The sequence below is a fragment of the Arctopsyche grandis genome, chromosome 6, assembly GCF_051622035.1.
Source record: "Arctopsyche grandis isolate Sample6627 chromosome 6, ASM5162203v2, whole genome shotgun sequence".
NCBI lineage: Eukaryota > Metazoa > Arthropoda > Insecta > Trichoptera > Hydropsychidae > Arctopsyche > Arctopsyche grandis.
In genome coordinates, this window is record NC_135360.1 from 28,390,099 (window position 1) to 28,451,046 (window position 60,948).

A 60,948-nucleotide genomic window follows, 5' to 3' on the forward strand; every position below is an offset into this window, starting at 1 on the left:
TCGATTCTCTAAAGTAAAAGTACTACTTCCGGTTCAGATAGAAATATTTAAAAAATATGAGGTTATAAAAATTATTATTTGTATCATATTTAAAAAAAATTCAGTCCGATTTAGTTAGTGGTTTGGGAGATAATTGAATTCAAAAACTTAAAAAAAGAGGACACCTATAAGGCGAGGTACCATTTCCGGTCAACTTAAAAATTTGAAAAAAATTTACGTCGTGTCGATAAGAATTTCAGTAACCGATACTAAGTTTCAGTTCGATAGGACTAACGGTGTTAAAAATATCGCCAAAATACACACCCACACAGACACACACACAGACACACACACACACACACACACACACATTTTTTCTAGATCATGAAAACGTGATCAGTGATCGATTCTGAGTTCGAATCAGTCAAAATCTCGAGTTCGAATTTTCGCATGATCACAAAACTTCATCTATTGTTACTACGTACATAGATAAAGTAAAAATCTTTGAATTCATACTGCAGTTACCAAAACAATGTTTAACCATGTCATTGATGATATATTAAGCATCTATATTATAGTGGTATCCAAATATAAGAGCATTAATTTAATATTGTCAAAATTTACATGTAAAAAAAAATCTATAGTGATTTTTACTAGCCTCTTATCAAATTGCTTTTTACTTTATCTACATACATATGTACATACTTAGTAACAATAGATGAAGTTTTGTGATCATACGAAAATTTTAACTCGAGATTTTGACTGATTCGAACTCACAATCGATTACTGATCACGTTTTCATGATCTAGAAAAAATCTATGTGTGTGTGTCTAGGTATTTTGGGGATTTTTTGAACACCGTTAGTCCTAGAAGTAGTATTTTTTTTAAAAACAATATTTCATTATTTTTTCATTATTTTATTTTGACATTTTAAATTGTTTTAAGCTTCTTGATATTTCATGTGTATAATAAAAATAGTGATTTTAAGTAAAAATAAAAAAAAATTACTTAATTAATTGAACCGGAAGTGGGATTTTTTTCCTCGTAGAAAGGTCAAAAATGTTGTGCCCACTACTCTGTCCGCACCCCTGAACGTATTAAGCTGAAAATTTATATTTCTATCCTTTATGTACTAACTTAGAGCTGGTAGGGTTTTGGTCAGAATTCGTAAAGCGGAAGTAGTATTTTTTTTTAAAACAATATTTCAATATTTTATTTTGACCTTTAAAATTATTTTTATTTTCTTGATATTTAATGAGTATGATACTGATAGTTATTTTTAGTAATAAAAAAAATTTGAACACAATCAGACAACCGGAAGTAGAACTTTTGTTTTGTGCAAGTTTCCATACATTTGCGCTCAATTTGTATCGCTATCATAGTCATCAGTTCAATATCGAATTTTGTTTTGTAACCTTCTTATATTCCTCAAATACATAGATAAAGTCATGGGTTGGTCACACCCGATTTTTTTTTCATTTTATTCATACTTTATGAAAGGCCAAAGGTATTTTCATATAATAAGGTATTTTCATATAATAAGGTATTTTCATATAATAAGGTATTTTCATATAATAAGGTATTTTCATATGATAAGGTAAGGTATTTTCATATAATTTTCGTTTTTTTAGTTTTATTTACCCAGCTTCGCTCGGTATTTGTAATATAAACCGCTTAAACATGGCTAATCTAATAGTAAACATTTAATTAAATTTATTTGAATACTTTTATTTTATTTAAATTTATTTGAATATTTGTTTTTCTACTAAATTTAACGTCACGGATTCTAAGAACCAAAACTTACATACATACATACAGAGTCTTTTTCAAAATTATATATTAGATATATATTTTTAATTAATTTTTACCGTGGAGTCATTACCAGATTGCTACACGCATAGTCAACTTTGTGCATATGTATTTATGAACTTTATATATAACGTAATTTTTAATATTATTACAAATTTGAAATTAAATTCTAATAATTCTTACGAGGGTAGGCCGCGAATTTGGCAAACTCTGATAAGAAACGATCGACCTGGTGTCAATCTATCCTAGGTCTGGACAACAACGCTAAATCAGGGATCAAACCGGTGACCCCCCAGGTGTTAACATACGATACGCTAACCACTGAGCTCTGTTTTAGGGAGTTTTTTGTTTATAGAATATTGCCTTCCGCAAATTTCAATGAATTATTTACAAAGGTATTTAAATTTACGTCGCCTTTTCAAATTGATAATATTTCGACAAAATTTGGCCAAGTCAAATTGAATGTCGAATTCGAATATTTTCGTTCAAAGATTTAATGAAGGCTTTTGACAATTTGTGGTAAATTTCCATCACACGGAAGTGACACTTTTATATGAAGAGACGATAAAATAAACGGGTTTTTTGAATTTTGAGCATACATACATATATTTGATTTTGATTTTAAAATGCTTTTTAATATTTCGAAATTATGTTCACAATATCTATTTTAATAGATACTGATCTACTAATCATATTCTATTTTACAATACTAATTTAATTTGGTTAGTAATCATAGTACTATATTATTCTAATGTTAATGTACAAAATAGGAAAAAAAGCTCAACACCCTTTTTACAATTCTTCTAATGCTCATAATATATCTAATACATACATAATATTAATTAAAGACTCTCTAAAGTGAACGATTTAAAGCAGATTGTGGTTTTTATGTAATCTGTGTTTATACCTGAAGGGTATAGACATTTTGTTGTAATCACCGAGACTCTTCACAAGTGTTTTAGTTTGGTTATTAGTGATTCTGTCATAGAATCTACCGGTTAGTTTGTTAGTACTGTCTGTAATATATATGTACATATATTGTTTAAATATCCCCAAGTTCAAATCTCTACAATGTTATTATGAACAAAGTCGTTAATATAATGCGTATAGGTATATAGATTTATTTTCTTCTATATTCAATAAAAATAATATCTGTTTTATGATACATTTATGTACATACGCATGAGCTTTATTCTGCTATTGTTTTTAATTTGGATTATTTATGATGAGTCATATTATTTAAATAATTTTACAAGCATCAATCTTTTGTGTATTGCAATTTCGCCAACTTGTAAAAGTCTCCCGTTCATAGTTCCGACGCGAATGTGCAAACAAATGGCAGCAATAAGTCTTTGCGCCCAACGAGAGAGTCACTTATTTATAAGAGGCGTGATTAATTTCTGGCAGTATTAAATACCCTAGCAGCCTCCACACCCCTATCCTCTCAATTCCAGTCCCTCTCTCTCCAAAGTAATAATATTTTGCCGCTAAATTGGGAAATCTCCACAGTGTAGTCCACGCGCACCCCTTACTGCCTCTACCTGCCCGTCGATCGCAAAGCGTCTGACATTTGCGGAATTTCCCGTTCGCTTTTCCATTTTCCTGAGGTAACGAAGCCAATTAAAACGGCTAAGCAGTACATATTTAAGGTTTTGAAGCGCTATGTTGTTTTGTGCGGCATTTTCCGCCGTGAGGAAATTCGATTTGATCCCTAGCTACCACCTTTTCCTCCCACTCTACCACGTACTTATCTCCCATCCCTTCTAACATAATAAATTCCACAAACCATTCTCCAGCCTCCATTGAGTGGATGTGTGTGTGCACACCTCCCGTTATTATGGAATTATCAGCTTTAACGTTTTTTTATGTTATGTATTTATTACGTTCATGACAATATGACAAATGGAAATGAAATGCATCATAAATATTTCATGAAAGACATCGTACAATAATTTCGAAGTAAATTTAGATCGAATCATTTTTCATTTTTGACATCAATCAAGAAATTATTACGCAATGAAATGGACATATCAATGTGTAATAACCCACTCTGTCACTATGACACTGTATAATTGTTTGTGAATAAATAATATATAGCGCTCTCAAAGTATGGAGGTAATAAACTAAATTGCTCAGTGTTTTGAGAATTACATACAATAAAAATAGAGGAAACACGTTTATTTCCAGATCATTGTATTTAAAATTAAAATTAATTTGAATTTTATTTGCTACTGATATTTTAACACACATTGATATTTCAATGAATGGTTTTAAATATTGTATAATATGATTTGATATAATATGAAAATACGAATAAAACTACATTAATAATAATAACTGAATTTAGCTGAATCACCTTTACACTCTAAAGACGCGTAAATAACGATCAAGGTGATATATATGTACGTGTATGTATGTGAAATTGAACAAATATTCTATATATATTTATATTTCGTAAGAAGCTTCAAAAATCTTGAAATAAAAAGCGAAATAAATAAATCTTGGACGGTTTTATCTGCACATATTTAACGTACATATATGCTGTATATATGATTTTTACTTATGCATATTTTATTAATATCGTAAAATAAATATTTCAATACGCATTGATCTACATATGTAGCTTAGATGACCCATTCTATATTCCTATTTTTTAGACATATTTACATATGTAAATTTATTTATTTTCTTTTGGTTCAATAGAAAGATGGTCAAATCAAATTTAAGTCCTATATGTATTCAGAACCATATATTTTTGCTTTTAATATTTACATTATCATGTATGTATTTATAATATATACATATATATTTATAATATATATAATTTAAATCATAATCTTATAATTTAACATTCATACAAAAGTATACGATAGGAAACTTTTGAAAAATATACTATTTTCCATTTATTACAAAAATAGCGCGATAAAATAAGTAAAAAAATGTTTCAACGGGTCTATAATGAAAAATAACAAGAAAATATTCAACAATGAAAATTTCATCAGTAACCTAATACTAAGATTAAAAAACAATATACAACATTATTGATCTTACATACATATATATAATTAATCGTCGCAAAAATTGCATAGCAAATATATAAAATAGTATCGTAGGTATTTATATAATACTAAACATAAAATTTTAACGTAAAATCAATTCACTATATACGGACACGTAGAACTGTCGTCGAAATTTAATTACCATACTGAAAATTCGATATATGAATCGCCTACAGCACGTTGCGGAGTTTAATGCAATATGAACGGTCCATGTACCTTTAATACGATCAAATGTAGCAAAATTTCCCAAAATGCATCCAGCATGCATGCTATACTATGTTTCTTCGAGCATCAACAATATGCAAAAATATAACCGTACGTTGAAAATCAAATTTCATCGAACCGGTCGGAAAAACAACTCCACTAGACGTCAATAAATTTTCCGACTGAAGAGCTCCATCGCATCATCGAGACGAAGATTCAGCTCGGAAAGTCCCATAAATGTCAATCTTACATGGGGTCCCGAAACCTGCAAATTGCCGAAAAGAGGTGGAAGGGCCCCGGCCCCTGTGAGCCCCGCGGGGGCCCCGCCAATACGCTGCGAATCGATCTTTATGGTAATTTTCAGTCGGATGTGTGAACGGTCCTTTTATCTCCGTCACCATATTTTCCATGGAAAATTTCCATAATATTTATGGGGCGCAAGCACACACACACGGCCAGGTAATGCCCCGTGTTTACTCACCGAAATGAAATCCATTATACAACACTCTCCTTTATTGCTTCGGGTATTTTTCATTGATAATCTAAATGCAGGCTCTTTTGTCTCTTTTGATGTTTGAAATTTTTCATATTTGTCCGCTCAATTATTCGCAAACGCTTTACATCTGTTCCAATGCAATTTCAAAGGCTTCAAGTAGTTGTAATTAGTGTACATATGCACATATAATAGCTCTGAACATCAAATGTATAAATACAACTATTCACAGTAAACTAAAGACTGATTAAAATACAGTCAATGCAAATTCTCCTTAACTGTTTTACAAAGATTAATTGTATGTATGTATTTCCTCGTCGCTTATGTATTTCATCACAATGGTATATTTGCTTTCTGAACATCGCTATAATTGGCAACAGTTTTGTTTCCTGTGGGACTTCACATTTTGATTATTAAATGCTTTTCATTATTAATAAATTTTAATAGCTACTGCTACTAATTTTGCTAGTAATCATAGTATCATATTATTCTAATATTAATGTACAGCATAATACTAAAGACTATTGATTTCAATACTCACTTTTGACACAGCAATACTAGATTTTGAGTAAACGACTGCAAAAGCCAAAAGTCTGTAAAAATTGTCCATTTTTTAAACGCTCACGAGAAGAGACCAACAAAAATCATTGTCATCTCCGAATTTATTGGGTCAAATTTAGCAAAGATTGATTAGTCTCCGCTCCGGTATGTAAAAAACGTGATTTTATTTACTCAGTTTTTTATGTAAGTCAACAGGACATTGATTAGAAAACGGTTTTGCTAAATTTAAAGATATACATATGTACATCAGTACATGTATGTATGTAAGTTATATAAATAAGATTTTAAGAAGCGTCATTTATGTGACTACCTCTGACATGTATGTACATATTATACATATTTCACGAATAACCGTAATTCTGTGTCAAAACAAATATGTACATTTATGATAAGGATGTAAACAGCGTTTGTAGGAACATTACTTAAGTTCAAAAATGAAATAAAACAGTTTAAGGAAAAATGATTAGTAATCAATTGCTAACTAAACCATGTTGCAACAATGTCTGAAAATCTTATCATAGTGTAAACATTTCATATTGATTTTTATATTTCAAAATTATGGATATCTAATGCAAACATATTTTAAACACTCAATTGTATAAATACTGATAATTACCAATAATTCCAACGCAAAGCAATTTATTTTCTGTATTACATATGTTTGTGTACATTTGTATGACATTTTCCTTGTATTGTTCTGATACATTGATAATTATTTATGTATGGATAAATTCGTTTGAATTCTTTTATAGAAAGGGTGTTGATTTCACTGTTCGTATTAAAATATCGATGAAAAATTTAGAACATGTAATTTGATAGGAATCAGTGTTTTTTTTCATCTGTGTTTATTTTTAAAACTAACTATCAATATTTTTTATTAATTTTTATTTACGGGGTTTGGTGATTCATATTCATAGATAAAATAGAGAAATAGTACAGTTGATTGTTTAAGCGTTAAGTTCAAATGATCGCATAATTGATTAAACAAACACTTGAGTAGTATAAATTTATACATCTAATATATATGTGAATACCTATATAATTTTCATTATGGTTATACATACATACATATAAGTTTATTTTTAATTTGCCTGCAAAAATTTCCCCTGAAAAACGGAACTTCTTAAGCCTCTACAAATAAGGAAGATTTAATTTTAGATAACAAGTTTATTTTGATTTGATTTAAACATATAATCATTATCGTTATTATTAATTAAATAGCGTGGATTCATTCAAATATTAATCATTAAAGTATACACTAACATTTTAAACAAATCACTATAAAATTTTCCAAATTAATTTGTAAAATACCAAAATATTTGCTCTGGCAAATGTGCATCGCACTCTAATTTAACGCAACATTCAATTATTCACATATCGTATTATACACATTCGTTAATTAAAAATTACATTTTGTTCAGGAGGGAATGAAAACTGTTTCATCAACCTTTATACTAACATTTTATTACTATTGCTTATGATTTATTTAAATACGTTTAAAACCTCAACTGATTGAACTATGATGAAAATTAGTTAGATTTTCGTCACCATGTATGTATGTATATACATATGTAGGTATGATTATATTGAAAATCCTTTTTCCAAGGTACATTATATGTTTGATCACATTACGTTCAATATGTCCCCCGTCATTGTTATCACGTGACAGCCAGTGAAATAAGCCGACCATGTGGCCCATGACCGTAATGTGATTTACGACCGACCGGAAACTGTACCGGAAGCCCGGGCTGCGGCCACCGGAAAAACAAGCACAAATCAGACAACATCTGCTATCAAAAGTGTGTTTTTTTCCCGAGCCGCCTTTCCGGAAAACCCTGAAAATTAAAACGGTTTCCATCGGATACACACTTCCTTATTTAATTTTAAATTCTGATACATTTATAAAGATTGATTATTTAAGTAATGAAGCCATTTAAAAGATAAATCTATATCTTATATATATAAAATTGAATGTTTGCCTGTCTGTCTCGAATAGGCTCCTAAACCACTGAACCGATTACGATGAAACTTTCAGGATTTGTTGTATGCATGTCCGGGAAGATTACTGTGAAAAAAAAACGGGATAAAACCTCTTAATAATAATATTCGTAATTACGATTTTATCGACGCGAAAGTATGAAGCACCAGTGTGTAGTTATTTTTTTTTTTTTTTTATTAATTGAAAAATCAACAGACAGGATGTACATAGATATGTATAAAAAAACAAATAGTAAACAAATAATATATGTAACATCCGAGTCCAATAATAGATTTTTACAAAAATTAAAAAGATAAATATGAGGAAAACAAATTAAAAAGTAAAGAATAAAGGCATGACAAAATATGTAGAACATTGCATAATTAAACTATAGTATTAAAATACATTACGTAGTATTAAAATACATTACATTACGTACCACTCATAAAAATCCTACATGTATATATATATATATATATATATATATATATGCATAGCTCGGACGTTAAGCTTCTGCTTACCGTCAAGAAGGTTCCGGGTTCTATTCCTGAATGAAAATGAATTTTTCAGAGTATGCTGTTGGTCAGACCTGGATTTGTGACTCCAGGTTGATCGTTTCCTATCAGAGTTTGCCAATTTTCTCTGATTTCATTGTTGAAACGGTCCCCGGAAAAAAAATTGGCTAAAAATCCTTCCTACCTACTATGTCACCACTATTTGAAATTTGATGGATGTACAATAAAAATTTATGTACAATTCATAGATGTCTCGTTAATTTGCGAGTTTTTTCAGTGTCTCGCAATTCAACGACTTATAAAAAAAAATGGTGCATTTGTATTTGTAATTGGCCAGGAAGGCGCATTGGGATTTACCTGTAAGGCCTTCCTGGTATATATGTAAAATAAAAAAATAAAATATATATATATATATATAATTCATTGTTTGTCTGTCTGTCACTTATGCGTTCCTATACTTTACTATAACTTAATTTGATTATTAAGTATTAATTTGAAACTGAAACATTCACTTATCGAAACGCATCGAGAAACGGGAACGGGAATTGCAAGCGTTATTGTACGATGGAACAATAGAACTTTCAGGATTTATTGTATGCATGTCCAGGAAGCTTACTATGAAAAAAATCGGCGAAAGACGAGAACGGAAACGGAAAAAAACGGGAATGGGAAAAAACAATTGGCAAACGGGAAAAAACCTCTTAACAATAATATTCGTAATTCGTATTATCGACGCGAAAGTATGAAGCGCCATTATGTAGTTAAGGAAATTTGTTTGTTGGCAACGACGAAAAGCGGTTGGTTTCTGACGACACGGCTTTGAAAATACGTTGTTTGATCTCCAACCATCACTTGAAACGCGACGTCTGCCAACTGAAGAAAAGAAAACAGAACGGGAACGGGGACGAGAACGGGAACGGGAACGGGAATGAGAACGGGAACGGGAACGATAATTGAAGGCAATATTGTAGCATTGTAACGCATGCCGGGCTCAGCTAGTATATACATACATATGTATATAAAATTGAATATCTGTTTGTTTGTCTGTCTTTCTCGTATACGCTCCTAAACTACTCGACCGATTACGATGGAACTTTCAGGATTTGTTGTTTGCATGTCCGGGAAGCTTACTGTGAAAGAAAAGCGGGAATAAAACTCTTAATAATAATATTCGTAATTATGATATTACTGACGCGAAAGTTTGAAGCGCCATTGTATAGTGAAGGAAATGTGTTCGTTGGTAGTTGTTTTACGACGACAAGGCGTTGAAGAGAAGTTAGTTGAGCTCCAACCATCACTTGAAAGGGAAACGGGAACGGAAACGGGAATGGAAACGGGAACGGGAACGGGAGCGAAAATTGCATGCCTTAATATAATTTCACTAACAAGATGATTGCGTAGGTATTACAATATAAACTATTGACTCGATTTAAATTTTAAAAAATCATCAAAAAAAAATCATTTATCTTAAAAAATTTCTATGATAATGAAAGTATCGTATTCAAAATTTGAAACCACTTTTTTATAATCAAATATTTGCAACAACGATATTTTATAGTAAAATATAATATGCTTTAAGCAATATTGAAAATTTTATTATATGAATAGTCTCTCCTGTGACACATTTTCAGTCAGCTATTTCTCATATTAAATTTTACTACATGCTCCATCGATTTTCACTTTATGTAACGAATATTAAAATGTGTTTTATATACAGATTTTTCATTCAAAATTGACCGTTTTTCATTTCAAATTGACCCTTTTTCATCTCAAGTTTACCCTTTTTCATTTAAAATTAAACATTTTTCATTCAAATTGACCCCTTTGACATTGAAAAGGGGTCAATTTGAAATGAAAAAGAAGTAATTTGAATTGAAAAAGGGTCAATTTGAAAAGAAAAAGAGTCAATTTAGAATTAAAAACCTGTATTAATAGACGGTTTTTTTTCAATAAATTTAAATAACATTTTTTAATTGATGTACATATTGTAAAAACCTTTGTATATAATTGTGTTCAATTTTTAATTGCTAATTTTTACTGTTTTTTTTATTGTCTTCCTTAGTAAATAAAATAAACTGGTAAAATAAATAAAAAATAATAATTATATAATAAAAATATTCATAAGAAACCTTTGTTTGCTTGATTTTCATATTGATTTGATTTTTAATTGGAATTCGTCATTTTATAAACTGACAAGAAATTTATCTCTTGTTTCTAGTTTCTCTGTGAGTCGTAATATTTAATGCGAATAAAATATATAAATTTTTTTAATGTTTTTTATATTGCATTACAATACTAAACTTGCCGTAATTTTATTCACAGACTAACTCGTAACATAAACAACATGAATCGATGTAAATATTGCTGTATAAATTTTCTACAAAACTACATTTATGTCAAAAGGAAACACACTCTACCGTATACTTTTATAATTTAATGCAAGTTCGCGTGAATATTTTGCAATGAAAATTTTCCATTTCCTTCACACACGAATAATTTCCAACTAGACGGACCAAACTTGAATTACTTTTTCTTTGATTTAAGTTTTTCAGTCTTTTCAACTTCGGATATACCCTGCCTCATCCTTCTCATCTGAAAAAAATCTTCTCCGATGACGATAATAATAATTTTCAGACCGTGTAAATATTTAACGTTCGGAAAGTGAGCCAGTCAGAGGGTACGATTTTTAATTTCATCTAAATGCCAAATTTAATCTTACCTTTAAAGTCGTCTTCGTCGAGGATACCGATATCGTGAAAGAGATACGCTTTGAAAGGACGAACCCTCCCCCTCGTACATCCCATCCCCTTCCATATATTCGGATTAAAAGAGAAGAAATGGAAGAACGAAGAAAGCAACGGCATTCAGCTTAAGCATTCAACGAAATATGTAATAGGAAGAATGCTAAACGAAATGTCAGAATTAACCTACAAATACCTAATTAGCATTATCGTGAACCGTCTAAAATGCCATACAAAATAACATATTCAAATAAGATGTTTCCTCTTTCCCTTCACTTCATTTCGACCCTCTGGGCGTAATGTATGCTAATATAAGACACAGAATTCATAAAGAATTACATAGGCTTTTGAGTTTTTTTTTTCTATTATGCCCGAAACACTAAAATTAACAAGATAATATTATAAATCCTAACAAAAAAAATTTGTTGTAAAACAGATAATTATCATAGGATCAGTAGCTACTAAAATATACTTTATATGTATTGTGAACATAATATGTATATGAACAGCAACGTGGGCTGTAGTTCTACAACGTGGGCTGTAATCATATATCTTAACCGAAGAGAATATTCTTTAAGTGGGTGAAGATTTTTAACCTATACTCTGAATAAGTATTATTAGAATTAAATGTATCTTTTTCGTGTGTATTTCAAAATTCAAATCAAATTCAACATCTGTATATATTTTTTTCAATTTCTTGTACTTATTTTATATTATTCGACGTTTTGTATTATTTTAACTTAAAACACACATTTTTAACAGGACGCATGGCGTCCAGCACAGTGGCGAGTGGATTTTTCCGCACAGTAAGTCAAGTATAACCCTTTACGATAACCCTCACCGAAGTGGGGTATGCAAGTGCCCCAATTTTTACGTTTTTCGTAATAACTATATGGTTTTCAAAGCTATGCACCCTATATTTCTTGTATTCCTAGAATGAACTACAAGAAATTTATTTTAATAGATTTTGTATGATTTAGAAAAGAGATACATCGTAAAAAACACATTTATAAATTCCAAAGTATGATTTAAAGGAGGTAGCGGTAAGTCATGTTTTTGACTGTTCACTTGCATATTCTTGTTGATCGATGAATCAATGCGAGAGAAAGAGACAGCTATATTTTCGTAAGTTTCGTATTGTTTTCGTCACTTTTGACACGTGGCTATTGAGTCATGCAGTCGCCTGTTAGCCTTACCTATGTGCGTTTGCGTGTTGATGCTTGTCGTTAGTTTTTACTACAAAAATATTCAAAAACATGCTATAGGACTAAATCTTGTTTTATGTTGATGTATAAAATGATTAATAAGATATATATTGAACCCATTTGTATTGAGAAAAGCTGTATTCTGATTAAAAAATACTGGGGTCCTACTCGACCCCGGTTCGGGACTCCGTACCTTCAAAGGATAAATGATGCGGCATAAACATTTAATGATTTAAAATTGAATTTTCAAAGAAATATATTATATGATTTATTTTTTTATTATTTTTGAAATATTTACAAAGTTTTCTTATTTTAAATCTTATAAAATCCGTTTAAATAATAATGTAAAATAATAATTTTAAAAAAATACGGTCAGTCTAACATGCATGTATTTATGTATAAATTTTGTGTCCGTTTTTAATGTGTTTAATTTAATATATATGTATTTACATACTTTTAATACAAAATATCAACAAAAATGTTCAATTTAAACAATAATATATGTAGACATGAAAGTAGAAAAAAAAGTTGAACGGCACTACTGGTATGATCGTATAGAATGAAAAACTCGAGAAACCTCTCAAAGTTCCCCGTCGTCGAGATAAGTTCTCTTGTTTTCGTATTTCTACCCTGTCAAACGACCCTTACAAGTAAACCTAGCCAAAAGTCTTCTTTAAATAATTCCTTTTCATCCGAGTCAGATCATATACATGCATGCTTACATATATACTATTATATATGAACGTGTAGCTTTTTGTATTCGAGCTCACTATAATAAACAAAAAACCTTCATTCGCTTCCCGTAGATATTGCTTCATGTAGATATTTCATCAACAATCAAAATCGCTACTGAATATACATACAACCAAGTGAATGAGCAACATGCACACTTCTATCTCGGCTTCACAATCTAAATATTATCTTAATTCATCTCGATTCGAATATGTGTCCAATTAGAGACAGGATCTGCCACATCCGATCTATCCATACAGGCGCGCACAGGCACAATAAGAAGCTTAGGGTGGTAATTTCAAATTTTCCTGAAAATGTATGTACATACATATATACAGTATATGTGCGTGTTTACGTGAATTGTGTTAATTAATTTATATGCCAATTAGTCCATCGATCTGTAAATTAATTTAATCCACTCACGAGATATTCAGCATTGTTCGCTAATAAAATTTACGATGGCATCGAAAAGACCATTGGCGAAAAGGTACATATCACAAAATCGAATTTATCGACGTGTAAAATAACATGTTTCGAAATTTCGTAAATGTATTTCGGTATGAAATTTTCATTTTATGTAATACATATGTAGCTGTTCATGTTCTTAAAATCGCCTGACTCAATTGTATCGCGTTTCATATTTCCATTTATTTTTCGGTTGTCTTTTTATATATTTATATTAAATTTACTGTTTATTCGAGCTTCCATTCCTAAATATACAAATGGTTGTTTATTTTCTATTATGTGGTTATATATTTGGAATCCATCAGCAGTATTAAATTAAATAAAAATGAATTTCATCAAAAATGCACACAAGAAAATGGTGTCCCGACAAAATGGCGGGGAAAAAAATCGCTTAAAATATATCATATTTATTAATCCAGTAAAACATACCATATTTAATAATCCAGTATATATGTTCATCCTTTTTAATTAAAATAAATTTCTTTGTTTTGTTTAAGTATATATTATATGTAATTGAAGAAGAATAATTTTTACTATTAATAATTCATTTTTCATCATTTTAATTTGCTCTCCAAAGTACTACGCAAATCTGTCACATTCGCAATTCAAACACTTGGTTGAATAAATAATGACGTTTTAAAATCCATTGTGTGCTAAATTCGAGGAAAAATATACTTCAACGTTGTATGTTTTATATTAACATTAGTTCAGCCATATTTATTTATGGCGCACGATTTTCCTTGTATTGTTTTTGTTTAACCCTCACACTGGAACAAATTACAATTATTCGCTTTCAAAATAAATGCGCTAGTTTTATGATCCATAATAAAAATCTACGAATATTTTCATGTGATTGGAACAAATTAGTGTTTCGAATCGTAGTAATATTATAAATTTTACAAATTTGTATATAATGAGCATTAAAAAATGAGACTATTCAGTTGTCTTTATTCCGTCCGATTATTCATTTCGATAACTTTTGATGATTTTTTTTATACTAATTATTGATTTTAATTAATTTTGTCAACTTGACGGTTAATAAGTCACGACATCAATAAGATAGTAAATCGTAAAATAGGATTCCCCGTAGAAATGTTTTGAGAAGTATAAATACAGGCTTCGAAAGGGAACACAATCATAACCAAACCGGTAAGAGAACAATCAACAGGTAGAACCTCTAGTACGAAAATAATCAACTTCAAAGGAAGAATGAAGTTCGTATTCGTAATCGCTTTCTTGGCGCTTGCCACAATTTGCTTGGCTTCTCCCGTAGAAAATCAACCGGAAAATTCTGAAAATTTTGAACTATTTGAGGACAGTAAGTTATTACATAACTTTTATCACTGCTTTTAATCCCTTTTATCACAACTTTTAGCTTAAAATAATAATAAAAAGTTGATTTTTGATTGAATTTTTCTTTTTTGACTGAACAATGTGCATGTATACATATTCAATAGTCTCTATATATGCATAAACTAATATATATTATTTTATTTTAGCTCATGTTTTATCGAGAAGCAAACGGGCCACATGCCCCTGGTTCCCTGGAGCATGCTCAGTTCACTGCAAGACCAAAGGATTCTCAACAGGATTCTGCAGAGGTGGTACATGCACATGCAAAAATCATTGATATAAATAATATACCTTTCAATCGGCGCTTTCAAAATGACTAACATTGTATACAAATTATATTGTGTGTATATATTTAATGATCGATCATTTATAAAATAAAATTTAATTACAAAACTGTAAATTGTGATGTTTTATGTATTGTATAAAGATAAATATTTAATTATTTTCAATTCAAAAACCAACATTTTTTATATTATCTTATGAATTGTCTCGACATAAACGCGCCGACATAAGCGCGCAATATTTTGTGCAGTGAACGAGGATTTATTCCCATGCATTTTAAAGAAATATTTTGAAAATAAAACGTGCTAATTACGTAAAAAAATATTAAGTATTTTATTTCACTTAAAATACTTATTATTATTTATTATTATTATTATTATTCTTTCTTAATTTTACAAAAAGGTACAATAGTACTTCTGGAATTTGCACGCTGTGTTAGAAGCAATAGTGCAAATTCTAGTTGTAGAATATGAAATCAAATAAAATTAAATCCTTTTTTCAGTATTTTATAGTTTTGTTTTGCGCCCTTATATTGGTGCGCTTTTGTCGAGCTACTTTACTGCGCGTTCTAATCTTGCGCGAGTTAAGGGCTGAGGACAACCCTCTACCATTATATTCAAATATCACCAATTCGTCACTTGTATGACTCCTTCATTGTCACATGATGTGTAACCAATGTTAACAATTAAAACGACTTACCAGTGGCGATAAGACACACCATTGATATGTGGCACACCTAATATAATAAGTAGCATCATTTATTTGTGACACACCTAATTTAATAAATAGCACCATTGATTTGTGGCGCACACAAGCACTGACTAGCCGAAATTGTACGACACGTGTCTTCAACACATTCATTGTTTTAAATAAGAGTATATAAACTCATCACTGTTAGAATTTAAGTTAGTCCGTAATCAGCTCTTGTACTGAATATAATAATAAATCATTATTTTTTATTCAAACCATTAGTCAACATTTTTATTCGCGCTTATATCGGGGTAACAACGTATGGTATTAAATTTTTACATACTAATATGACAACACAATAATGTATCAAAATTTGAGATGAAAAAAATAAAAATATATCTGTACATATATCAACAAACAAATAATACATATATGCACAGACAGAAAATACATTTATACATAATCATAAAAAACAATAGAATTATAATAACAGCAGATAAAGTAAAATATAGTGGTAACATGAGAGACAGTATCCACTGTCTAATTGCATTCTTGAGTGAACAATAGAGATCTGAGATTAGGCTAACGGGACTCGTACCCGAACAAAGGATACGCTGGAGTTCTCACTGACCTGGGCGAGTGCATGCGTAGACAAAACACTCGCCAGGGTAGCCTTTCAGTGACTAGACAATAGACACATTAATGTAAGCAACTTGTCCTTTATAAGCAGGTACACACGGTAGATCAGATCATTCTAGAGAGAGCGCTGATTACGTGTGGACCTCCTGAATCGTTGAATAATTGCTGTGAAGCCACTTTGACTCAGTAAACACCCGAACAAAGGAGACGCTGGAGTTCTCACTGACCTGGGCGAGTGCATGCGTAGACAAAATACTCGCCAGGGTAGCCTTTCAGTGACTAGACAATAGACACATTAATGTAAGCAACTTGTCCTTTATAAGCAGGTACACACGGTAGATCAGATCATTCTGGAGTGAGCGCTGATTACGTGTGGACCTCCTGAATCGTTGAATAAATGTTGTGAAGCCACTTTGACTCAGTAAGTACCGGAACAAAGGATACGCTGGAGTTCTCACTGACCTGGGCGATTGCATGCGTAGACAAAAGACTCGCCAGGGTAGCCTTTCAGTGACTAGACAATAGACACATTAATGTAAGCAACTTGTCCTTTATAAGCAGGTACACACGGTAGATCAGATCATTCTGGAGTGAGCGCTGATTACGTGTGGACCTCCTGAATCGTTGAATAAATGCTGTGAAGCCACTTTGACTCAGTAAGTACCCGAACAAAGGATACGCTGGAGTTCTCACTGACCTGGGCGAGTGCATGCGTAGACAAAAGACTCGCCAGGGTAGCCTTTCAGTGACTAGACAATAGACACATTAATGTAAGCAACTTGTCCTTTATAAGCAGGTACACACGGTAGATCAGATCATTCTGGAGTGAGCGCTGATTACGTGTGGACCTCCTGAATCGTTGAATAAATGCTGTGAAGCCACTTTGACTCAGTAAGTACCCGAACAAAGGATACGCTGGAGTTCTCACTGACCTCGGCGAGTGCATGCGTAGACAAAACACTCGCCAGGGTAGCCTTTCAGTGACTAGACAATAGACACATTAATGTAAGCAACTTGTCCTTTATAAGCAGGTACACACGGTAGATCAGATCATTCTGGAGTGAGCGCTGATTACGTATGGACCTCCTGAATCGTTGAATAAATGCTGTGAAGTCACTTTGACCTTTCATTCGCATCCCGAACCCACCCCTACGCAACAATATCAAATAATAAAAAAAAAAGTAAGGAATGTATTATATAGCCAGCATCAATATACATATGGCCAGCAGTTTGGCTTAGTGATAGCGTATATATTTAGCATCACTGAGGTCATAGGTTCGTGTCCTCGCCACTGCTGGTTAGATTTGGGGGTTTTGTGACTCCAAATCGATCGTTTCTCTATCAGAGTTTGCCAATTTTATCTGATCATTGCTGAAACGGTACCTGAAAATTGGTATTAAAAATCTAATCCTGTTGTCACAAAAATCTGCCTGTGTATAATTTGTATTAATTATACACAGTAATCTGAAATCCATAGATGTCACTATGATTATTATTTCTGATTAATTGTTATATTCTATATATTCTGATTGTATATGTATGTATTACTGTATTTCTGATTTCTGATTGTTTATGTATTTCATTAACGTACACCCGTCGCATTGGAGCAAATCTGTAATGGCGAGTGTGTATTGATTTGTGACAATAAAATAAAATAAAATATATATAAGAACCAGCTGCATATACAAAACATCCCTGCGATGATAATTTATAAAATTATGTAGCCCGAGGTGTTTCTTTATATACTTTTCTATCTGGAATTTTAAATTAAGCCAATTTAAAAATAAAAAAAATACCATTTATTCCGACAATTCCAATCAATACACTCCATTGTTTCGGATGAACACATTTCAAATAAATAAAGCGACTGAACAATATTTAGAGTTTGCTTTGCGGGTTGTTCTAAGGACATCGAGGTGACACATCGCAAAAATACCTCGGGAAAAAGAGCTCACACACACACAAAAGAGTTCACACGAAGAACGAGAAGGAGAAGAAGAAAAATCACCCATTTTACGACGCATCCATCCATTTATCATTTTTGTTGTGTGTGGTTGTCAATATTTCCACTCGGTGGAAATGCTCTCGACGGCGAGATGGAGTTGTCTCTTTGTCCCGTAACCGTATCGCCCCGTATTTGCATAAGCAACCTGAGGAACGTTTACGGGATGTAAGGGTGAGAGGAAAACCCCCCTTGGCACCCCCATCAAAAGCCACCCCAGCCCCACCCTATAAAGTGGGACTTTCCTCGTGTGCGTTGCTTATGCAACCAACCCGTCTACTTATGTTCAAACAACACACATAAGTGAAGAATTACTCGTTTTCACCTGCCGACTATTATCAATCATCCATTAAGCAAAAAAAAAATAGCTTGCATCGTTCGCGTACATATATTAAATTTACAATTTATTGTAAATAGGTTTTTGAGCTCTTTTTCCTATTATAATACTATGAATAATAACACTGAGCAACAAAAAGATTTACCAGAGCGGAGACTAACCAATCTTTCCTAAGTTTGACCCACTGAATTCGAATATGATAATGATTTTTGTTAGTTAATGATCATTTACGAGATATGAGCATTTAAAAAAACGCGCGATTTTTATAGTTTTTTGGCTTCTAACTATTGATTCCAATTTGAGCACATCAATACTACATAGATTTTGAGTTAAAGACCGCAAAAGCCAAAAAACTATAAAAATCGCGCGTTTTTTTAAACGCTCAAATCTCGTAAACGATCACTAACCAACAATAATCATTATCATAATCGAATTCAGTGGATCAAACTTAGTAAAGATTGGTTTTTCTCCGCTCTGGTAACTCAAAAATGAGATTTTTTGTTGCTCAGTGTAATCTATGTACATATGTATATATTATGTATAAAAAGAATGTATGTTTGTCTATCTGTCTCTTATAGGCTCCTAAACCACTCAACTGATTACGATGAAACTTTCAGGATTTGTTGTATGCATGTCCGGGAAGCCTACCGTGAAAAAAATTGGCCAAAAATGGGAACGCAAATGGGAAAAACGGGAATGAGTGGCATTGCAACGTAATAATTTCAAATGTTTTCGCGTCGCGACATGCGTTGTTAGGGTAAAAATATGCAAATGATTGAATAATTTCAAATGTGTTCGCTCTGTCTACATTTTTCCGATAAATGAGAACGGGAACGAGAGTTATAACGGGAACGAAAGTTATAACGGGAACGGGAACGGGAACGAGAACGCAATTTGAACGGGAATTGCATGCATTATTGTGGCATTGCAACGCATACCGGGTTCAGCTAGTACTATGAATAATAATATAATACTATGATTACTAACAAAATTAAATTAAAATTGTAAAATAGAAAATGATTATATATTAAAATAGATCTAAGATGTGTTGTGAACATAATTTAGTATGTTTATAAATTCAGAAATTCCGGTGTGAACCAGTTTTAATAAACTTTGACAAATGAATGAAATGGATTACACGACCCATGTTCAATCAAGTTTTTACTTTATCTATGTACATACGTAGTAACAATAGATGAAGTTTTGTGATCATGCGAAAATTCGAACTCGAGATTTTGACTGATTCGAACTCAGAATCGATTACTGATCACGTTTTAATGATCTAGAAAAAATGTGTGTGTGTCTGTATGTGTGTCTGTGTGTGTGTCTGTGTGTGTCTGTGTGTGTGTCTGTGTGTGTGTCTGTGTACTTTGGGGATTTTTTCAACACCGTTAGTCCTATCGAACCGAAACTTAGTATCGGTTAATGAAATTCTTATAGACACTACGTAAATTTTTTTCAATTTTTTAAGTTGACCGGAAATGGTACCTCCCCTTATAGGTGTCCTCTTTTTTTAAGTTTTTGAATTCGATTTTCTCCCAAACTACTAACTGAATCGGACTGAATTTTTTTACATGTACTAGAAATAATAATTTTTATAATTTTATATTTTTTAAATATTTTTATCTGAACCTGAAGTAGTACTTTTACTCTAGAGAATCGAGGTTTTTTATGTTTTTCTCAAAAGCCTTTTAATTATTCGAACTGAAATTTCATATCGATCAGTTTAAGCTCAATACCAAGTTATGTATAAAATTTGGTAAGCATCCGTCGACCGGAAGTGGCAGTTTACTCTTGTTCGATTTTTCTTCCACTATTTTTTTCGACCCCTTAAACATGTGTGGTCTTCACGAAAAAATGCAAGTATAATTCTTGTATCAATGTGATTAAAATAAAAAAAAATCACTAATTTTAATAAACCGGAAGTGGGATTTTTTCCCTTCCGGAAGCATCCGGAAGGAAGGTCAAAATGTTGTCGCCTGGATCCTGACCACACCCCTGAACGTATTAAGCTGAAAATTTATATTTATATTATTTATGTACTATCTTAGATTTGGTAACGTTTTGGTAAGAATTCGTAAACCGGAAGTAGTATTTTTTTTTAAAACAATATTTCATTATTTTTTCATTATTTTATTTTGACCTTTTAAATTATTTTAAACGTCTTGATATTTATTGTGTATAATAAAGATAGTGATTTTAAGTAAAAATAAAAAATAAAATCACCAAATTTAATGTACTGGAAGAGAGATTTTCTCGTCTTAGAAAGGTCAAAAATGTTGTCGCCTGGATCCTGACCAAACCCCTAAACGTATTAAGCTGAAAATTTATAATTGTATTCTTTATGTATTAACTTAGATTTGGTAACGTTTTGGTCAGAATTCGCAAACCGGAAGTAGTATTTTTTTTTAAAACAATATTTCATTATTTTTTCATTATTTTATTTTGATCTTTTAAATTATTTTAAGCGTCTTGATATTTATTGTGTATAATAAAGATAGTGATTTTAAGTAAAATTAAAAAATTAAATCACCAAATTTAATGAACCGGAAGTGGGATTTTCTCCTATTAGAAAGGTCAAAAATGTTGTCGCCTGGATCCTGTCCACACCCCTGAACGTATTAAGCTGAAATTTTATATTTGTATTCTTTATGTAATAAATTAGATTTGGTAACGTTTTGGTCAGAATTTGTAAACCGGAAGTAGCATTTTTTTTAAAAACAATATTTCATTATTTTTTCATTATTTTATTTTGACCTTTTAAATTATTTTAAGCGTCTTAATATTTATTGTGAATAATAAAAATAGTGATTTTAAGTAAAAATAAAAAATAAAATCACCAAATTTAATGAACCGGAAGTAGGATTTCCTCCTATTAAAAAGGATAAAAATGTTGTCGCTTGGATCCTGTCCACACCCCTAAACGTATTAAGCTGAAAATTTATATTTGTATTCTTTGTGTACTAACTTAGATTTGATAACGTTTTGGTCAGAATTTGTAAACCGGAAGTAGTATTTTTTTTTTTAAACAATATTTCATTATTTTATTTTGACCTTTTATATTATTTTTATCCTCTTGATATTTAATGTGTATTATAATTATACTGATTTTAAATAATAAAAAAAATTTGAACAAAATCCGACAACCGGAAGTAGAACTTTTGTCTAGTGCAATTATTTGCATATATTCGCGCTCAATTTGTATCGCTATCATAGTTATTAGTTCAATATTGAATTTTGTTTTGTAACCTTCTTATATTCCTCAAATACATAGATAAAGTCATGGGTTGGTCACACCCGAATTTTTTTTTATGCTACCTGGAAAGGCTTACTTACGAAAGCTTGTTTACTTTGTACACGCTCAAAATACAACGCCTATCGGCATTTTTCAGGCCCATGGACTTGTTAGCAAAACGCTGATCAGCGTCGGTCAGCATTCAAAGGGTTAATTGCTTTGTCGGATCCAGTAAAAATCGGCAATCCTCTCAGTTTCTCGCAAATTTGTTGATTGTTGATTGCTAACCAACAGCATTGATCAGTGGTAAGCGTGTATGCTTTCAATTATGTGGTCAAGGATTCAATCCCTGGCTTTGTGCTGCTGGCCAGACCTGGGATATGTGACTCCAAGTTTGATCGTTTCTTGAAAAAATTGGCAACTTTGTCAAATTTCTCGCGAAATTTTCTGATTTTTAAAATGTTTCTAATTTATCCATAGATGTCTCTAAGATTGTTAATCGATGTTTATAATTGGTCTTGAATAATACATATATTTCGTGTAAAATAAAATAAATTGGTGTATACCTAGATAAATAAATAAAATAAAAAATATGCTTACCAAGCACATCACAGAAAATTTTGATTCAAATTATAAGGAATAAAAATTAAATCATTAAGTTTTGAAATTTTAAATCAATTTAATGAAAATGGACTCATCAGCTATGTACTTTAGGTGATTATATATCACCTGACTTGTTATTTTTAGCTTTCATTTTTAATTTGAATTTTCTTTAAAAGCCTAGTTGAAATTGAGCCCTTTTAGGATTTATTTATATAAATAATATTAAAATGTTTTAAGCGAATTCTATTTTAAAGAATTCTGAGGAAAAATACAAGACTTGTTATTTTACATGAAATGCAAAGGAGGTATGTAAAAAATCCATTTATTTCATCGTTGTCATCATTGTTTTACATATTTATTTGCTGTATGAACAAATCTCTGGGATTACTAATTTTTACTGTCTATCTATGATAGTTAAACAACTTTTTCTTTTTTTTCATGTGTGTATGCTCTTGTATACGCTCTTATACGCTCCCGCGCATTTGACGCTGACGCAACCCATTCCAACTCAGGCGCTCAATATCAGGAGCATGATGCTCAGGTCCTCACTTCCCCGCTTCCCCGCGTATCTTCAACACAATCGGTACATTACGTATACTCCTGGTATTCTATTTTATTTTAAATTTCCATACCTGTCAATGCACTCGCACATATATACAAACATCGCGTCCGTTTTTATATACATATTATTTTAAATATTTATTTTTCTACGGTGCCTTTTCGAATTCCTCCTGAGTTGCATATATGTATGGTATTAAGCCTGTCCATATATAGGTCCCCACTTCCCCGCTTCCTCGCTACTCCACGTCTCCTTGACACGATCGGTCATCACGCCACATCCCTATGCATATATGTATATTATATATAAATATAATATAGCGATACAAACCGTTCACCCATTCGAAATGATGAATTAATGTGTGTGTCTTCGTGGGATGTAGGTGTATGTGTGTACGCTCCCGTCACTGACATCACCTGTCGCTCAGTCTGATGTCGCACACGTCAAACGCTCCATCCCCCCCACCCCACTTCCCCGCTTTCCCGCGTCTCCTCGACCACTTGACTATGATTGGCTGTGCGCCTCTGTGACTCTGATTGGCTGTGTCTCCACGCGTCTGCCACATACATACATATCCACATACATAAACACATCGCGTCCGTTTTTATTTAAAAATATGTACATACATAGTTCCAATTTACTTTACAGCCAGAAAGAAACACTCTCTGGTGTGTTCAATATTTTTGAATCGTTTAAAATTCAAAGTCTGCGGCCCGCCACTTGATATCTCCAGCATCCGTGACGTGTTCGTCCCGGGCCGTGTGACGTCACAGGACGTTGCAGACATGCGCGGCTGTCGGCCCACCTGGTCGTAGTACCAGAGTAACCCAGCCGGGGGAGCAACAGGCGAACCCTCCCTCCCACCCACCCACAATCCCACCCCACCCACCCCTACCGCCGGGTAGTTATTGGTTACAGCAGCCGCGGCTAAATATAGACACCCCCGCTACGCTAGCGTGGCCGCAGGAGAGACGGGAGGCCAGGCACGAAGGAAGGATGAGGGTGGGGTCAAATCAACCCCGTCCACCCACCCCCACCTCCCATTCAATTATCGCCGATTACGGCAGCCAGTCGTGACTATTTCCTTTATGGCTCGTAAACAGCTCACAGAGCCTAACCAATTTGGTCTGAAGAAGCCTACACGTCCATACACTTTAATTTCATAGAAAACTTCAACAAGCAGCTTTCTATTAATTGCAGAACCATTTAAACAGCACTTTTTGTTTTCACTACTAGACATATACTTCATTTGATAATTTTACTAAAATCTGCGGGATATTGGCAGACCACTTTCGTGATAATCTTGAAGAACTGTCACTTATCTAGTACCAGTTGTTTTACCAGGCTTCGCTCAGTATTTGTAATATAAACAGCTTAAACATGGCGAATCTAATATTAAATATTCATTTGTTTTTTTATTAAATTTATTTGAATCTAAAAAAAAATATATCGAATCGTTGTCATTGAAACCAATCAACATTACATACATACTTACATACAAAGTCCCTTTCGGAATTATATATTAGATTCTATTTTATTTTTATTTTTATTTTATACCAGGAAGGTCTTACAAGTAAATCCCAATGCGCCTTCCTGGCCGATTACAAACAATACAGCATTTTTATTATACAAGTCGCTGAATTACGAGACACTGAAAATTCACAAATTAACGAGACATCTATGAATTGTACATACATTTTATTGTACATTAATCATACTCAAATAGTGGTGACATAATAGGTAGGAAGGTTTTTAGCCAATTTTTAATCGGGAACCGTTTCAACAATGAAATCAGAGAAAATTGGCAAACTCTGATCGACCTGGATATTTGTGACTCCAAGTTTCCTATCAGAGTTTGCCAATTTTTCCGATTTCATTGTTGAAACAGTTCCTCCATTAACCATCCTACCTACTATGTCACCACTATTTGAGTATGATTTATGTACAATAAAATTTATGTACAGGTCTTCATAATTCATAGATGTCTCATTAATTTCGAGTTTTTCAGTGTCTCATAATTCAGCGACTAACGTAATAAAATGCTGCATTGTTTGTAATTGGCCAGGAAGGCGTATTGGGGTTTACTTGTTAGGCCTTCCTGATATATATATGTACATATGTATATGTATGTATGTATGTCTGAATGTCATATTTGTAATAAAACTTAGTTCGAGTAAACAGTAAAAATTAGTTCGAGATTATTAGTAGATTTAACTCGAAGAATTAGTACATTTAATTTGAATCTAGCTGAACCTGGCATTCCTTGCAATGCCAGAATAAGGCATGCAATTCCCGTTCCCGTTTCAATTGAAGGCTGGAGCTCAACTAACGTCTCTTCAACGCAGTGTCGTCATAAACCAACAGGTACCATGGTTACCAACAAACACATTTCCTTGACTACACAATGGCGCTTCAAACTTTCGCGTCGGTAAAATCGTAATTACGAATATTATTAAGAGGTTTTTTTTTTCATATTACGCTTCTCGGACATGCATACAACAAATCCTGAAAGTTCCATCGTAATCGGTTGAGTGGTTTAGGAGCCTATACGAGACAGACAGGCAAACAAACAGAAATTTAATTTTATATATTATATACATATTTGTAGATGAAAAGCTATCATGATTGATTTTGACCAGTAAAATCCTTTCAACAGACAAACTGCGTCATATCGTGGTTTACATACCTGTCATAGAAGTTATCTATTTAAAATCGCTCAACTTTGGTTGCATAATTCGTTTTGGAGTATTTTATTTTAATAGTTATTTCACAATGTTCTTCATTCCCTACTTCAATCATTCATATTTACATACATACTTACAGACTTTTTTTAGCAATTTTAAAATTATATTGATCAATTCATACAATGCTGAGGATTTTAAACGATCTCTTGCCATTCAAAGTATCTCGGTAGTTTTTTTCTTATTTTCAAAAAAAAGGACAGATGTCGCAAACTTTTGTTTACAAATACACTCACGCACATGTTGGAAAACTCGCTCTCTAATCCTATCAAATCCTGCGAAGGATTACATCAAGATGGGCAGGTAAGAAGATTTGCGCACCCGCTATGTTGTCATTTAAAACCTTTGATATATCCTTCTTTACAAAAGGATCACAATGTGGATCAAATACGCTTCGTCGCTTGCGTATATGTACATTCTACTCAAACACACTATACAGCCATTCTATCATATGTACATACATACATACATTTATATGTACCTATTACACACCGCCTACAACCGTTTATAATATTAAAAAATATATAATACACCCACTTATTCTTGGAGAGGGTTTATAAGGTATAATGTAAATTCCATGAAACACACTGCAATGGAAAAATATGTATATAAAAATAGATAAATAAGATAACGTTCTTATCTGATCCGAATTATTGGATTAGAAAAGAATGTAAACGTGTTGGAGAAGCTTTTATCCAGCCGTGGATGGTAAACAACCTACAAATGATGATGATCATATGATATTAGTAGTGTTGTGCCCGATGAAATACCATCGCATGGATTATGGCAGAGCATCGCAACGTGAGTGCCCCGGCCCTTTTTATACCGTAGACATGACTTTAATATAACACGTGCGAGTGAGATTGCGTGTGAAGGAGACAACCGATGTTAGTTAAAGTTTTATCACCTATGTATGTAGGGAGTAGCTAGCGACTACGGAAGTACTCCATGACTACAGAAGCACTCCTACATCCAAAAACTTTACGTCAAATATTGTACTAACGAGAACTCGAGTGTCAGATGTTCCGTGATCGAGATTTTAGTGACTTGGGCGAGATCACTTTTTTGCGGAATAATTCGTTTACCATATATTATACATTAAGAGGGCTGGACAGCAGCATCTTGTCCATACAAACGTACTATTCTTCTCCCTTCCTCAATTATGGCACTAGAGAAATTATTTTTTAATATGCTATGGATATCCACCATTGGGGTGCATCTATCGTTTTATTTTTTTGATTCTTTTTTATAGGACATAGGAGCCGCCAAACATCTATAAAATCGCCTCTTTTTTACACCTACGAAACGGGTCCAGCGTGCTTATTTAACGGTCGATTTAAAAAAAAATACTCCGATAGATGCACAGAAAGTATCTTTCTCATACCGATGATGATTTTTTTTTAAAAATTGGTCCAGTTTTGCAGGTGAAAATAGTAGAATACGAAACCTCGATTTTGTCAAATTAAAATACGTTTTATCTGGTCGAAGTGCAACTGTCGCATTCACTCAATATATATATATTGATATATATTGTCGCATTCACTCAATATATACATACACTCAATATATATATCGAAGAAAGGAACGGTAACAAAATTAAGGTTTCGGGTGTACAGCCCTCTTAAGGCACCAAATTAAATGACCAGTATTTTAATCAATTTCGTTAAGTATATGAATCAGTTTTCAGCCAGTATTTTATTAACAAAATAGTCAGTATTATATTATTAAATGTCAGTATAAATAACAAATGGACAGTATTAAAATCTGACGTACATTTGCCAGAACAAATAACAATGCCTGTTGGATGGAGTTGTCTATCAAGATCGGTAAACGGGCTATTGCGCAAATTGCGATCTCGCGCACGACAATGGTTGCCACAAAAATCTCGAATACGGAATATCTGGCAGTCGAGTTCTCGTTAGTACAATATTTCGCGTGGATCGACGGAGTTTTTGGGTGCCAGATGTTCCGTGATCAAGATATTAGTGATGTGCGCGAGATAGTTTTTTGCGGAATAATCACCGAACCTAAATACTGACCTTTTATTATTCATACTGACCACTTGTACGGACGCCAGGGGTTCTCAATCGAGAAGCCACCTGATGTCGTTTTAGCTGATCGTCGTCTGTGGTCTGTTCTCTGGTCTCTGCTGATGGCTGCTCTGCTCACTGTCTCCCTCTCTCGTACCGTGTGCGTATGTAAGCGTGATGTTTGGAGATGGAAAATGGTGGGAGATTGTATATAATGACAACAGGTCGTAAATCTATTTTGTATGCAACTATATTTCAAGTTAAATGTACAGAGAGCAAGCAGGGGGGAAGGGGGGAGTTCGTATACAATGGTAGCATGTGTGCTTGAGGTTATGCACCAAGCACGTGTGTCTGAGTTGTCTGCCTTCGGGACGAAGACAGACCAGGCTTCCTCAATACACCCTGGACGAATACTGGAGCTGGTCTCCAAGTATCGTCAAACATCACCAGTCTCGAACTGGTGATTCGGGAATGTGGTTGGCTGCGCCTCAGGGTGGCCAGCACAAAAAACATCGGCCAGCTCGTGGGTCGTAAGGCCACGAAAGCCGACCGTCAGACAATAGGTCTGAACACCACTTGTATTCTGAAAGATGGATTCTATCCATTTAATATGGGTTTGGTGCAAACGATCGAAAAAGCGCCAGACAGATTGAACCACAGATTAACTGGATGGCTGCTTCAAACGCAATTATCGACTTCACGAATGAAAAATTGCACATCAGATGACGAGTAACCTTTCGATGTGCACAGATGCAATTATTAAAATTGAGTTGGATCTTTCTGGCGAGTTTTTAATAATTTAATAAGGAAAAATTCGGAACTAAGGTATCAGAAGCACATAACGTATACAGGGTAGGTATGTCGGGACTTCGGGTAGATTTCGCTCAGTGTAAGTGCGAGCAGGGCGCACGCATGAGGTACACGTGTCGTTAATCTATGGTTCAGTCTGTCTGGCGCTTTTCGATCGTTTGCACCGCATCAATTTAATATACATAAATACTGACCTTTCATATTTAAATACTGATAAAAGTAGACTAAAATGCAAGCCATATATGTATTATGTAACGAACGGAACGGTCGTCGGGAAGCTGGCTCTGCGGTCGTCTTCTCGTTGAAGCACTGCTGGTCGGGTCACAGCAGCGGGAGGGGGAGGCAGGAGACAAACTCCGTACTGCCTCGTGTGGACACAAGATGGCGATCTCTGGGCGTCTCTGAAGACGCTCGGCGGAGATGCTGGATAGGGAGGTCCTTCCCGGATGACGGCTGGATGTCGAGAGAAGAGGCTCTGCGGTCGTCTGGTCGGTCCTCTCACGGCTGAGGTTTCTCCGGAAACGACGTGAGGAATGCAGGGGACGTTGTGCTGGAACTCAGGGGAGGGAGTGATGCTATACTCGACCTCAAAGCGGTTCTTCAGCACTGATGGTGGATTTCTGGGCCCCGTCTCCCCCTGGAGACGTGCACAGGAGAGATCTTTCTTCGACGGGCGATCGCGGGTGAGAGAGGCTCGCTCTACATGCGCGCGCGCCTATAAGGCTTTTTTCTGGGTGGCCACTCAAAATAAAGGGCGAGTGTAAATGGGACGATGGGGAGAACGTCGCGTTACAATTAACATTTAATGTTCCCTATTGCAACTTTACCTAAAACAGATGTGTGTACACATCCTAAAATTCTGACTGGGCGATTTCATGTTCAATTTTTGGGCTGGCAACACTTTTGACCCGGCATCTTTCATAGGTTATGTACCCTTCTGGCATATTATTATTCCCGAGTACTAGTGGTCTATTTACTACCAAACGTCACACTGCTTCACTTTAACAGGATGTAAATATTACTCCAAATTAAATATATCGAAAAACTTTTCATAATACTTTAACAAAAACTGTTTGAATTTGATGCATTTATTTTGTAGACATAATATGTAAATATTGACCTCACTGAAACTGTCAAAGATTAGAAAATGAGTGATCTGACCGGAGACTGCGCCCCAATTGAGGCATCACCTTTGTCTTTGAGCTTCACTGAACCACTATCTCAGGTGAAACTGCTATATTCCATAAATATCTCGATAAACCATAACCCTATACATTCTTATCAGACAAGCCTTATGCTTGATAGTGATGACGTGAATTGTTAATCTTCGATTGTTTTATTACTTCTTCAAATAATCATAATATCAACTTCAGTTTGGAATTAGGTTTGGACATCGATACATATTACACTTTCTCTAATGAATTCCTCTTTTAAGTAGAAGGTATTCAGTTTAAATATATCACACTGTTCCTTACTCTCATTTTATTTTCAGACCAATGATCTGGTGTCGACTATAATTTTGACGTCGGAACAAATGGCGGAATTGGGTCTCAAGTTTCAACCATCCTCGGACGAGTGTGTGAACGAGAACATGAACTTCAACATAATTGCCTACGATGCTGTACAAGACGTACAAATTGAGCCTGTTGTAGAGAAGAACACGAAACCCACCAATCGGGTATCGAATGGTGGTTTTCAATTAATCACTGATCACATTTCCGGAGACTCTTCTATGGAGACTATAAATTTTACCATTGAGAAAAATTCAATCATTAAAACAAACCGTGTGACGATAAAACCGGAATTATCCGCTAGAAACCAAACCGCTTCAGTTTTGAACAATCACTTGGTTGTATCGTCTAATTTGCAAACAGATAAACCTCATTTAGTCAAACCAAAACCCACATTTACAACTGCTGGACGAAATGTAAACAAATCCAATCATATTTCAGTACTTAAAAATGCTGTTTCATCTCAAGTTTTGAATAGTAAAGTCAATAAGAATAATATTAAAAGCAAAAGTAATAAAAAATCGATTAATACTAAAGCTAAAAACAATTCAATGCCTTTGACGTCTATTCCATTGCTGCCAAAACCACCGAAAACATTGATTCAAACAAATACTACAGAAAATTTAAGGTGCTTGCATTAAATTTGCTCTATTAATCACTATACGTGTATCATATTTTTACTTTATACATTAAACGTTTCAGTATAAGTAAAGGAAATCAGCATCAAACTGTGTATATTTTACAATCGGGAGATCAATTTCATAGGTTTGTATTCAAACTACATTTATTCGTATATACAATTGGTTGAATTAAAAGTTAATACAATTATTCATATAATCACAGTGTTGATAAACTGCAAGGTGATAATTTGAGAGTCGTCACTGATGCTGTGAACACCGTCGTCGGCGAACCAGAGAATAAAAATCATGTATTGTTTGATCCATTGTCCAAAACGAAAATTATATACAGGTTTTTCATACTGTTTACTTCGAAATGTTTATAAGTATTTATGCATTTTTATATATTTTTTTGTATTTTTAGAGTATTAAATCCTGAAGATTTAAATCTATACGATCCCGGAGAAAATGTTCCAAAATATCCCGTTGCACCAGTACGAAAGTTAGCACCGAAACGGAACTTGAAAGTGAAGATGCCCGTTCAAAGTGAAACTATTATTCCACAGGTTTTTTAGTTTTCTGACTTCTTCAATTCTATTTACCATTTAATATTATTTGTAAATACAGATTTGATTTGATTTTAGATTACTTCCGTGACCCGCAGTGGACGGAATGTACGACCACCACGCCACATATCAAATGATTACAGCCAGATTAATACAGACAAAGATGAAGAAACAAATTATGAACTGAATCCGAAAACTTTAAACGATGATAAATCAACAGTAGAAAGAGTTCCGTTACGGCAAAGACATCGCTGTCCTCTATGTCTGAAGGTTTATCACAGCACAAAGAGAATTGCTAGACACTTTATCTCATATCCAGATCATGCCATCAATACAAAATCCAGTGAAATCTTAAAAGAATACAAAAAAGCTTGTTTATCAAAGAAACCTACGACTATTGATGTAGAATGCCAAACGGAATTTTTAGAACGTACTTGCAATATGACTGATTTGAGTAATTTAAAAGATAGACAGCATTTTAAAATAATTGATGGTACTGCTATAAACGTAAGTAAATTAGACAGAGATAAAGAGGAGCGGAGTCTTTTTAAAATTTTCTTTAGAATCCTTCAAAGAACGGCGCCTGAAATGCGAGCTAACGTTTTCCTCCGTCAACTTACTCAATTGACTATGAAACTGAGGAAGCTAATGCCATGCTTGTTGCACAAATCTAAAGAAAGCTCGACGTGTATAATTAACGATCCCATCGGAAAGTAAGTTTTCATGTAGCTTTCACTTAAAAATCAAATTTAAAAAAATAATCTAAATCTATATTAATTTTTTTAGAATGCTAGACTTATCACCAGGCGAATACAAATTAAACATGGACGCTATCAGCTGTGCCAAGTTTCAAACTGGAGCTTGTAAACATACAAAACCTAATGTAACCGAAAACATCTCCGATATATCGTATGACAATTTATGGAGTGATAAAAGTAAAGATTGCATGCAAAAAATCGATATCGACGAATGCGCCAGAACGAATCCGGTCGATAAATGGACGGCAACTGTGCCGAAGCGAAAGTGGATACCAATCGGCTCCGATAACGCTTTACAAGAACCGCTGAATGCCAACGACGAGAACTGGATTCCGACAGATTGCAACGTCCTAGTAAACAATCCTCCGTTCACTCAAAACGACGGGACTATCAAGACTTGGAACACGACTTTACACGATCATAACATTAAAAACGACACTACCAACGGCAATTCCTGGATCTCCAACACGATGGAAGATCTGTCGAAGATAAACATAACCCAAGAATTGACTCCTCAGAACCATCTGCTGACTGCATCCGTCGACTCATCTTCGAATCTAGTTTATGAAATAGATAAAGACATGCTGCCATTGAACGGCATCACGTCTAATTCTTCCGTATGCGTCGACGAGACTCCCGACACTGCAAATTTCGACTTCACCGACAGTCGCTTCGATATGCAAATCGACTCTGATAAATTAAACTTTTCAAACGCACAATACAACGAACTTAAATACGGCAGAGACACTTTGCCGCCGTTTAGAAAAATAGAACCGAAGAGTATTCAACTGCCTGTTGGCTCGTTGAATAATATAACGTCCGATGCTGACAAATTACACTTGCCGACTGACGATTCGATGCTGAACTCCGACAGCTATCCAATCACTTCGGAATCTTTAGATATTTCTATGGACGCTCCGCATCAGATCAATGCTTTAGATACTATAGTCGACTCGTGCAAAACTGTAACCATGGACTCTAGCGAGGATACGATTCATTGCAGTAGTGAAACCTTGTTGGGTAATTCCGATTTGAATCTACCGATAAGTGTCTCGGATAGAAACGAGACGATGTTATCGGTCAGCGAGTCGAGTTTAGATGAAGCGAGGTTGAATTTGTCTTCGAATCAATCCGTGTTGAATTTATTAGATCCATTGGGCACGGATTGTTTGTCGTTTTCTGATTCCGACCTCAATCCGAGAACGCCTCTGGATCTACAACTTGACCTGTTTCCCTTTCACAATTCATAAATCATAAATAAAACGCGAAATTATTTTACAATAAATGTTATAATATTTATTATAAGTTTAAAACTATAATTTTTGTGAATATAAAAGTAATTTAAAAACAAAAATATTACACGATTGTGTATGTATTATGTATATGTATAATATATATGTACTTACATATGTATGTAGTTTCGTAAACGATAAATTTTCTAACATTAGTTCAACAAAAATATTAAAATACAATAACAAAGAGAAGAGGCAATTGAAAGTAACACAGTGTTAAACTAGCCTTAATTTTATAGGAATAATAAGACTTAACATATTTGCGTTATGTAATATTAAGTAATTTTTTTCAAACGACTTTATATTTTTTGTATTAAATATTTGATAAGAATGATATTTCTTTTAATTAGCTGCTACGATTTTATTATAATTTTGGAACACAAGCAATTTGGCCAAATTAAAGTGTTTTGGCATACAGATAGCACAAGTGTTTTAGTCAAGATTTTATTTATTTAAATACATAAATTCTTCCAACTGCTAATGCAATGAAATTTGCTCTTCTAAAAATACTTAAAAAACTAATATATGTAAATACCGAAGTCAATTTAAACACATTCCTGATGATGAAGTAATCCAAATTCCAAAGAAAAATTGTTACTCCCGCAAAAATAAAGAGATCAAGCATATATCAATTACAGATTATCAATATTGTATGTACATACTGATTAATTTTATTATTTAGGAGTTTTGTAGTAATAGTTCTATGAGATCTAAATTACTTCACCGATACAATGCATAAACGTTTCACATTAGTACGATACAATACTCAAGCTTACGGATACTCAACATTCTCAATTCATACTTCTTCAGATGTTACTTTAAATTACTCTACCTCAAACCTTATATCCCAACGATAGACCATAACGTTGTTCATCTAATGAAAAACAAAACTTATGACATCTGAGATTCCTTTTAAAATAAAAGACATTCTCAACAATTTCTTTCGACCCGATTTCCTTAAATCAATTGATATTAGCGTCTTCTAACATTGAAGAAATCTCTATTGCTTTGATTAGTCCTGGGTCATTCCTCATGTTGAGACACATGCTCTTCAATCCCGTCACTTTCGGTTACGAGTGCCCTCTCCAATATAACCCTTCCTTCCTTGTATCTAAAAATAAACATTTAATTAAAAAATCAAACAAAATTAACAAATATCACAGTTCAATACAGACCTCTGGTTTTCTTCTGTTGCAAATTCATAGATCCATCCCAATTTCGTGGAGCAGTTCTTACAGGATACATCTCGCACCATGTGGCGACCAGTGAGCATAACACGATCTTGAACCTCGGAGTATACGAGGTTCACGACTTTGTTAAACAAAAACGCTCTGCCTAAAAGAATTAAATCAAAAAAATTAATATTCTTAAACAAATTTCCGAATTATAAATAAAAAAAACCTTACCAGTGGCTCCTGTAAAGCGTGTGCTGATGAGTTCTGATCGATTTGTTAGATTTGTATCGCAAGCAGCGCACAGAAAAAGCCTCGACCCACCAATGTGATCCAGAAAGATACGACCCATGTCGAAGTTTGCTATAAGAATGAAGAAAAAAAATGAATTCAATGTAAAATGTGCCACTTTTTGGAAGACAATGCTTCTAATTTTGTTCAGATTGAAACCAAAAGAGAGTATGATTTGTCTCAAATTTTCACTAACAAAAGCAATCGATGGAAAAAAATCAAACAATGCCAATAGGGCTCAAGTTATTCAGAAAAAGAAATTTGACCTCATACTCAACCAACATTCATATGTAGCCTGATTTACTTCTCCATTCCCGAAAGTAATATTTTATAATACATTCCGCCATATTTGCTTATTATAAATGGTACGTACTAATGGATACATACATTTTACAACACAAGATGAGTCATCACTAGCTATGACAAACTCGGGGAATCAAATTAAAGCAAAATATATAAATTTACAATGTCCATTCGCATGTACATATACACACTCCAGTAACATCACTCACTAGTGATAACAATGTGATAAAAAAACTGATTTTTTTCCGTCTATTGCTCACCAAAATTCGATGTAGACAATTTAGCTTCGTGGGCTGTTCAGTGACGACATTCAATTTGCAAACGTGTAAAGAATACGTTTGGAATACGATAATAAAGTAAAGAAAGGCAATCTTACATTTCGGGTGAACAATAACAAAGGAAACTATCCGATATATGGAGACAGCTGACTATTGACAGCACACAAATAATACTTTCATCTTGGTCGTAACAATACTTTTGTTGTACAGGCACCACAGTAAAACAGGTAGGTAAACTGTGTATTTAAAACATTTACAAGTGTTATTGGCTTTTTTTATTCACGTGTAAAGACTTTGGCTGGACTTCATAAATTTAGATAGTGGTATTTACTGAAATTTAAGAGTTTTAATAGCCTCTTCTTCGCTTATCTAGAATAGCACATTAAGATTAACTGAAAATAATATATTAATGTATCATCAGTTAATAATGAAGCTTGGATATTGGGCGATCAATGGGTGACCAAAACTTGTCTTTTAATTAGCAATCTGGATTCACAATATGAGGGAACTACGCTCCATAGCTAATAAGATTTCGTAACTAATCGACTGATAGACCTCACTACGTTAAGAGGGCTGGACACCAGCGCCTTGTCCATACAAACGTAATACACTTCTCCCTTCCTCAATTATGGCACTAGAGAAATTATTTTTTAATATGCTATGGATATCCACCATTGGGATGCATTTATCGTTTTATTTTTTGATTAGTTAGTTTTTATAGGAGCTAGGAGCCGCCAAACATCTATAAAATCGCCTTTTTTTTACACCCACGAAAATAGTCCAGTGTGCTTATTTAACGGTCGATTTAAAAAAAAATACGCCGATAGATGCACAGAAAATATTTTTCTCATACCGATGATGAAATTTTTTTAAAAATTGGTCCAGTTTTGGAGGAGAAAATAGGAGAATACGAAACCTCGATTTTGTCGATTTAAAATACGTTTTATCTGGTTGAAGCGCAACTGTCGCATTCACTCAATATATATATTGATATATATATATATATATTGTCGCATTCACTCAATATATACATACACTCAATATATATATCGAAGAAAGGAACGGTAACAAAATTAAGGTTTCGGGTGTACAGCCCTCTTAAAGGTATATAAACATTTTGAATAAAAGATCAGCGAATCGCTTCGTTGATTTATGCGAAGCTGGCTATTCGAGGTGTTAGTGATAGATTAAGATGCAAATAATAAACTAAGTATTTTACCATGATTACTCGTTGTATAATATATTTTACTTCGATCTGGAAAACTTTTTTTGCGACTTAATTATCGAGAATATGAAGGGGTTCTCATTTTATAATTTTAGGCCTGGTACTAAATGATGAATAATATTTTCTTGCGAGCTATTTTTTTTGTTAATATTTATGTATAATTATAGCACACATTTGAACTTTTAATATAAATATACGGGTATATTCCATTCAACTAATAATATTTTAGACACAGTGGCGCCGTCCACACGCACGGTATCTACTACCGATATTTCCATATCCAGTTCCCATATTGCAACCTGTGGTTGCTATTTAGGAACTGGATATGTAAAATCGGTAGTAGATATCGTGTGTGTGGACGGCGCCAGTGCATATACCCGTAACCTCCGCAGAGTTGTCATGCGCTGTCATGCATATACACCTCTCACTCGTGCTGATAGTGAGAGAGTGAGAGGCGCATATGCGTTTCCGCTATTCGCCACAGATGTTCTAGTGGCGCTGTCGGCTACTTTTGCCGCTAGGTTGCCGCCTGCCTTGTCATCTGTCATCTGTCACTGTCACATTGTAGAGAAAGTCGGAGATATGGAACGTTGGTTGTTGTATTTTTGTGTTGCATATTCGTCCCTTTGTCAACCAACCTCAACGTGCAAATAAAGCCATCCATTTATATGCGGTGGTGTAGACTGTAGTGTGTGGTGGTTATTTTATAGCATTCAACCGTTTGACGTTTGTTTTGGTGCGAGAACTCCCTATGTTTATTTTGCGATTTAGCTATTAACATGAACTGTCGGCTTCAATCAATACTCTCAAGATGTTCACATGTATGCTCGTTCTATTCCACAGTATGTTTATAGATAAACTTTGGCTGCTAATTGAAGTTTAAAAGCATGAGCGCTTTTACCAAGTTAATTGCTAAATAAATATGCAGCATGTGTATTTTTTAAGAGGGAATGACATTAGCCTGCGGATTTTTGGATAAATATTATCCAACGTAATGCTGTCATTGTTTTAGCTATGAGGATAAACTTTGCACAGTAGTGGCCATCAAATTACATTGAAACAAGATTGTTTGACGGCGATTTAAAATATTGTTAGTATGCTACAAGCCGTGTATTATGTAGCATACTAACAATATTTTAACCGTGGAAACCATAGTCGTAGGGCTCTTTTCTTAAACATTGTTTTTAAATTATAGTTTATACCTTTTTGTCCTAATTTTGGATTAGAGTAAAGTTAAAATCAAATTTAATTGTATGTGAGTTTCAATATATTTGAAACTTAACTTCATTTACATATATTCAGAAATTTCAATCTTCATTGACAATTATTTTTGATACTTCCCATTTCTCACCATTTCTCAGCTACCTTGGGTTTTCGGTTTTAAATTAAAATAAAAGCCAATTTATACCAATGAAATGGCATTTATTCATACAAAAAAAAAATTACATTTGTAATATTTAAAACATTCATAACAAAAAAATATATACATTTTGGACATTCAAAGTTATTTACTAAATTTATATATGTATACTAAAAATTATAAAAATATTTAATTTACAAAAATTCAAATATTACAATTCACATGACTTATAAGTGTCAAAAAAAAAAAAATTAAGCTTCTTTTCGTCAGTAGTGCTAAAACATTATAATTCTCAGTTGGGATAAAATTTAATATAATACAATATTAGCAGTACTGTTCAGTGAGGACCACGAGAAGGTAGAAGCTTAAAACCTCACCAGGAAATGGTTAAGAATGGAATAGGAAAATTAGAATGGGAGAACATTAGTAAGAATGAAGCTAAAAAGAGGTATGTAAAAATCATTATTATCCATTAAGAAAATAGATTAAGAAAATAATAGATTAAATTAATAGAGATTTACACAAATTTTTGAAAATTGGGGTTAGCAAAGGGGAATAGTGTTGGCCGGTGTATCTGAGGTCGTCTTAGTCGGCTTAGATGGAGTAATCTTTTGTTTCTCAATTGCAAACAGGCTCGAGAACGGTGGTGAACTCATGTTAGAATAAGTAGTGTTTTGTTCCCCAGGTGCGACCGGAAATATTAAAACATATATATATATATATATATATATATATATATATATATATATATATATATATATATATATGTATATATATATATATATATATATATATATATATATATATATATATATATATATATATATATATATATATATATATTATATAATATCTAAAACATTATAGATAAACAATATAAGTAAAACAACAACTTACACTTCATTACATTACCAAAGGTCAAACAAATAACGAACACTTAACAGCATTCAATCTTTTCAGAGACTTGGGAAACAACACCTATTGCAAAGCCTTAGTAATATTTTTCCCAACTCTAAAACAACAATCGTCAACCTTTCGGACCTTACAGAACACTAAAGAAAATAATAGATTAAATTAATAGAGATTTACACAAATTTTTGAAAATTGGGGTTAGCAAAGGGGAATAGTGTTGGCCGGTGTATCTGAGGTCGTCTTAGTCGGCTTAGATGGAGTAATCTTTTGTTTCTCAATTGCAAACAGGCTCGAGAACGGTGGTGAACTCATGTTAGAATAAGTAGTGTTTTGTTCCCCAGGTGCGACCGGAAATATTAAAACATATATATATATATATATATATATATATATATATATATATATATATATATATATATATATATATGTATATATATATATATATATATATATATATATATATATATATATATATATATATATATATATTATATAATATCTAAAACATTATAGATAAACAATATAAGTAAAACAACAACTTACACTTCATTACATTACCAAAGGTCAAACAAATAACGAACACTTAACAGCATTCAATCTTTTCAGAGACTTGGGAAACAACACCTATTGCAAAGCCTTAGTAATATTTTTCCCAACTCTAAAACAACAATCGTCAACCTTTCGGACCTTACAGAACACTAAAGAAAATAATAGATTAAATTAATAGAGATTTACACAAATTTTTGAAAATTGGGGTTAGCAAAGGGGAATAGTGTTGGCCGGTGTATCTGAGGTCGTCTTAGTCGGCTTAGATGGAGTAATCTTTTGTTTCTCAATTGCAAACAGGCTCGAGAACGGTGGTGAACTCATGTTAGAATAAGTAGTGTTTTGTTCCCCAGGTGCGACCGGAAATATTAAAACATATATATATATATATATATATATATATATATATATATATATATATATATATATATATATATATATATATATATATGTATATATATATGTATATATATATATATATATATATATATATATATATATATATATATATATATATATATATATATATTATATAATATCTAAAACATTATAGATAAACAATATAAGTAAAACAACAACTTACACTTCATTACATTACCAAAGGTCAAACAAATAACGAACACTTAACAGCATTCAATCTTTTCAGAGACTTGGGAAACAACACCTATTGCAAAGCCTTAGTAATATTTTTCCCAACTCTAAAACAACAATCGTCAACCTTTCGGACCTTACAGAACACTAAACTCAAAATTTCAAATCCCATAGATTAAAACCATGATTTTTTTTATAAAATTAAAATTATAAATATGAAATAGTAACTAATTCGCAATATATTTCGCAAATAATACGCAAAAAATTGGATATCGTTAATGTTAATATAGTGACTGTATAATGATTGAAAAATTATAGTAAATCAACAATATGTATATTCATTATGAAAAATGCAAAAAAACATTTTAAATTAGTTTATCGAAAGAGAATTAGTATTAAAAATTATTAAGTGCATAAAGGATTAACTATAGCAAAATAATAGCTTTCAAAAAGCGTGGACAAGGATAAAGGACAAAGTATTGTTATAATTACATCAAAATTGTCTCGCCGACCTGGTTGGCGACCGTTGCTCCAAGAGTCTAAGCTACCGATATGCGCCTTCCACGTTAGGCAGTCAATATAGAGGTGGCTTATTGATAGTAAACATTTCATTATAAAAGGGCGTGCATATTATACATATATACAATATATCAAAAGAAAAATAATCAATACTGCAAAGTTAAATTCTATTGTGGTTACAAAAAAAATACACTATAGAAGATTACGTTTGAAAATATTGGAAACGGAAGGAGAGTTGGTATTTAGTACATTGTGACCAATAAAGCGTTCTAATCAAACCAATTAAGCTAAAATTAGTATTCGAATTTCTAAAGATGATAGAGACCTTAAAGACATGTCGCAGATGAAATAAACGGTAGTAAAATTTTAAATTTATTGAATTCCGTTCACGGTAGGATGAGTAAAAATATACTTCGAGTTGTGAATATTATTTAAGATATGCAAAAGTTTAAAATTTTCGAAAAGTATCAATTTTTGAAAAAAAGTTAGATAAAAAAGGTGATCTGTTTAAACGTCTACATATATATACGAGATAGATATTAGATTGCTTAATCAATAAGGCTAACAAGAAAAAATGCATAAAACACATAGATTATGATTAATGAGTAATAATTAATGTCACACAGCGTTAGGTCTATTTAATGATATGTTTTCAGCCAAATTATGTCGTCTTTTCTTCTTCTTTTGAACACCCACCAATGCGGGGCGTCCAGAACTTAATCTTTTGTTACCTCTAGTAACGCCAGATCGCCTCCTGGCAACTGCTGTTGGTTGAACGTTTATTGGGGCTCTGTAGTGCTTTTTAATTAGTTTTCTTTCTGAAAAGCGATCTGCTATTGCTATGTAATCTGATGGATTTTTGCATTTTTCAATTGCAGAAAAAATCTTTTTACGATGATATATTGATAAGTTTTTATTTAGTTTATCAAAAGTTTCACGTTCCCAATTCAAAATTTCCTGATCATCTTGTACAGGGGCAATAATATTGTGAATGCATTCTGAAGTGGAAGAAAGCTGTTCAATAAGAACACTTGAAATTAAAGGCTGTTGAATGTCAGTCGAAGATGAAGGCGAAGGCTGTTGAATGTCAGTCGAAGATGAAGATGAAAACTGTTCTAAAGTAGGATGTTTTTCTAATGGTTTATAAAATTCTTTAGTGTTAGCCTTGTCGCCTAACGCTAATACTGCAATACTGTATCTATTTTCTAGAGTCTTTTCTTTCACATTGTGAAACAAAGCAATGACTCCAGCTTGGTGTTTGCACATATTTCCTAGATATCCAGTATTGCAAGTACAACATTCTAATCTAATATCTACTTCGTATACTAAATTTGGAATTTTTTGACTGGGGACAATGTAAACGAAACCATTGTCACTCTCAACTATGTTGTCTTTTGTGAGATATGTAATTTTTTTAGTGAAAGGATTTAAAATATGCTTCTTAGCTGCATTTCTACCGTGTGCGAAATCCATTAACCGGTCCTTATAATATCGGTTCATTTCAACGCAAACATAGCCTATAATGTCTACTGCATTGAAAGCTTTACATCTATTCAATACAATGTCCTTAAAAATCCGAACAGTTATCTCGGCGTAATTGTTTGTTTGGTTGCCACGTGTAAATTGATTTCGATATGCGAAGCACCAACTCTCTCTACGTTCCCAATACTTTTCAACATATTTAATCCACTGTAAATATTTTTGGCATATTCTAGAATTATTTAACTCAATTAAAGCTATATCGGCTTCAGGTTCGCTACTTGAAATAAGTATATTTTTAAAAAATTTATGTAATATTTTCCTGTCCTCTATTAAAATGCCATGTTTAGCATCCCAGAGCCACCTCCAAACCGCTTGCGAAATATGAAAAGCACATAACACTAGTTTTGAGTCCTTAAAAATACCACTAAGAGCTGAGCGTTCGGCATTAGAATCATCGGTCATAATATACCGAGGATTTATGTCCCCCAAGAAATCTTTTAATAGAGTAAATGCCGATGAATACTCGGCAGTTGTTTGCCCTTTGGTAATAATGACAGCTAACGGCACAGCACCTACCACACTTTCTGTTAAGACAAATGTGATAGTGTTTTGCTGCAGATCGCATGATGAAGTCGAGTCGATGAAAATTATGTCCTTTGTTGATTGTAAATTTGAAGCTCTTTCCATCAATGGAGTCATAATGCAAACGGTGAATGGATCTTCAATGAATTTAATCTTTGCAGCCCCTACTTTCTCCATCGCTTCAATAGTGTCATATATTTTCTGTACAAAAAAAATCAAAATTTATTATGTACACAACCTTGTGTCATGTTCATTGCAATAAATTGTATTACCTTGATCATTCCAGGAGCAGTTGTATCACCTAAATGATTTTTCTTCCATTTTTCATGCCAATGGGCGACTGTCCTACTTTTGGGGTTGAATGTACCATTCACCATTAATTTATCATCATCCCCAAATTCTTCTTTAAGAAATGCAGCATGCTCTCGAATTGCTTCTGCCACACTCATTTTGCTGTGAAAATAGCATTGAAATCTATCAAATGTGGCAGAAGACGGAGCTAACGAAGTGAGAGCTTCGGCACTCTCCGTATCATGGGAATGTTGTAAATTAATGGTTATTATGGCAGGAAAATTATCCTAAAATAAACAAAAAAGTAAAAGAAATATAAATAAATTTTTTTGAAATAAAAGTATAAAATACTATGTATTTTTTACCTTCACGTGTTGGTAAAGATATCTAGTACGTGTATTCATATATTTCACTATAATGTTAATAGACGCTAAACAGTCAAAATTTATTTTTTTCAACTTTTTATTTTTACGGCTGAATTGGCATTTATAATATTTTCTGTAAAAAAAAGGCATAAGTAACGCTTAAATTTGTATAGATATAGGTAATAGGAACTTGCCTGCAAACGTATTTTCCGCCATCGCCTCTCGACTGGGATACAATCCACCTCGAATTCGTAAGTTGGGCATACAAAGAAACCCAGTCGGCACAACCGTCAATGTCGTGGATTTCAGCAAAGATCTTCATCGACAACCTATCGTCCGAAATCGAATCCACCTTATACTTATATTTCTCAGGAAATTTGAGGTCCATGTTGAGGTGTATGAAAATGAACACCACGCACTATGTAGAGTAACGACAGCAAAAGAATCTCTCTCCTAATGGTGACCCAATCGTTGTGAGGTGAAATGGCCGATTTTTCACTTTGACCGTTGAGCATATCAAATGACCGACAGCGCGCCACTAGAACGCCTGTTGGCGAATAGCAGAAACACATAACGCATCTCACTCTCTCACTATGAGCACGAGTGAGAGGTGTATATGCATGACAGCGCATGACAACTCTGCGGAGGTTACGGGTATATGCGGCGCCAGTGTATCACAACAAGATTTTTGACCCAGTACCAACTTCAAATACTAAAAAAGATATTATGAAGCAAGAGTTGACAAAAAAAAAATACTTAAAGCCATAAAGCTTATTAAAAGCAGAAGTGTACAAATAAGTATTGGAGAATAAATGCAAATACAAAAAGTTTAGATAGTTTAATTGAGAAAATATGAACAATAATAAAGGGATATGTGGCTTCGAAAAACGTTGACATGATCATCGATAGTGCTATTATATGAATAGCTGAACCCGGCATGCGTTGCAATGCCACAGTAACGCTTACAATTCCCGTTCCCGTTCCTGTTCTTATTTCCGTTCCCGTTTCCGTAGTAGTGTGAAGTAGGCGTGGCGCGATTATTGTCACACTCGCGGTGAGATGCGTTGAAGACGGGAGGATAGCTTTACTTTCGCGTCAGTAAAATCGCAATTACGAATATTATTATTAAGAGGTTTTTTTCCGTTTTTTTTCACAGTAATCTTCCCGGCATGCATACAACAAATCCTGAAAGTTCCATCGTAATCGATTCAGTGGCTTAGGAGCTCATTGGCTACGTCCACACTACCGATATCTACACCCGATATTTACGAATTTTTCCATAACCAGTTCCTAAATAGCAACCACGGGTAATATGGGAACTTAATATGGAAAATTCGAAAATATTGGGTGTAGATATCGGTAGTGTGGACTTAGTCATTCGAGACACAGTCAGACATTAATTTTTATATATGTTTTTAGATAGATATAGATAACAAATCATTAAAATATGTAACGCGACGTTTTCCCATCGTCCCATAGGGCAACACTCGCCCTTTATTTCGAGTGGCCACCCAGGGAAAAGCTATATAGGCGCACGCGCATGTAGCGCGCGCCCTCTCACACGCGACCTCCCGTCGAAGAAATATCTCTCCTGTGCACGTCTCCAGGGGGAGACGGGGCCCAGAGATCCATCACCATCCGTGCTGAAGAACCGCCGCGAGGTCGAGTGTAGCATCACTCCCTCCCCTGAGTTCCAGCACAACTTCCCCTGCATTCCTCACGCTGTTTCCGGAGAAACCTCAGCCGTGAGACGACGAGGAAGCTGTTATCAACGCAGACGACTTGCAGTCAGGAACCTCCCCGACTATATACTTATATATATAACTATCCCAAGGTTAGTCCACGTTTCTACATAACTCGACTCTTGGAAGAATAACGACGTATAACGCCCTCTGCATAAAGACGCGCGTAAATCCGTTCATTACAAGTACCTTTTGTATACCGTATTTATAAAATTCAATAAATCTAAAATTAAAAAAGGATCTTTTGTTTCATTTTCGAGAAAAACTTACGATTATATTTTGCGATCAACCGGTAGTTTTCAACAACATTTCATTGGTCGCTCTTTCGTTGAAATAAAACTACTCCAAAATTTCATATAAAGTGACTTTATAATTTTCTAGCTGATCTCGCATCGGAACGTCTATTTATATATTTGAGCTCCCTATTTTTACAATAGTCCCGTTTTTCTGGAAACAACGACGAAATAATGATCGCATCAGAATTGGACAGAGTAATCGTGCGTGGGAATACGAGCGATTCTATTCGGACTCGGGGGGAGTAATAACGAAAGTGAAACGAGAGCGGAGAGCGTCGTGTTGTCGATTTGCATTCGAGTGATGTGGAAGTAGAGGAGTTGCAGAGCGTGCGGTAAAAGGCGAGCGTCGACGGGTGCAGCCGTAGCGGCAGCTCCAGTCTACAGTACATTTGCAACGTGCGTGGCCGCCGCTGACGTCACCGGGAGACCACCTCGCCCCTCGCCCCTCGCCCCTCAACTCTTCGCTCTCTGACCCTCGGACACACTTCAGGTACCCACACCACACACCCACCAACAAACTCCCCACAACACCTACACCCCACTCCTGTTCACTTTCCCCAGAGTCGAGTCGCGCACCCCGCCCTGTCTGCCCCACTGTGACAGAGCGTCGGCCCCACCCCTCGCCTCTCCACCCCCCGCACTCGATTTTGCACTCGCACTCTGACGACGACTATGAGATTCGTAGGCGACACGGAAGCGAATACGATCACGAATACGACCTCGTCAGCGTCGTGTCACGTCATTCCCCCTCCCCTCCCCTCCTCCCCGCTCGAATCTTCCCCCCTCCCCCCCAACCTTCGAATGTCACATCGCGCCGTTTTGTATGTTCGTCAATTACATACATTTGCATGAAATTCCGTTTCGCAATTGCATACCAATTTGCAAAACATACGCCTCGTAAAATCATCATTTGCATCTAGTAAGTACGTGCGCGTCTCGTTCGAAGAATCAGCTGTGTGACATTTATGGCGCGAAATGTGACATAAATCGTGCATTCTTTTGTTTTTTTTTTTTACATTATTTAAAATTTTGTTTTTTAATTATTTTTAATATGCTCGTTCGTTTCTTTGTTAGAATCGAAACGCAATGCAAAATGATAACATGTTCTATTGTGCATATGCGATTTATTTCTAATTTGATACGCAATTATATTCCAATTCGATTCCAACTGTACTCAGCTCAATTTTAAAATACTGTATTACATATATTATTGCCGTTGTTAAACTAAATTTCAACTTTATATTGCCTAATATGTAAAGAGTGATGAAGTTGTGGATGTTAAAAGTACCCATAATATGGATCCATTATTTCAACATATCTTTAATAAGATACGTACATATATTAAGGATTAAGTTTTAAAAAATAAACAATTTTGCACACTTTCTAGTGCTGAATATTATGATTAATTCAAAACATGACACACATTTATCAAAAATTGTGTGAAAGTGTTAGATAAAGGAATTCCTTCGAGGCGAATTCATTGTCCGTACACTTCTATATATAAATCGTAAACTATCTTGAACTTTGTATCGATCGAAGTTCATTGTTATATGCATTATAATATTGGGATATGATTCTTACTCTGACATTTATAATATAACACGATTTCATTCGGTTTTTTTATAATAAAAAATTGCTCAATTTATGTGTCATTTGTATTTCAGATTCAGACAAAATGTTTATTTGGGATTGGTTCACCGGTGTGTTAGGATATTTAGGTGAGTTAAAAAAAACACATTGTTATCTATTGAAATTACTATATAATTGAAATCTGGCTTACGTTCGTGTTCAATTAATCAACTATCGTCCGAGCACGTAATTATGATAAGAATGAAGCTTTAATGCTTGTATCGACTTTAGGACTTACGAAGCGAAAACGATACGTATTTGCTGGCCTTAAACATTCCGGAAAAAGAATGCTGATTGATCGGCTTCTCAAAGAAGGATTGATTCATCCATTGGATCAGTCCGCCTACGATAACAGCATTGAATGCGAAGCAAACTCATCGATCACTCGTGAGCATTTTTTTTTTTGTTTAATTCTTAACGAGAACTAACTGCATGTGTTTGTTTGTTCGTGTAGGACTATGGAAGAAATCCGGCAAATTGCTGTTTCTAGGGCTTGATAATGCTGGCAAAACAACACTTCTTCACATGCTTAAAGATGACAGGCTTGCTCAACATGTGCCAACATTGCATCCCAGTAAGCATCGCTTTTAATCTAACTTATGTACATAGATGTAGATGCATATAACATTGTTTAGAATTATTGCATTATGGATCGACTCTTCTTAAGTGGATACCTATACTGAAGGATCTGCGGTTAACATGTAAACGATTTAATATAGATTTTCAAGTAGCTCAGAAGTTAACCCTTTGAATGCTGAACAACGCCGATCGGCGTTTTGCCAACAAGTCCATGGACCTGAAGAATGCTGATAGGCGGTGTATTTTGAACATGTATAAAGTAAACAAGATTACTACCCGCTAAGCTTTTCCAGGTAGCATTGAAAAAAAAATGCATTGAACATGGGTCGTGTAATCCATGTCATTCATTTGTCAACGTTTATGAAGACTGGCTTACAGCGGAATTTCTGAATTTATAACCATAGCAGAATCACCCGATTGAAATCCCTAACTGCCGAATATTTTAGATTGTGAGCATTACTTTTAACCCTTTGCCCGCGGCAATAAATATAGCGAACAAGCCCTGTACACGGCACCTTTTTCGCGAATTTGGCAATCGAGTTTTCGACCTTAAATACAGATTTTAATATTTACTCAAGTAACCAGATATGTTAATTAACACATAAAGTATTATTTTAAATAATAAAATACATAATATATCTCGTAGTTTTGACTTAATTGTCAAATAATTATTCTTCATACAATTGAGACGTATCGTCGCCATTGGTCAACAGACGTGACGTCACATAAACGAGGTTTCAGTATGGTTCCACAAAAAACTAATTTTGACTGGTATATATTCATTTTAAGCAAATTGAATAGATGGCATTCAACTCACAGTAATATATTCAACCAATTTTGAACCTTAACCCATTTGAACCCAGAGCTCGCGTGAAAACACATTTCCCATGTGCACAGGACTATTTTTTCGTTTATTTTCCAAAATCTTTGAGTTATTTCATGGGAAATATTTTTTATAGGATAGGGATTTTGGGTTCAAAAGTCGTAAAAACAAAATACATGAAGACAAAATAATTAATTATTATGATACGGTACAAAACATTTGTCATGCAATGGAATTTCACAGTTATCACAAGCGGAAAACGTTTTATTTTTACAGTGTCCACAATTTCTCCTTTTCTGTTTGACCAATATCAAATGTCTTCCAACTTCCTTTTGATTTTGATTAACTTTGCCGGGTCTGAATGGGACCAATTGTTTTCGTTTTTGACCATAACACTTGCACAACGTCTCTGTTACCTGTCTGATAAATCCTAATTTATCAAGTTTACAACCAAAACTTTTGCTAAGAATCCAAGCGTTATTCACAGCTACATCGATGTTCCAAAACAGAATAGGCATGTACCATTTTTTCCCTCTAATACTTATGTTATAGTTAGAAATATGGTTATACATTTGATTAACCCCACCCATATATTTATTATACATATTTATACTAAATGGTTGATTGATTTCCACCCTACTTTTTTCTTTAACCGAATATCAGTTTCCAGGGGTGGTAATATGTATGTATATGGAATCCGGAAGTTGAGACTCGTCCCAATTATCAATTTCTTCCCGTATCTCTGCAGTAGTAAAATTGCATTCTCTGGAAAAAAATATGTCATTATCCCAAGCAGTCATATACGACTCTGTCGACTTATGATTTTTTTTTTTCAGGAATATGAGATATATAAACGCAATTTCTCTTATGCATATTATACAATAAGTCCTACTGTATTAGAAACATAAAGATAAATAAAAAATATGTAAAAATAAAAAAACTTACGTATGTTTTCTCTTCGACATATCTGCAAGTCGAAAAGCGCTCGATGTTATTGCCTCAAAACTCCAAAAGGAACTGATTTAATTTCGTGTGACTTTCTTAAAATTCATCACCAACATCTAACCAAGCGGTTAGATGTTGGTGATGGCATACTATCGTGTAAGTTCATAACTGACCGCGTGGGTTCAAATGGGTTAAAACAGTTGAAATAGGCGCATACAAGCCTCAAAATCCCGTGCAAAGTTCAGAAATTCTATGGAAGACAATTGATGCAAGTCCAAAAGGTTCAACGACAAAATGTCGCGTCCCCATGGAAGACAGCCGCGCTATACCCTTGTCGCCCAAAGCTTCCATAGAAGACGGTTAACAGCAATGAAGAAGATGGAACTAGTTTTGGAAAAATACATTCATTAATAGACTTCTTTTGCTTATTTTATATTGTTGCAAGATATATTAGAGTCTAAACACACCTTACAAAACTCGAAATCCTCAGCGGTAGTTACCTAGAGTAGTGTTTGAATTAGCCACAATTTTTATACCTGCTTTCTATTGGATTTCTAAATAATTCTAGTTGTTGAATTGTTGGCGAAATTTTCAGCCCGGCTGGCTTTCAACAATAAAGACGTCAGCACTCAAAGGGTTAATTAACAATAGGAACTGGTTCTGTACGTGAGATTGTATATCCCTGTGTATTGTTTTCACATTCAAGTGCCGTAGTTTATTGTTTTCTTCGTTACCGTTAGCGATGTGTCGATTCCAATTAATCGTTCGATGTTTGTTTTTCAGCATCTGAAGAGTTGTCAATCGGAAACATGCGGTTCACGACGTTCGATCTCGGCGGTCACACGCAAGCACGTCGAGTGTGGAGAGATTACTTCCCCGCTGTAGACGCGATCGTCTTCTTAGTCGATGCTTGCGATCGTGCCCGATTACCGGAATCCAAAGCCGAACTGGACTCGCTACTTACCGATGAAACGCTCGCCAACTGTCCTGTCCTTATTTTAGGCAATAAAATTGATAAAGTTGGAGCAGCTAGCGAAGACGAACTCAGACAGTTCTTCGCCCTTTACCAACAGACGACTGGAAAGGTAAGAGGATTTTTTATTACTACATATTTCTGTGATCAATGTTGAAACGGTTGTTATAATTGTCTTGTTTTTTTTGTGTTTTCAGAGCAAAGTGTCGCGATCGGAGTTGGCCGGTCGTCCGTTGGAGCTGTTCATGTGTTCTGTTCTTAAAAGACAGGGGTACGGAGAGGGATTCCGTTGGTTGGCACAGTATATAGACTGAAACATCTCAAATCTCACCAACCGTATATACAAACTAAATAAAAGTAACACAATATTAAAGACTTAACAAGGGCTGTATACTCAAGATAAGCATGATGTTCCGTGCAATTCAAAATGTTCTTACCTTCAAGTGAAGTGTTTTGCAACAGTTTGGTTTTTCGTTATTCTTCTTATTGAAAACTTAATTTCTGCTCCGGCAGCCGTTTGAATGTTAGTCAATGTACTTTTTATTTATATATATTTTGTATTTGTCAAAATAGGTTTTTTTTATATCTAAATAATGCATTTTTGGCCTGTATCTTTTGGTTGGGTTTGGTAAGACTACATATATATATATATATGTATATATTTATTTATATATATATGTATATATATAAATATAAAAACTCATTTATTTATTATTTTATGAATATTTTACTTGTGTATCATCATCCCGCTCTTGTCATATCTGCTCAATTTAAGCAGCGATCAAGATCACCGAGCATTTCTTATACTTTGTATCTAATTCAGTATATATTTATATGATTTGTTACTTCGCAGGGATGTGTGGAATTTGTTTTTTTTTTTACTGAAAATTTAAGATAAAAAAATAAACGTGCATTGATTGTTGCTTAAGTTTGGTTTTATTTTAAAAATATACAGTAGGACCTTGAAAAGTATAATGTTATTAAAAAAGTTGATATCAAAATATAAATATTTAATGGCACACAATTTGTTTTAGAATTTCAATTCGTTGTCCGCTGGCAGTTTTTTAAAGTAGCTTTCTATGTATTCGTCTGTAACGTCTTTCAAAGTTGCCGGATCCCATTTAGGAGTGTTGTCCTTGTCGATCAAGAGAGCTCTTACTCCTGGAAATAGAATAGGTATGTTGATTAATTACTCGTTGAAAATGTGTCGTTATTTAGATTTGAAATGGAATTGTGTTGGTACCTTCGATGAAGTCTTTGTTGACGAGAGCTCGGCAGGCTAATCTGTATTCCATTTGAAGACATTGTGTCAGGTCTAATTGAGACCCGCGCTGCAGTGCTCGTAAAGTTATTTTCAAGCTTCCTGGTGACATTTTGTGTAGCGTCTGAATTAAAAAAAATTAAATATGTACATGCTGCGTAGATTCATTGCAAGTTATTTGATTAACATTCTTACCTGTGTGGTTTTTTTCGCCCATTCAGATTCGTCCTTTTCCAATCTTTCGAAAATTTCTTCTATAGTCGCTGCCGCAAAGCAATAAGTGATTTGTTTCATATTTTCTTGCAGTGAAAATTCTCCAGACGGATCATTGAATTTATTCAAAAGATTGTACACTTCGGTCGGATTTTCAGTTCTCGTTAAAAGCGTTTGAAGCTCCGGCAGTTTACTGCTTTGCACAAAATGAGTAGCTATGCCAGATTTCAATACGTCTTTCCCTTTCAATCTTTGACCTATCATGTGAGAGTAATTTTTAATTTATTTATTCCACGGCGGTATTGGGAATATTTAAGGACTTACCTGTCAATCCCAGGTAAAGTCCTAAGTTTCCCGGTAGTCTCGGTAAGAAATTAGTGCCTCCGACGTCGGGGAATAATCCTATTTGTGTTTCAGGCATCGCAATCATCGTCCTTTCAGTCGCTACTCTGTACTGGCCGTGTACTGAGAGACCCAAGCCTCCGCCCATCGTGATCCCGTCGATAAATGCTACGTAAGGAATGCTGTAGTTGCCTATGAGTCTATTCAATTTGTACTCTTCTCTGAAAAAGTCCTCGCCGAGCCTTTCGCCCTTCTTGGCAGCATCTGTGACGGCTCGCACATCTCCACCGGCACAGAATGCCTTCTCTCCGGCCCCCTTGATGATCACAAGTTTCTTCTGGGTTTCCCAATTTCTCAACTTTGGATATATTTCATTCACCATGGGAAGATCGAGAGCGTTCAGGGTTTTCGGTCGGTTCAATGTCACTATGCCGGTTTTATTCACCGACTCGAATATCACAGAATCAGTCGCCGTAGAGGACATGTTGGTCCTCAGAGACATGTTGGTTAACGCGATTGCACATCGCGATGCCTTCAAAGAAAACATCTGAAATATATTCGAGTAAAGTAAATTATACATGTGAAAATATGCTAAAATTTAGATAGTCTTTTGCGCACTGTTGAATTTATAATAAACTTTATTCAACGGTCACAAGATAAAATGGACAAAGTACTTGGTTATTTGTTTGTACGCTTTTATCTAATGTTTTTTCGAGATAATGAGTTCATGTAATACGATGGAAGCGAACCTTTATGAAAAAAAATGCGTTCAAGATCAGATTTTTCCAAACTTGATAAGATGATAGCAACTAATGAAAAAATCCACAATTTTTTAGTCACGGTTGTGCCGCCTTTTGACCATGACTACAAAAAAAGAGAATGACCACTTTCACCTATTATATGTATATGTAAATAAAAAACTTAATAATATAAATAAAAAAGGTTATAATCTATATATAAAAACATATCAAAGCTAATAAGACTGTATGTAGATTTACTCGGAGTAAAAATTTGGGTACAGTAAACAAAAAAATAGTATACGTAATGTCAACTGATTGGTTACAAGGACATGACATTTTTGTAACACAATACGACTGAATAAATTAATGAATCCGATTTGAATGATCAAACTGGCATTCATACCGGAACTATGAAAGAAAATTATGTTTTATATTATGCTCTTGTTTGCATTAGAATGGTTTTTTTGTGTTTCAAAGTTATGAAGATCAGTTCACCTATTCTTATTAGCTTTTCAATATACTAAGTCAATAGGAGTTTGGTTCAGTTTAGGCTTATGTTGCAAATTAAGTCTTGACCAACATAGAAACGAGTATAGAGGTGAAAACACACTGATGGGAACGGCACGGCACGTCTTCGTGCCTTTCAGAAAAAAAGGGGGGCGTTCACAGTTCATTGTTAATTCGTACGACCTTATTATTTCAACAACTTTCTTCTAAATTTCTTCAAATATGGCAATTACCATTATCGATCACTGTCAATACAAGGATAAAATATCGCCGAAAACACTCCAGGAGGTGATTGATGGGATTTGGGGAGATTTTGAATGTGCATGAAAAAATACATTAAAAATGTACTAATCGTAGACAATCCGATGTAACGTGAGACTTGCGAGAACCGAGCATGCTGTCACATTCGTGCAATGTGTTGCAACATTGTAAGGACGTAAAATAATTTCTTTAATTTTTTTTTTAATTCTTATTTAACTAAATGCTCAGAAACTAATTTGCCTAGAGGAAACATTGGTAGCAAACAGTATATATAGAAGTTTTTTTCTTTCGATATTATATTCGTACATTTTGTTGGCATTGCGTACTGCGATGTATCCCATATTCGTTATCGAACTGTGACGTACATTTGTATAAACGACTATTATATTACGGCGAGCGTTATCTCAGATACACAGACAGAATAGTAGAATATTATATAATATGAATATGATGATGCCATCATGATAAAATAAACGGTTTCCGGAAAGTTGCACCAAATTGCACTGAAAAGTAGCGCAGTTTCGAGAAGTCCTAATTTTCAAAGGCGCTCAAAAAGTACTTACGCAATGGAATTCCACAAAAAAAGGTTAGCACCCTTGGATAACATACAAATACCCCTTGACGCTTTTTGGTGGAATTCTATTGCGTTAGTTCTTCTTGAGCATCTTTGAAAGTTGGGATTGCCCCAGAGTGCAACTATCTCGAGTGCATTTTTCCGGTCACCAAAATACGGTTCCCGGAAAGATGCACTAAAAAGTAGCGCAGTTTCGAGAAGTCCTAATTTTCGAAGGCGCTCAAAAAGTACTTGCGCAATAGAATTCTACAAAGAAAGGTTAACATACAAATACCCCTTGATGCTTTTTTGGCAGTTGTCCTGTAATGTTTGAAAATCTTTTGCGCCCTTGATGGCGCTCAAGTTCACTACTAAAAACTGGTTCGGTGATTACTAGTCAAATGTGAACCGGTCACAGGACAATCGGTCGCTCTAGATCGGTCACACGTGATCACCCGTCACGAGAAAACTAGTCACACCCGAAAATTGGTCACGAAAAAACTGGTCACACCCAAAAATTAATCGAATTTTTAGGTGTGACCAGTTTTAGGGTGTGACCAGTTTTCTCGTGACCAATTTTAGTGTGACGGGTGATCACGTGTGACCGATCTAGAGCGACCGGTAGTCCTGAGACTGGTTCACATATGACTAGTAGTCCGTTTACCCTAAAAACTAAAAGGCGGATGGTCATTGGGGCAATGGCAAATAACAATAAATGTTTCAAGAGTTGATTGCAAGAGCGATAAAAAAAAGTTTTTGTATGAAGTTAACAATAGTCATGTCTACATAGCAACCAGGAAGCATATTGTTTAAGTTCAAGCGGCCAATAACTACACTGTCGAAAAATAAAATGAAACAACACATATAGTAGTCGCCATTTGCTAAAGCGTAATAATGAGTGTGAAATATGTAGCATTATATTAGTTTTGAACATGGCATGAATTAGACAGAGGGGCACGGTTCAAGGGCAATGTCAGGCCATTGTTGATATTCGCTTATATGTATGTATGCAGCGAGAAGTAGGGAATGCGCACGTGTTGTGTTGCGTTGCGCATTCGGGAGGGCGCCACCGTCTGAGCGAGGGATGAAAGTGAAAGTGAAAGCGGAAACGGAAATGGAGGGTTGGATGGGGCGCGGGGCGGAGTCTCACCTCGAAGGGCGAAGGGCGACCCTACAGACTATAGAGTACAGCTGATGGGGAACACGATCGACGATCCACACGACGCACCAGCCGTCACTCCGATTGATAATGCGCGTCAACACGACCACGTCGAACGCAAACACGACTAAGCGCGCCAAATTCAAATCGGGCAAATGGCACCGTGACATCTAGGATAAAACGCTGCACTTGTTGACCAGTGTGCGCATGTTGACAGCTGGATTTTAAATGAGGGCATTCCGATAAAACTGATAATATGTTGCCTTCACAATACTGAATGATATTGAGGCGCTTTATTTTCAAGCGACTAGTAAGGGCGAAATCACACAGCGGTGAATGTTGCACGTGGGCTTTTATTTTAGATAGTTTTAAACATAGAAAACATGTGGCGTTCATGGGACGCGTGCATGGGATAGTCCTTTCAAAACGACACATTCGACCTATGTCGTTGAAATTGTATGGTAGTGTTCATTTTCGATAAAATTGTATCCTTGCTTGAGTGTTCGATAAAGGTCTGTTCATACCTATCCAGCACGACCCATATCCTGCAGGTGTCATGCAAGTGCGGATAGTATTCTTTGGTACATTATATGGACGTATTCATACTCCATTCGCGCATGCGCATTGACGCATTCATGCGCGTCCATATAGAATGTACTAAAGAATACTGTCCGTACTTGCAGGATTCGGGTCGTGCTGGATAGGTATGAACAGACCTTAATACGTAAAAGGGCGAATGAAAGGCTGCAAGAAAGATGGGTGGACGAAATTAGAAAAATGTGTAGATGATTGGGAGTTAAATTATAATATAGGTAACACGGAATAGTCATTAGTTAAATTATAAAATAGGTAGCACGGAAAAAATACATTTTTACTAAAAAGTCATGTTTAATTATCATATAAATAAAGGTTTAAAAATAATGTCTGAACTGTGAATGCAAATTATTTTTAGCATTTTGAGATGTTAAAATTTTACGTTTGTGCAATTTTTCGTATTTATTTATATAAATTTTAATAATGAAAATTTTATATATGTTTATTTTTTTGTTTAATTTAATTTTTATATGAAAATTGTCCTGAAATCATGTATGTCATAAATTGTGTTCAAGTATTGAAATAGTCTCTATTTTAAAATGATGTCTTAAAGAAATAGAACTATTGAAATTGAAAAAATAGGTGTCTCTAGATATTTAATAATATTTAATAAAGCAAATTTATATTCAATAAAAAAGTTAAAAATACGATGATTTTATAAATCGGCTGTTATGTTCATAAGTAGGTATTTATTTATAATCTGAAAGCTATACCTATCTTATTCATAATTAAAAGATTGATTTATTTAAATAAAGCCATACCTTTTTTTAAAATAGAAAATTATTTTTTAATTAAATTGCGAGTGTTTTCTTAACATTTTAATAAAAAAAGTAGAATCAAATTAACAAATTAAATAAATTTTACATTTTCCCCAAAATGAAATAAAACGTAAAAACTTACTGTTTCGGCCAAAGTTGTCACTTATTGAAGTCTATTCATAACCTCAAATTGATTTTCATTTTGCGCAATCCTTGCACACTAAAATCTTTAAAATATTATAGTGACAGGCGTTTAAAGTAAGTTTATTAAGTTTCAAGTTTTTAGACCTTTAGAGAACAAAGTAATTAAACGTGAAACATTTTTATTTTATGTTATTTGTGAGACAGCCCTTGGTATTTACAATAAAATGGTAACGGAAAAAAATGTATCCCAATGTATATATGTACATATGTTTGAAATTTTCAGGAATATGCATTCACCCATTCGCACTCTTCTGAATTGGTATTCAAGAATCAGTCCAAAAAAAGCGCCAAATCCACCCCATTCTCACGTAGTTCAATTGGGTGACCCAATACTACGGCAGATAGCGAAACCCCTACCCTTACACGACATTAAATCAAACCAAACGAAAAAACTTATTAATAGTTTAAAAGATGTGATGCAATCATACAATTCGATCGGCATATCTGCACCTCAAATCGGAATAAGTAAACGTATCATAATCTTAGAATTTCATTTGGGGCACAAAGAATTGAATACAAAGTATTTCGAAGAGAAAGAAATGTCCATTTTTCCACATACGGTTAGTTGTTTTTAATATTGTATAATTTTTTGAAAAATTGTTTCCTTCATAATTTTATGATTTCAGGTTATAATAAATCCTGTTGTGAGGCCGATCACTCACAAAAAAGTAATTTCTGAAGAGTCTTGTGAAAGTTTTCGAGGGTTCACAGCTAAAGTTCCTCGCTACCATGAAATTCAATTAACTGGTAAAGAATTTTGTATTTGTATATGTTAAAATATTAATTTAATTTCGTTGAACAAATTTTATTATTGTTTCAGGATACAATGAAAATGCCAATGAAATCAAATTAAATTTATCTGGTTGGATGGCGAGGGTAGCACAACACGAATTAGATCATTTAGATGCGAAAGTATTCACTGATATAATGATAAAAGAAAGTCTTTATTGTATGTGTTGGAAAGAAGTTAACGAATATAGTGGAAAAATTACTTTACCTTTTCGACCTTAATGTTTATATTAGAGTAATGTATTTTTAATTTAATAGAAGATTTTAATCATATAAAGAAGTTTTTATTAAAAATATACACCTTGATTTTTTATTTTTAGGAATAGTAAAACGCTATCTCTTGTTTTTGTATTTATTAAACCAAAAAATGTACATAATACATATGATATGGTATGAATGACATAACAAATATTATAAATATATTTTATTTGTGTATAATTATGGAATAAAATTCGAATTATATAATATATCATATATGCAAAAATTGTAAATATGATTCATACGTGAATTGCAAAGTTATAATATACATATATATATAATATAAAGACAATAAAAATAAAATTCAGTATACATATTTTTGGTAGACGCTGATTCATACTATAAAATATATAAAAAACCTGACATTTAAACCATTATTTATGACCGGTAGATGGACTTGGACAAGAAAATATAAAATTGTTGCAGACACATATTAATAATCGTCGTATTTTATATCACAAGATTCAATTTATTTCTATTTATAATAGAATCTTAGCTAATCTTTCAGTTTGAACTGTATATGATATTACAGTAAATACATTTTGTTATATTTAGAACATTCATTAAATCAATTTACGTAATTGAATATTAAAATGGAATATTTCAACTGTCAACATCGATTAAAAATAATATATAATATATGTATTTATAATACAAAATTTATTAATATTCTCATAGACAAACATTACAAATTTAATTTGAAATTGATAGCTCTAATAGGGAATGACTATGAAGAGCTCAGGGAAGTACAAATGGTTCTGCTCTTTAATATCAATAAAGCGAAAGTTACATCCAATTAATTTTAATAGTTACTAATCATTAGAACACTGAACTTTATGGTAGTTTAAATCTGCTGCAAAATCAACGAACATACATACGTATATACGAAAGTTGAGCGAGCTCAATGAAAATATATTTACAAAAGAAAGCAGTTTGCTTGGTCATGGATTGAATATACTCGTTGAATGGTACATTGTATCATATATAATAGTATTTTTACTACTATAAAAATATGTGTTTACGCTAAGAGTTTGACTCATTCGTTAAATTAAATTCACATTTTTATATACAAATATTTTAGCATACAACAATATATAGTCCTTGATCTGCCTAATTGTAATAGATCAATTATAAAACTATATTTATACATATATTTTACGTGAATTGAGTTCAAACTCGTTCAGCCTATGCTTAAGATGCGCACCGACGGAGAGATTCGTCAACAGACAAAAGTCTCTTGTAGTGTCTTGGGCTACGAATTATATTTTTCGTTATACATAAACTGTTTGTTCATATTATACTAAGAAAGAACTGTGTGTAATCCATTATTTAATAATATTTTTAGGCCTCGAAATACTCGAAATATGAAATCATTACAAATTTTTATTTTATTTTTCACATAGATATATATACCAGGAAGGCCTGACAGGTAGACCCCAATTAGATAATTAATTAAAAACATTGCAGCATTTTTTATTACATAAATCACTGTATTACGAGAGGCTGAAGAACACGAAATAAACATTTAATTAATCCGTTGAGTCATCATGGATTTAGACTTAAAACATAAATTTTTATATAGTCAGCAGTTTGGTTTAATGGTAGCGTACATATTTAGCACCACTGAGGTCGAAGGTTCGAGTCGTTGTCAAACTGCTGGTTAGGTTTGGGGGTTTTGTGACTCCAAATCGATCGTTTGTCTATCAGAGTTTGCCAATTTTATCTGATCATTGTTGAAATGGTTCCTGAAAATTGGTATTAGATCATTTCCTGTTGTCACAAAATCTGTGTGTATAATTTGTAAAAATTATGCACAGTAAACTGAAATCTCTATAATTTCGTGTTTATTATCGGTCTCCGTGACGAGACAGAATGTTAAATTACAGAAAACGCAAATATCGGAAGGCAAAGATCGAAAATCGAAAGATCTTAAGTCGAAAGATCAAAAAAAAAAAAAAAATGGTGCATGGTAAACGGTACATACTCACTTAATTTGCGCGAGCAGGATACAACAGGAACAAGAGGAACAGGCTTTTCCTCCCTTATTCTGCGCGCGCACATTAATACGGGAGGAAAAGCCTGTTCCTCTTGTTCCTGTTGTATCCTGCTCGCGCAAATTAAGTGAGTATGTACCGTTTACCATGCTCCATTTTTTTTTGATCTTTCGATTTTCGATCCTTGCCTTCCGATATTTGTGTTTTCTGTAATTTAACATTCTGTCTCGTCACGTAGACCCGTTTATTATATGTATAAAAATTGTAATAATAATTGTACACAAAAATCTAAAAATAATCCATAGATGTCTCTATGATTATTATTTCTGTACTGATTAATTGTTATATGCTATGTATTCTGATTTCTGATTGTATATGTATTATTGTATTTTTGACCGTTATCGTACACTCGTCGCATTGGAGCGATCTGTAATGACGAGTGTATATTGATTGTAACAATAACAAAAAAAAAAAAAAAAAAAAATATATATATATATATATATATATATATATATATATATATATATATATATATATATATATATATATATATATATATTGTACATAAATCAAATTCAGATATTTGTGACAGCGGATAGTATGATTTTTGCCAATTTGAGGATCTGTTTCAACAATGAAAATCAG

General features: G+C 33.7%; 7 protein-coding genes across 8 annotated transcripts; 4 read left to right on the forward strand and 3 right to left on the reverse strand.

The window, feature by feature from the left end:
• Positions 1–14,884: 14,884 nt before the first annotated feature.
• Positions 14,885–15,489, forward strand: LOC143912909 (defensin-A-like). Its single transcript, XM_077432362.1, has 2 exons — positions 14,885–15,059; positions 15,241–15,489. The coding sequence occupies exons 1-2, from the start codon at positions 14,951–14,953 to the stop codon at positions 15,369–15,371; spliced, it is 240 nt and encodes a 79-aa protein (XP_077288488.1). The 5' UTR covers positions 14,885–14,950; the 3' UTR covers positions 15,372–15,489.
• Positions 15,490–29,921: 14,432 nt separating this feature from the next.
• On the forward strand, positions 29,922–34,086 carry LOC143913303 (uncharacterized). The gene is made up of 8 exons (XM_077433002.1): positions 29,922–30,033; positions 30,122–30,247; positions 30,515–31,161; positions 31,236–31,298; positions 31,377–31,502; positions 31,575–31,716; positions 31,795–32,429; positions 32,503–34,086. The coding sequence occupies exons 2-8, from the start codon at positions 30,170–30,172 to the stop codon at positions 33,722–33,724; spliced, it is 2,913 nt and encodes a 970-aa protein (XP_077289128.1). The 5' UTR covers positions 29,922–30,033; positions 30,122–30,169; the 3' UTR covers positions 33,725–34,086.
• Positions 33,752–36,018, reverse strand: Ype (yippee zinc finger protein). The gene is made up of 4 exons (XM_077433003.1): positions 35,909–36,018; positions 35,173–35,301; positions 34,942–35,101; positions 33,752–34,877 (listed from the first exon to the last, which is right to left on the reverse strand). The coding sequence occupies exons 2-4, from the start codon at positions 35,288–35,290 to the stop codon at positions 34,790–34,792; spliced, it is 366 nt and encodes a 121-aa protein (XP_077289129.1). The 5' UTR covers positions 35,291–35,301; positions 35,909–36,018; the 3' UTR covers positions 33,752–34,789.
• Positions 36,019–40,764: 4,746 nt separating this feature from the next.
• LOC143913305 (uncharacterized) lies at positions 40,765–46,454 on the reverse strand. Of its 2 annotated transcripts, XM_077433005.1 has the most exons (5): positions 44,103–44,160; positions 43,878–44,012; positions 43,684–43,816; positions 43,300–43,605; positions 40,765–43,228 (listed from the first exon to the last, which is right to left on the reverse strand). In XM_077433005.1, exons 2-5 carry the CDS (start codon positions 44,003–44,005, stop codon positions 41,582–41,584), a joined length of 2,214 nt encoding a protein of 737 aa, XP_077289131.1. In that variant the 5' UTR covers positions 44,006–44,012; positions 44,103–44,160; the 3' UTR covers positions 40,765–41,581. The 2 variants fall into 2 exon arrangements, with proteins under 2 accessions (XP_077289131.1, XP_077289130.1); XM_077433004.1 differs by having other exon boundaries at positions 43,878–46,454.
• On the forward strand, positions 46,042–51,236 carry Sar1 (Secretion-associated Ras-related 1). Its single transcript, XM_077433007.1, has 5 exons — positions 46,042–46,211; positions 47,386–47,439; positions 47,805–47,924; positions 50,481–50,782; positions 50,868–51,236. The coding sequence occupies exons 2-5, from the start codon at positions 47,397–47,399 to the stop codon at positions 50,982–50,984; spliced, it is 582 nt and encodes a 193-aa protein (XP_077289133.1). The 5' UTR covers positions 46,042–46,211; positions 47,386–47,396; the 3' UTR covers positions 50,985–51,236.
• A 330-nt stretch (positions 51,237–51,566) lies between these two features.
• Hibch (3-hydroxyisobutyryl-CoA hydrolase) lies at positions 51,567–55,937 on the reverse strand. The gene is made up of 5 exons (XM_077433006.1): positions 55,698–55,937; positions 52,469–53,033; positions 52,127–52,401; positions 51,914–52,055; positions 51,567–51,831 (listed from the first exon to the last, which is right to left on the reverse strand). Exons 2-5 carry the CDS (start codon positions 53,031–53,033, stop codon positions 51,701–51,703), a joined length of 1,113 nt encoding a protein of 370 aa, XP_077289132.1. The 5' UTR covers positions 55,698–55,937; the 3' UTR covers positions 51,567–51,700.
• A 1,270-nt stretch (positions 55,938–57,207) lies between these two features.
• LOC143913309 (peptide deformylase, mitochondrial-like) lies at positions 57,208–58,514 on the forward strand. The gene is made up of 4 exons (XM_077433008.1): positions 57,208–57,316; positions 57,486–57,822; positions 57,889–58,009; positions 58,083–58,514. The coding sequence occupies exons 2-4, from the start codon at positions 57,490–57,492 to the stop codon at positions 58,271–58,273; spliced, it is 645 nt and encodes a 214-aa protein (XP_077289134.1). The 5' UTR covers positions 57,208–57,316; positions 57,486–57,489; the 3' UTR covers positions 58,274–58,514.
• Positions 58,515–60,948: the final 2,434 nt, after the last annotated feature.

Bases quoted from the DNA above. Each gene is read 5' to 3' on its own strand.
- LOC143913303 (XM_077433002.1), top strand. From the start codon at position 30,170: ATGAGTGATCTGACCGGAGACTGCGCCCCAATTGAGGCATCACCTTTG. The intron at 31,299-31,376 runs GTTTGTATTCAA...ATATAATCACAG, and splicing joins TCGGGAGATCAATTTCATAG to TGTTGATAAACTGCAAGGTG. The intron at 31,717-31,794 runs GTTTTTTAGTTT...ATTTGATTTTAG, and splicing joins GTGAAACTATTATTCCACAG to ATTACTTCCGTGACCCGCAG.
- Hibch (XM_077433006.1), bottom strand. From the start codon at position 53,033: ATGTTTTCTTTGAAGGCATCGCGATGTGCAATCGCGTTAACCAACATG. The intron at 52,402-52,468 runs GTAAGTCCTTAA...CTCACATGATAG, and splicing joins ACTTTACCTGGGATTGACAG to GTCAAAGATTGAAAGGGAAA. The intron at 52,056-52,126 runs GTAAGAATGTTA...TTTTTAATTCAG, and splicing joins GGGCGAAAAAAACCACACAG to ACGCTACACAAAATGTCACC.
- Sar1 (XM_077433007.1), top strand. From the start codon at position 47,397: ATGTTTATTTGGGATTGGTTCACCGGTGTGTTAGGATATTTAG. The intron at 47,440-47,804 runs GTGAGTTAAAAA...TTGTTCGTGTAG, and splicing joins CGGTGTGTTAGGATATTTAG to GACTATGGAAGAAATCCGGC. The intron at 47,925-50,480 runs GTAAGCATCGCT...TTTGTTTTTCAG, and splicing joins TGTGCCAACATTGCATCCCA to CATCTGAAGAGTTGTCAATC.
- LOC143913305 (XM_077433004.1), bottom strand. From the start codon at position 44,071: ATGGACCTCAAATTTCCTGAGAAATATAAGTATAAGGTGGATTCGATT. The intron at 43,817-43,877 runs GCAAGTTCCTAT...TTTTTTTTACAG, and splicing joins GGCGGAAAATACGTTTGCAG to AAAATATTATAAATGCCAAT. The intron at 43,229-43,299 runs GTAATACAATTT...TTTTTTGTACAG, and splicing joins CTGCTCCTGGAATGATCAAG to AAAATATATGACACTATTGA.
- Ype (XM_077433003.1), bottom strand. From the start codon at position 35,290: ATGGGTCGTATCTTTCTGGATCACATTGGTGGGTCGAGGCTTTTTCTG. The intron at 35,102-35,172 runs GTAAGGTTTTTT...TAATTCTTTTAG, and splicing joins ACGCTTTACAGGAGCCACTG to GCAGAGCGTTTTTGTTTAAC. The intron at 34,878-34,941 runs GTCTGTATTGAA...GTTTATTTTTAG, and splicing joins GCAACAGAAGAAAACCAGAG to ATACAAGGAAGGAAGGGTTA.
- LOC143913309 (XM_077433008.1), top strand. From the start codon at position 57,490: ATGCATTCACCCATTCGCACTCTTCTGAATTGGTATTCAAGAATCAGT. The intron at 57,823-57,888 runs GTTAGTTGTTTT...TTATGATTTCAG, and splicing joins TGTCCATTTTTCCACATACG to GTTATAATAAATCCTGTTGT. The intron at 58,010-58,082 runs GTAAAGAATTTT...TTATTGTTTCAG, and splicing joins CCATGAAATTCAATTAACTG to GATACAATGAAAATGCCAAT.
- LOC143912909 (XM_077432362.1), top strand. From the start codon at position 14,951: ATGAAGTTCGTATTCGTAATCGCTTTCTTGGCGCTTGCCACAATTTGC. The intron at 15,060-15,240 runs GTAAGTTATTAC...ATTTTATTTTAG, and splicing joins TTTTGAACTATTTGAGGACA to CTCATGTTTTATCGAGAAGC.